This window comes from Zalophus californianus, chromosome 9 (genome assembly GCF_009762305.2).
Source record: "Zalophus californianus isolate mZalCal1 chromosome 9, mZalCal1.pri.v2, whole genome shotgun sequence".
NCBI lineage: Eukaryota > Metazoa > Chordata > Mammalia > Carnivora > Otariidae > Zalophus > Zalophus californianus.
Window position 1 is genome coordinate 29,112,952 of NC_045603.1, and position 71,851 is coordinate 29,184,802.

The window sequence follows — 71,851 nt, forward strand, 5'->3', positions numbered from 1 at the left end:
CAAGATGGTAAATGCAATGTTATGTGTTTTTGCCATGATAAAAAAAAATCTAAAATTAAATATTGGGACTGCTCCACAACTCTGTGAATATAATTAAAAACCCCACTGAATTATACACCTTGAGGGGCAACTTTATGGTTGTAAAAGGTAAAAATGTGGTTGTAAAAAATGAATAAACAGGAAAGATTTGGGGAAAAAAGAAACAAATGGTAATTTTAGAAAGGTAATATGTAATTATTGAAATAAAAATGGAGTTTTAGCAATAAAAAATACTCTTGATAAAAAACAACTTAATGAATAGATAAATAACTGATTAAGTACAGTTAGAGAGTTACTGACCTATAAGATATATAAGGGGAAAAGTTTTGGAAAATGCTACAAAAAAAAGGTAAAGAGATAGAAAACAAAAAATGAGATTCAGAGTTAAGGAAGGTAGAATAAGTATTTTTAATATAGGGCCAAATGGAGACCAATAAAGAATTGAGAATGTAGGAGAGAAAATATTGAAAAAAGTAATAGCTGAAAATTTTTCTGAGCTGATTAAAAAGTCTGAATTCATTAATCCAGGAAAAAAAATGACTCACAAAGCAACATCAGTTGGAATGATAGCAGATTTACACACACACATACACACACACACACACACACAAGGAAGACAAGAGATAATACTGTAACATCTTTAAGCACTTTGAGTAAACAACTGATAATATACAGTTGACTCTGGAACAACTTGGATTTGAACTGTGTGGGTCCACTTATGCACAGATTTATTTATTTTTTTGATAAAACAGTCAAGTACTGTAAATATATTTTCTCTTCCTTGTGATTTTCTTAATAACATTTTCTTTTTTCTAGCTTCCTTTATTATAAGAAAGCAGTATGTAACCTACAGAATATGTGTTAATTTACTGTTCATGTTATTGGTAAGGTTTCAGCTATTAGTAGTTAGATTTTGGGGGAGTCAGTTATATGTGGAATTTCCTCTGTGTAGAGGGTTGGCGTCCCAACCTCCACATTGTTGAAGGACCAGCTGTGTATTTGCAAACATCATTTTTTAACAATTTCAGAATAAAGACACATTAGACTTTACCACCTAGGAAATTATAAAGAATGATCTTTAAGAGGAAGATGATCTCAGAAGAATTGTTTAAAGAATAAGGAGGAAAAAAAAAATTTTTAAGATTTTATTTATTTATTTATTTGAGAAAGCGAGAATGAGAGAGAAAGAGAGCACATGAGAGGGGGGAGGGTCAGAGAGAGAAACAGACTCCCCACTGAGCAGGGACCCCAATGCAGGACTCGATCCCAGGACTCCAGGATCATGACCTGAGCCGAAGGCAGTTGCCGAACCAACTGAGCCACCCAGGTGCCCAGAATAAGAAGAAAATTAAAGAGTACATGACAAATATTTGACAAATAAAACATTTTAAGTATCAAATTATAATTATTATATCTTATTTGTGTATTTTTAAAAAGATAATACAAATCATATATTTACTACATATGTGTATATTTTATAAATTAGGAAAAGTAAAATAAGTGAACATGTTTTAAGCCCTTTTATCATCAGGGGTTCAACATATTATTTCATTTTATTTTGCGTAAGGTAATTCTGTATAGTAAAATTTTAAGAGTAAGAAAAATTAATATAGTGTATAAATTAAAAGCCAAGTACAGATTTTAAAAGTTGACTAAGGAAAAAAAATTAAAGATTCAATAAATCAAAATTAAAAGTGAAAAGGGAGAAAAGAGAAACATTTTTTTTAAATGGGACAGGCAGAAATCAAAAGGTAAGATGTTAGAATTGAGTGTCAGTATATCAGCACTCACAACTGCAACAAATTTATCAACTAAAGAATGTAGTTTTCATAATAACAGGAAAAAATAAGATGTAAAAAGAGGAAAAAAGATAAAATGCATCATTAGCAATGAAAAGCTTCACCATGTCATAATGTCACAACCTAAAGTTATAGTATAATAGAAAAATATAATAGTTTTAAATATATCTGATACTAGTGAAATAATATCAAAATACCCATGCCAAATTAATGTAAGTATAGGAGGATACTGAAAAAAATCTAAAAAACATTGTGGTAGTGTTCAAAACACTCTTTTAAATTTTTAATATTCAAGCAGATTAAAAAATCAGCAAAGATATAGATTAGAACTACAAAATGTCCAACCTTGATTAATGGACAGATATATTCTACACCCAAAAATTAGAAAATTAACATTCTTCTCAAGTTCAAATAGAACATTTGTAAAAATTAGTTTTATATTTGGCCACAAAGCCAAATTTGTCTCAACAAATTTCAAAGAATAGGTAACATTTAGGACCCATTCTCAAAATTTATCAGTTGACCAAAAAAAAAAGATAATTCACATATAGTTGGAAATTAAAAAAACAAATCTAAAATTCTTTATGGGTCAAAGAAGAAATCAGAAGAGAGACTAAAAATATAATACAGGGCGCCTGGGTGGCTCTGTTGTTAAGCATCTGCTTTCTGCTCAGGTCATGATCCCAAGGTCCTGGGATCGAGTCCCATGTCAGACTCCCTGCTCGGCAGGAAGCCTGCTTCTCCCTCTCCCATTCCCTCTGCTTGTGTTCCCTCTCTCCCTGTCTCTCTCTCTGTCAAATAAATAAATAAAATCTTTTAAAATATATATATATATAATACAAATAATAGTGAAAACAATGTAATCAAAATGAATTTGAATCTGCAATATTAGTAATTCAAGTATAATTTATAGCCTTCAATCCTGTTACTGATTTAGAAATTAGTGTTCAGTTTAAATAAGGAGGCTTTCCTTTAAAACACAGAAATAAGAATAAAGAAAAGATATTATTTCTATTCAATAGTTTTTGACAGAACTTGGCAGCACAATAGAAAAAGAAAGATAAAGGGAATGCATTAAAAATTAAAAGAAGAGGAAAAAACTATATTTTTGCAGATCATATGATTGTCTACATAGAAAACATGAAACATTCTACAGACACATTATTAGAAACAAGAAACAGTGCTACTTATTTATTTATTGAATCTCAGAGCCAATGCCATATCTTTATATCCTGTGATTTCAGGCATAATACTCAGCAAACTACAGTTCCCAGGTGCCCTTGCCTGGGTAGGCAGGGGAGACACAGAGGACAATTGATAGGTAGAAGAAGAAGAAAAGTTCTTCCAGGGCGCCTGGGTGGCTCAGCTGGTTAAGCGACTGCCTTCGGCTCAGGTCATGATCCTGGAGTCCCGGGATCAAGTCCCGCATCGGAGAAGCAGGGAGTCTGCTTCTCCCTTGGACCCTCCCCCCTCTTATGTGCTCTCTCTCTCTCTTATTCTTTCTCTCAAATAAATAAATAAATAAATCTTTAAAAAAAAAAAAAGAAAAGAATCTTCCAACATAGTTTTTCCTTCTTTTTTGACCTTGACAACTGATTCTAAAATTAATGTGGAAAAACAAAGGAACATGAATAAACAGGGCACGCCTGATGGAAAATGATGGAGGACTTGCCCAAATAAGAGACAACATAAATTTGTATTAAGTAAGATAGTGTGGTACTGAAAAAGAATAGAAAAACTGAAAAATAAGATAGAATAGAAAATGTATAACCGTATTCACCTTTATATGGAAATTTCATATGTGAGAGACACCATTGCATATCTTAGGGAGATTAAGAGCCAGTCAATAAAAATAACTGGAAAAATCAATAACCCACAAGGAAAAAAGATAAACTTAGATTCTTTATTTCATACACAAAAATCAATTCCAAATAGATTAAGAACTTCAATGTCAAGCACAAAAATTTTAAGTGTTTAGGACAATAGATAGATGAATATATTTCTCATGTAAAGTCAGGATCAATTTCTCAAGACAAATCATTAAGCAAGAGATTGATGAATTGACTATGTCATATGAAACTTCTGTTCATCAAAATATATTGTAAAAGGAAATGAATGAATAGACAGGAACTAAGAGAAGGGCTTAATAACGAGAATAAAATAAAACACCTCACCACATCAGTCAGAAAAAGGCAGATGTTCTAATTTTAAAATGGGCAAAATCCTGAAGAGGGATTTGACAGAAACCACTGTGACTCCATAAAAAAGAGATGTTCAACTCATTAGAAATTAAGGAAACAAATTAAAACCTTTAAAAAAGACATCATTTTTGACTATTCAGTTGTCAAAAATTAAGTCTGATATTTAAAGTGTTGGAGGAGATGTAACCATTCCTATTTATTAATGGTATGAATGTAAATTGGTACAACTACGTAGGTAAACAATCTGGCAGTATCTTGCAAAGTTGAATGTTCATATATCCTATAACCCAGCAATTCCCTTTCTACAGTGTTTCTTGAACCTTAATATGCATATAAATATAGCAGAGACATTAGTAAATTCCAGATTTTCTGGCAAGCTTCCAGGTGATGACTCATGCTGCCAGTCAGCTCACACTTTAATTAGTAAGATAAAACCAACACAAACCTTCCACACATGCAAGGAGAGATGTGCATAAAATATCCAGAACAGGCCTTTCAAAAATAGAAAAAGACTGGCAATAACCCAAATGGGCAACCATAGAAAAATCAATAAAAGATAGTGCCCAATGGAATATTATACTGTAGTAAAAATAAGTGAGTTATGGGGGTACTTGGGGGGCTAGATCAGTTAAGAGTCTGCCTTGGGCTCAGGTCATGATCCCAGGGTCCTGAGATAGAGTTCTGCTTTGGGGGGGGGTCCTTACTCAGCAGGGAGCCTGCTTGTCCCTCTCCATTGCTCCCCCCACCTCGTGCTCTCTGTAGCACGCTCTCTCTCTCTCAAATAAATAAATAAAATCTTTAAAAAAAGATGAGTGAATTATGGCTAAACACAATAACATGGATGAAACTTGGTAATAGAACATTGAAGGAAAAAGCAAGTGTGATATACTTTTTATAAAGTTCAATATTAAAATAAAAAATATATTGCTTTGCATAAATATATGATATACGAGTCTGAAATATGAAAATAAAACCAAATATGATCAACACAAAATTCAGGACAATGGTTTCAATAGTGGGAGTGGCCAGCAGAAGGACAGCATAGGGACCAGGAAATAGGTAGATGGAAGTTACTGGAAATGTTCTACTTCTTGGATTGGATATTATACCCTTGGGTATCATTATGTTATAAAAAAATTAATTTCAAAAATTAATCAAAATCAATATATACCCAATATAATACTATATATTATCTATGTGTACACATATACATATATATAAATACCTAATACCATGTAATTCAGTACTTCATACATATTTTAATCTAGTTTGTCCTCTCAACTCCCCTATGCTTTAGATATATCATAAAATTACAAATGAAGAAACTGAGAAACAAAGAGATAAGGTAACTTGCCCAGATTTGTACAAATAATAAATGGCATCCAGAGATTTCCCAAGACAGAAACCTAGAGAGCATCTTTGCTTCTTCTTTTCCTTTCATCCCTCACATCCAGTTCTTCAGCAATTTCTAGAATATGCCACCCAAATGTGTCAATTTCTCCCCATCTCCACCTCTACCTGGAGGCCCAGTGCAAGCTTCAGTTAATCTGGCTAAAACAAACTTGTCTTTCTGTTCCCTCTCTTATACCCTGTTATGGCTTGAATCACGTCTCCCAAAAACTGCTGTGTTGAGGTTCCAATGCCCAGTACCTCAGAATAACTATATTTGGAGGTCTTTATAAAGATAGGGTCCATAGCCTACATTCTCAACCACTGGCAACACTGTCCCTATCAGGTTTCCAGAGTTAGTTCTTGGGTGAGTTGTTTTGCTTTGTGGGCCAATATATCATCGAAAAATTTGTGCTGGGTAATACCTCAAGAAGCTTTCATTTGAAAGTCCCTCAGAGACTGGTAGAGTCTCTGGCTTGAAATAACCCAATTCAGAGATTGGTATTCCGTTCTCCTTTGGGTGTTGCCATGTGGATTCCCACTCTATATCAATTCAGTTTTAAATAGTGCTGGGAAAAGATGAGGGCGAGGATTGGAGAGATCACTGTTCTGCTAATCAAATTTGGCCAGTGTTAATTCTTTTAAGTAGTTCTATTCCCACAGACAAATACATGGACTTAAAATCTGAGCCATTCCTATGGGACCTGAGCATTTTGTTGATAGGAACATGGCTTTTCTTCTCTTTGGTTAGTTGGACTAATGTTTCCAAGATTCTGCAGTCACTTTTTAGATTTGTCAACTCACTGGAAAGAAAAAAAAGTTCTATCTGGCTTCCCATTTCTATTCCTTGGCATTTTCACAGAAAAATTCTGGTATAAAGGTTTCATTTCACTGTTTTATTTTTTTAAATGGCCTTTAGTCTTGAATACATCCCTCTTCTTTCTAAGTTTATTATTAAACTTTTATTGGTCTAAGAAAACAATGACCTTTATTTGTCTAAGATGGAAATTACAAGTATGATGACTTCATGGATATTAGGAAGTATAAAGAGGTGTTCAAATGCCTTAGCCTTGAAAATGTCAAAAAGTGGTTCAAATTCTGAACCAAGACTTGCTCTAAGCAGGGCTTGGTTTTTGTTTTTGTTTTTAATCAAAAGAACAGGCAATCAAATGCCATTTACTAAACTTCTTGGTCATGGCTTAGATATCACAATTTAGATCATTTCAGTGAGAGGCAGTGCGTCCTAAGTAGACATCTAACTCTTTAGCGGGGAAGAATGCCATCAATGTAAATAAATCACCACACTCTCAGAAGCTAATATACCCACTTAAGTTATTTTCCAGATATGGATTTTAAATGGCTGTCAGGGGAAAGTTGCTTTACGATCATAGTCTGGATAACCACTTCTAACTCCCAGCTGATGACCATTTTCATTGCCCTTCCAGCTCTTGCTAAGTTAGGAGTTTCCCTGACCATTACTAGTGCTGCCTCAGCTATTTCTAAGGCTGTCCTTTCTTTCCCCCAAAAAACCTTTTTACTGTGTTCTATTTGTCTCAATCCACTATTTGAGTTATTAGGTTAAAAAGGTAACCGCTTAAAAAAATGCACCTAAAAGTATGCTAACAAATGCCAGAAAGTAATTCTAGAGCAATTTTAGCTTATCTTTTTGAAATAGCTATATTTTTAAATATTCTCAATTTCAAACAGGACAACCATTACGAGTTTGCCTTTATCTCTAGGCTTTCTTTATCCTTCCCCAGACATAAGAAAGAAGTAGACTTAGATTTCACTTAAACCATGAAAAAACAATTGGAGATACACTTCAGTGCTATTTGTAACCATGATAGATGTCTCTACTCTTAGTACCAGAGTAGACTTTCAGTTTTGTACTTTTTCTAAACTGTATCTAATTCTCTCTTCAGAGATGAAGTATCAGGCAGCAGTCTGTCAGGTTCTAAATAATTCTTTTACTGTAGAAGTAAAATGCTTTCTTTGTTTCTCAAGTAAACCCATACAGCACCTGCTGAGCTGAAGCATTCGATATGCAAATTCCAATAGCATGAGTCCAAGATCTCCCTCCCTGAGAGGATGAGAATATTTACCTTAAGATAAAAGAATTCTCTCTCACTCATAATTTTTTCATCTGAAGTTTAGAGTGAGGACAAAACTGGAAGTTTGGATTATTCATCTGGAATGTAAGCTTTGGTGATGGCTTCCTTCCCCCAACCCTTTTCCTTCTCTGTCTTCCTCACTGAAGACCATACATAACCTAAGCTGTGGCAACAGACATAAACAACATTGATAAAATAAATAATTGAATTTTTACAATCAACCCAAATAGGTTATTTTTTTTAAATCAACAGTTTTACTCAAAATCTATATAATTATCTCCTTTAATAATCACAAGAATTCCATGAAGTAAACCCTATTTTAATTTTACAAACCAGGAATTTGAAACTCAGAAAATTTATGCTAACCAGCCAAATTGCACACAGATTGTAAATTCTGTAGTTGAGACTTAAACCCAGATCTGTCTAATCCAAAAAGACTATGAACTATTCAATAGACATTAATACCCATTTTTGAAAAGAAGAAAATGAAGCAGGGTTTCCTAACCAGGTGGTTTTATAGAGCAGAAAGAGCACCCAGTGGGGAATAAAGAGATCTGTGTTATAGTCACAGCTGGATACTGCCAAATCAGTGTCTGGCTGAATGATTACGTCTTTGATCTTTGATACCCCTCTGAGTCAAGAAAATTGTACTAAATAAGGCCCCAGTCTTTTGGGTGTTGAGATTCTGTGCTTTTTAATTGATTCAAGGTCACAGTGCTAGACATTGGGATCACCAGGTAGGTTAATTGTCTATGTCAGTATTCTTCCTATTGGGCCCCCTTGATGAGTAGAAAACAGACATACAGGTACTCCAGGTAATTGCATGGAGCATAGCTAGACACATGCCACCCTGCAAAGGAAGCAAAATTGACCTTCGATTCTTCCTGGGTTCTTGCCCCTTTCATCATCTCTCCCCAGTCAATGGTTTCAACTGTTCACTTAATCTCTAGTAGCTTTATCACACTTGAAGGCCACTCAGAGACACTTAGAGGGACACCCCAGGCAGAAAACAATCCCTTAAATTCTTCTCCATTCTTATACTCTTAAGAAAAAACATGTTACATGTTTTGTACATACAAACTGGCTCCTCTCTTTGCTTAATTCAAACGCCTAGTCCATAACACTTACCCATTTTCAATGACCTCACCCCTATAGAATATCCCCACCCCCAGAATATATACTCCCTCTGCCTCATCTGGGCACAGTTGATTTTATTATAATCTGAGATGAGTCAGTAATATTCTCTTCCCCAGGAATATGAAACCTTCAAAAGAGAAACAGAGATGAATAAGGCACTGCAGGCAGTGAACTAAAGACAGAGTCCATGAACTCCCATGGTTAGGGTCAGGGAGTGGGGGGCGGGGATTCCCGGGAAGCCTGTGGGTATCTCTTAAGCAGTTTCCTTCTAAAGCTGTAAAATATCTCTTTGTTTTGGTTTTGGTTGTTACATATTTGCTTGTTGGTTTTCACTTCCTTGCTTATGCAAATAACCCTGCTACCTTTCTAATGAATCTCCTTTTATATTTAAATTAGCCAGAGTTGATTTTTGTTATAACTCAAAGAACCACAAATTGATTGAGGGGACTTTGCCTCATGCAGATCCTTATAAAATGTCACCTTGCTTAAATTCCTTTAACTGATTTTTTAAAATTTAAATTCAATTAATTAACATATAATGTATTATTAATTTCAGAGGTAGAGGTTAGTGATTCATCAATCTTATATAACACCCAGTGCCCATCACATCATGTTCCCTCCTTAATGCCCATCACCCAGTTACCCCATCCTCCCACACACCTCCCCTCCAGCAACCCTCAGTTTGTTTCCTATGATTAAGAGTCTCTTATGTTTTGTCTCCCTCTCTGATTTCATTTTGTTTTATTTTTTTCTATCTTCCCCTATGATCCTCTGTTTTGTTTTTAAAATTCAAAGAAGTTGCTGGGGGCAAGGTCGCAAAATCCTCTAGGATTCAGATGGATTCCTGTCTCGCATTTAGGTCATTCATCTATTTTGAGTGTATTTTTTGTGTATGGTGTAAGGAAATGGTCCAGTTTTATTCTTCCGCATGTGGCTGTCCAATTTTCCTGACCCCATTTGTTGAAGAGACTGTCTTTCTTCCATTGGATATTCTTTCCTGCTTTGTCGAAGATTGGTTGACCATAGATTGGAGGGTCCATTTCTGGGCTCTCTATTCTGTTCCGTCAGTCTATGTGTGTGTTTTGTGCCAGTACCATACTGTCTTGATGATTACAGCTTTGTAATAGAGCTCGAAGTCTGGAATTGTGATGCCACCAGCTTTGGTCTTCTTTTTCAACATTCCTTTGGGTATTCGGGGGTCTTTTCTGGTGCCATACAAATTTTAGGATTATTTGTTCCAGTTCTGTGAAAAAAGTTGATGGTATTTTGATAGGGATTGCATTGAATGTATAGATTGCTCTAGGTAGCATAGACATTTTAACAATATTTGTTCTTCCAATCCATGAACGTGGAACTTTTTTCTATTTCTTTGTGACTTCCTCAATTTCTTTCATAAATGTTCTGTAGTTTTTAGAGTACAGATCTTCAACCCCTTTGGTTAGGTTTATTACTAGGTATCTTATGGTTTTTGGTGCAATTGTAAATGGAATTGACTCCTTAATTTCTCTTTCTTCTGTCTCATTGTTATTGCATAGAAATGGAACTGATTTCTGTGCATTGATTTTATATCCTGCCACTTTGCTGAATTCCTGTATGAGTTCTAGCAGTTTTGGGGTGGAGTCGTTTGGGTTTTCCACATAGAGTATCATGTCATCTATGAAGAGTGAGAGTTTGACTTCTTCTTTGCCAATTCAGATGCTTTTGATTTCTTTTTGTTGTCTGATTGCTGAGGCATATGTTGAACAGCAGTTGTGAGATTGGACATCTCTGCCGTGTTCCTGACCTTAGGGGAAAAGCTCTCATTTTTTCCCCATTGAGAATGATATTTGCTGTGGGTTTTTCATAGATGGCTTTTATGATGTTGAGATTTGTTACCTCTATCCCTACACCGTGAAGAGTTTTAATCAAGAAAGGATGCTGTATATTGTCAAATGCTTTTTCTGCATCTGTTGAGAGAATCATATGGTTCTTGTCTTTTTATTTATATAGGTATCACATTGATTGATTTGTGGATGTTGAACCAACTTGCAGCACAGGAATAAATCCCAGTTGGTCATGGTGAATAATCCTTTTAATGTCTGTTGTATCATATTGGCTAGTATTTTGGTGAGAATTTTTGCATCCATGTTCATCAGGGATTTTGGTCTATAATTCTCCTTTTTCGTGGGGTCTTTGTTTTTGGGATCAAGGTAATACTGGCCTCATAGAAAGAGTTTGGAAGTTTTCCTTCCATTTTGATTTTTTGAAAGAGCTTCAGAAGAATAGGTATTCTTCTTTAAATGTTCGGTACAATTCCCCTGGGAAGCCACCCTGCCTTGGACTCTTATTTGTTAGGAGGTATTTGATTACTGCTTCAATTTCCTTGACAGTTATATGTCTGTTCCAGTTTTCTATTTCTTCTTGTTTCAGTTCAGTCTATATGTCTCTAGGAATGCCTCCATTTCTTCACAATTGCCAAATTTGTTAGCATATAATTGCTCACAATATGTTCTTATAATTTTATTTCTTTGGTGTTGGTTGTGATCTCTCCTTTTTCATTCATTATTTTATTAATTTGGGTCCTTTCTCTTTTCTTTTTGATAAGCCTGGCCAGGGGTTTAGCAATCTTATTAATTCTTTCAAAGAACCAGCTCCTACTTTTGCTGATCTGTTCTACTGTTCTTTTGGTTTCTATTTCATTGATTTCTGCTCTAATCTTTATTAATTCTCTTCTCCTGCCGGGTTTAGGCTTCATTTGCTGTTCTTTCTCCAGCTCCTTTAGGTGTCAGGTTAGGGTGTATTTGAGACCTTTCTTGTTTCTTGAGAAAGGCTTGTATTGCTATATACTTCCCTCTTAGGACTGCCTTTGCTGCATCCCAAAGGTTTTGAACAGTTGTGTTCATTTTCATTTGTTTCCATGAATTTTTAAAATTCTTTTTTTTATTTCCTGGCTGATCCATTTGTTCTTTAGTAGGATACTTTTTAGCCTCCATATATTTGAGTTATTTCTAAATTTCCTCTTGTGATTGAGTTCCAGTTTCAAAGCATTGTGGTCTGAAAATATTCAGGGAAGATTCCAATCTAGTTGAGGCCTGATTTGTGACCCAGAATGTGATCTATTCTGGAGAATGTTCCATGTGCACTGGAGAAGAATGTGTATTCTGTTGCTGGAGTGCTCTGAATTTATCTATGAAGTCCATCTGGTTCAGTACGTCATTCAAAGCCCTTGTTTCCTTGTTGATCTTCTACCTAGATGATCTGTCCATTGCAGTGAGTGGAGTGTTAATGTCCCCTACTATTATTGTTTTATTATTGATGTGTTTCTTTAATTTTTGTTATTAATTGGTTTATATAATTGCTCCCATGTTAGGGGCATAAACATTTACAATTATTAGATCTTCTTGTTGGATGGACCCTTTAATTATAATATAGTGACTTCCTCAGTTCTTATTACAATCTTTGGTTTAAAATCTAATTTGTCTGATATGAGGATTGATACCCCAGCTTTCTTTTGATGTCCATTAGCATGATAAATTGTTTTCCACCCCCTCACTTTCAATCTGGAGGCGACTTTGGGTCTAAAATGAGTCTCATGCAGACAGCATATCAGTGGGTCTTGCTTTTTTAACCAATCTGATACTCTGTGTCTTTTGATTGGGGCATTTAGCCCATTTACATTCAGAATAACTATTGAAAGATATGAATTTAGTGCCATTGTATTACCTGTGAAGTCACTGTTTTTGTATATTGTCTCTGTTCCTTCCTGATCTCTGTTATTTTTGGGCTCTCTCTTTAATTAAAGGATCTCTTAATATTTCTTGTAAGGCTGGTTTAGTGATCAAAACTTCTTTTAGTTTCTGTTTGTCCTGGAAGCTTTTTATCTCTCCTTCTATTTTGAATGACATCCTAGCTGGATAAAGTATTCTTGGCTGCATATTTTTCTCATTTAGCACCTTGAGTATATCATGCCAGTCCTTTCTGTCCTGCCAGGTCTTTGTAGATAGGTCTGCTGCCAATCTAATGTGTCTACTCTTGTAGCTTACAGACCTCTTGTCCTGGGCTGCTTTAACGATTTTCTCTTTGTCTCCGAGATTTGTAAGTTTCACTATTATATGTCGGGTGTTGATCTATTTTTATTGATTTTGAGAGGGGTTCTCTGTGCTTCCTGAACTTGAATGCCTGGTTCCTTCCCCAGGTTAGGGAAGATCTCCACTATGATTTGCTCAAATATACCTTCTTCCCCTCTCTTTCTCTCTCTTTTTCCTCTTTTTCTGGGATCCAAATTATTCTAATATTGTTTCTCTTTATAGTATCACTTATCTCTCAAATTCTCCCTCGTGATCCAGTAGTGGTTTATCCCTCTTTTTCTCAGATTCTTTATTCTCCATCATTTGGTCTTCTATATCACTAATTTTCTCTTCTGCCTCATTTATCCTAGCGGTGAGAGCCTCCATTTTTGTTTGCCATCTCATTATTTGCCTTTTTTATTTTGACTTGATTAGATTTTAGTTCTTTTATTTTTCCAGGAAGGGATCCTCTAGTGTCTTCTATGATTTTTTCAAGCACAGCTAGTATCTTTATAATCCTTATTCTGAACTCTAGTTCCAACATCTTACTTATATCTATACTGATTAGGTCCCTGGCAGTCAGTACTGCCTCCTGTTCTCTCTTTTAAGTTCAGTCTTTCCTTCTTGTCATCCTGTCCCATGAGGAATAGATGAATGAGAGAACAAAATACTAAAATGTCAACAATGACCCCAGAGAAATATATACTAAACAAATCAGAAGAGACCCAAAACTAGAAAAAAAAAATGAAAAAGAGAAAGAGAGTATAATCAGGCAGGTGAACGGAATAGAGCAATACCCTGGATTCTGTGTGTATTTTGGTCTGTTTTTTGGAAAAGTAGATTCTAAAATTGTAAAGAAAGGAAAACTTATATATGTACCAAAATAAAATTAAATACAATGAAAGAATAGAATGTAACTGTAAAAATGAAAATTAAGAGGAAAAAAAAGATAAAAAAAAGGAATATAAACAGCTAAGAGAACAGAACAGAGCAATAAACTATATCCTGAATATATTTTGGTCAGTTTGTTAGAAGAGACTACATTCCAAAATTGTGAAGAAAGAAAAACCTTATATACATACATACATATATGTATGTATGTATATATATATATATATATATATATATATATATATAATTAAATACATTGAACGGATAGAATGTAACTGCAAAGATGAAAATTAAAAAAAGATTTTAAAAAACTTGGTCTTAGCCTGGATGTTCTTGCTGATCTTCTGGTAAAGGGGCCTACTGTGTTGATTCTCAAGTGTCTTTGCCTGAGGTGGAATTGCACGGCCCTTGCCAGGGTGGGTCAGGCTAAGTAGTCTGCTCTGGACAGCTCCATGTGGCTTTTGTTCCCTGAGGGCTGTCTGCGAAGCTTTAGAGGATGAAAATGAAAATGCAGCCTCCCAGTCTCCAGCCCTGGAGGTGACAGCTAGAGGCCCCACTCCTCAGTGAGCCATCAGGGAAAAGCAGTCCATCACTCCTGTCTCCCTGGTCTCCATCTGCACTCTGTGTTCACCCAGCCTGTGACAGAGTGTTTCTATCTCAGGCACACGACCCCACTTCAAGTCTCTAAATCCTGCAAATTCCTGCCCCTCCTCCTGGAGGAAGAACGGGGCAGGGGTCAGTCTGGAGGGTTCTGCCCCTTGCTGGGTCCCTGCTCAGAAAGTGGTCACCTGACTGTGCCTTGGTTCATGGTATATGGCAATCCCAAGCTGAAAGCCCATTCCTGGGCTTGCTGACTGCAGCCAGCTTCCCCACTCTGATGCTTGGGAGCTCTGCTACAGTCAGGCACCCCTGCTCTTCCTGTGACCCTGAGGATCCTGAAACACACTGTTCCACCTAGGATTCCACTCAGCTTCACCACGTGAGCATCTTTCAAGCAGGGACATCCCTCACCAGAGCAGACTTCTAAAAGTTCTGATTTTGCACTCCGCTGCTATATCACTTTCCTGTAGCCACTAACAGAGGTTCCCTCTCCCTGCCATTTATCTTCCCATATATTGCCTTGGATTCACTTCTCTGCACTTCCTACCTTGCAGAAAGTGGTCGTTTTTCTATTTGTAGAGTTGCAGCTATTCTTAGATCTCCGGTTGATTTCAAAGGTGTTCAGAATGATTTGATAGCTATCTAGCTGAATTCCAGGGACCAGATGAACCTAAGGTCTCCTACTCCTCTACCATTGTGGACTCCAAATCCCTCCTTTAACTGATTTTTGAAATCTTTTCACACATCCTTTCCCACTGCCCTCCCCATTTGTCTCTACCTAACATATATATTTTATTTATTCACATTCTCTTAGTGTTTTATCCTTAATAGAATAGGAGTTCTATGGAAGGAGATATTTTAGTCTTTCATGTTCAATGCTCTATCTCCAGGGCCTTGAGTAGCTCTTGGCACATACAAGTAATTTAATAAATCTTTGCTGGATGGGCAGGCACTTACGGGACTGAATTGTTGGGGATGGTTTTCCTCTGTCACTTAGGACTTTGAGTCTCCTAATAAACTCACTTCTCTTTCTTTTTTTCCTCCTCTCTCTGTCTGTCTCTTTCTTTTCCACAAGGCCACTTTCACTTGTTAGTCTACCTTTTTTGCTAGTTGACAGATTTGTAGGATGACACAGGATGAAATTTTCCCTGCCAAAAACAGGCCTAGGGCTCACTATTTTCAGTTTTCTGGTAACATATAATAGAAAAAAAAATAAGATTTGGATGTGGGCTTAGGGAAATCTCAGGCTGCCTTCCGTGTTGTTGGTCTTTGATGCCTAACTCTGATCTAGGAAAAAGGGTGTCTTCCATGTGGACTGGCATTGTTACAGGAGGAAAAACATGTCTCAAAGAAATTGTTTGTATGGCCTTGACTTCTGTGCATTTATTCTCCAGATGGCTGGGGTGGAGAAGAGGGTGGAATACAGGACAGTATAGAGACATGGTGAGCTCTTTTTTTTAAAAAAAAGATTTTATTTATTTGACAGAGAGAGACAGCAAGAGAGGGAACACAAGCAGGGGGAGTGGGAGAGGGAGAAGCAGACTCCCAGCTTAGCAGGGAGCCTGATGAAGGGTTCAATCCCAGGAACCCAGGATCATGACCTCGGTGGAAGGCAGAAACCTAACAACTGAGCCACCCAGGTGCCCCTGAGACATGGTGAGCTCTTGGCCATAACTCAAGATCCTTTTCTCCTTGGGTACGGGAATTTGAAAAGCTAAGAGAAAAAACAGTTGTCCAAAAATTACAATAACTAGAAATAACTTGATGGAGGCCAGATTTCTTATTCCACATGCAATCTATCAGGTTTTCTCACATTATAAAAAAAGATTATCTGACATTTCCATCCAAAGAAATAAAGTAAGTTCATTATTAGTGTAAATTAAATATGCACAAATGCTAAAGATGACACAAAACCTTTTTCTTTTTTGGTGGGGGGAGATCTTCTGTAATGCCTTTTTCCTTTCTTACAGAAACCACAAAAGGATCAATTGATTGTGACATTTATGCCAGTTTTACCAGGATATGTGTCCCTTTCCTGAATGCTAAATAACTGAAGAGTAGAAATATGTAAATTCTTCAAACGTTCTTCTAAAAGCCTTCCCTGCCAGAGATTAGCCTGGTTTGCTTTTTATGTTTTTGACTAGACAGTAAAGAAAACTTCATGACTTAGTGTCTTAAGTGATTAGGTAGGCAAAATATGAGAGAAACATTTAGATGTTACAAGGGGCCCATAGTTTCTTACATGTTCTCTCTGATCTGAGGGGCACTTCTTATTGGTTTACTCCTTCTGAACTGAAATCTATGATCTCTTAGTACCATTCCCCTTCCTCAAGCCCAGCCCTCCCCCATCTCCCCATGGAACTCATCCTCGTAGAATCTTCCTAAAAAGGAGATAATATCACTTAAAGAGATTTGATAGAAATATCAGAAGTATATGGAATCATCTACTTAAATGGTAAGACATGATGCCATTCCAATTGTTGTCACATACTGTAAAGATTGCACATTTTAAGTCAAGAGTGGTATAACTGATGAGGACAAACTCTGAGCATCATCTTCTAAAAAAAAAACAAACCAAACCAAAACAAAACAAAACAAAAAAACCTACCACAGCTAATAAATTTGAGTTTTTATCATCATCTACTTCAAAAGATTAAAGAAGAAAGGGATCTTTGTCCTTTATAACAAACTCCCGAGGTGCTCAATGCAAGCTGTTTTATTGAATGTTCTCTGGCTCCTTCCAAACTATATTTCATGCCCTAAAGAACTTCTATTGGCCAAATACAGATTAACCGAATACAGTATCTGGTGAGGTGTTCATCAGCAATAATTCTAACAGCACCCTTTTTAAGACCCAGTCTCAACACTCACTACTCAATACATCCCGCTTTCACACCCCCATGTCAGAAGGCTTTAGGAAGGGCCTTAAATGTCCCTTTTTCTGCAAATCCATTACTGTTCTCCCATCATGAGCTCAAACGACAATCTCTTTCTCTGAACTTCTTCCTTCCCTCCCTCTCTCCTTCTCTATTTTGCCTTTTGTCCCTTTCTTTCCTTCATCTGAGCCCCTTGACACTCACCACTGCCTCCTGCCATACACCCCATTGTATCTTGTACTAAGCTTGTTTACATAACTGCTTATCCAGCCATTTAGAATGAGTTCTTTGAAAGGGGTGTTTCTCTCCATTTATTCATACTATGACTGAGGATAACGCTTTTGCCAAGAAATGTGCTGGGTTTGGGGGACCCAAAGTAGCATCCCACCTGCAGTTGAAATCTGCTGAGTGTGCCAAAGCATCTGCTGTGCTAGACCAGTTGGAAAAAGAGTAAATTTCCTTTCTCTATGCCCAGGGAATAAGCTCATGATAACAAAGAAATGAGCAAAATGGATTAACAGTAAAGGCTAATAAATGCCTTTTATAGTGATGTCTCTAAGTTTCCTAAGAGATAGAAGCAATACCTACAAATAGGAATACTGTCAACACTGGGAGCCGAGCTTCTCTACAGCACACTCCACCCAGCCTGAGGGGCTTTTCAAATGGATTGTTATGATCGATTCCATCTGGTGAAAATGGAAAGAAAACGATGCAGGTTTTTTGTTACTGTCCCCACATTGGCATAGCAGCCAATTGGCAGAGTGTAAATTCAAGGTTTCTCTTTTTTTCTCTCCCTTCTCATAGGCTATGGAAAGTTCTAAATTTTAAAGGACAACAAGGCTATATTTCAGAGGTGACAGACTGAAATTCTATGCTATTCTCAACCCTTCAACCTTAAGTAACTCATTAACGACAGATTAGAATAAAGCTAAAAGAAAGAAAGAAAAAGAAAGAAAGAAAGAAAGAAAGACAGACAGACTTTTGAAGACCTCTGCTGTAGGCCCTGCTTTTCCAGGAAGCACAAGGGAAAAGATTACAGTTGAGATCAGGAATCACAATTTAATTAAACAGATAGAGCACATTGGCTCAGAGTGCTGTGGTTGGGCAATCTGAATGATCGTTGTGCTGGAGCCAGGATGAAAGCGCGGATCCCTGGACTCTGTCTCAAACCTACCAAGTCAGAATCTCAAAAATTAACGCTCAGGAACATGAAATTTCGACAAGCTTCCTGGTTGATTCTAAATTTTAAGAATCCCTTAGGTAAGGCTATTGAAAGGATATTGAAAGGTTCTGAAGAAATTTTCACTTTAAAAATGTGCTTCTTTTTCTTTTTGGATTATTTACAGAAGACATTCTTTTTGAAGTGTGAATTTAGGTCATTGTCCTTCTAAGAATTTAGTAAAGAGTGAGGTGTATATTTAAAATGACTTTGGGGCACTTTCTCTAATATTCACAGAGCGCATATGTTAAAAGCAGTGCAATTAGTTGACCATTAATAAAAACTTAAAAAGCCAAGAACTTCACATAGTCTCTCATCAAGTTTATGCATTTGAGCTAAAATTCTAGAAATGAGTATAGAGAGTGAGTTGTCAATTTACGAAGCCAACAAGTTGGAGGCTTTTTGAACTGTTGAAAATGAATTTAACAGTGAAAATATTTATTGTCCTTTGGATGAAAATATTATTTGGAATTAATTTGTTTGGCTTGGGAGAAATTTGGGAAATGTATAGTAGATTATGTGGCCAGTTCTTTTTAGATTTCTAATATTTCAAATAAAATCTGCAATTCTCTACCTGAAAGGAAAAAAGAAATGCTTAGTTGTAAGTACTCCTGTCCAAGTCACTTTAGATTCCAAAAGCTTTACTTGGCAAGAAATTTTCTTTCTATGAAGTGTGTGTGTTTGTTCGGTTTTCCCTTTGGATTTTTTTTTTTCTCTAATAATTCTCTTTACCCAAACTCCAAGCAGATGTAGGAATGACTTTGACTGTGACAGAAAATATAAAAAGGTGAATATAGTAACAACCACATAATTTTGGACGCAGCTCTCTTTATAAACAAAATGCTTGAGCTCACTACACAATTTTTGCTAAATGTGAAAAAACTATTTTGTAGTTTGGAGAGGCAAAGAAAAAGATATTTTGAAAACCTAATGTCTATCAGCCCTTTCGTGAAAGTGTTAAGCTTGACTTCAATGTGTAGAGACTATTTCAAAGGGCTTTAGATATAGTCACTTGATACCATTACCGTCTGGGGCCCTGCCGATCAGGTTTCCCCAGGCAGAAGTGGAAAATGTATGTTTTCATAAAATTTTAATTTGATATTGGACTTTCCCATCTGGTTCTGTAAGGTAAATCCATCTTAAGAACAGCGATCACACACACACACACACACACACACACACACAAACAGACTGACATGTTAAGGATTCTAGAAATAAGATCTCCAGAATCAATAGACACAGTTAAAATAATGTGGTAGCTATCATTCCATGGGACCTTTCTATTATAAAAATCAAATATAAGAAAACACAGCTATTTGAATTGGATTTGGGGAAAAGTTTGGATTATGTGACATTTTTAGTCACAAAATGTAAGAATTGTTTCAAAGACGATGTATTCCAAGCTCCTCTAATACCTTAGCATATATTTTGTACTTACACGTATAATTATTTCATAATACCTTAAGAACAAATGATAGCACAGAGACGTTGAGGGGCTCATAACAATGAATTAGTCTGGCTGACTGAGTAACTGGCAGATGGATGGGGCAGGGCTTGACACCTGAGCTCTGATGAACTCCATGGCAGACAGTCTCTTTGGTATCACTTGTGTCTTTTACAGCACTTACCAGGGTAAATCATGGCCATTTCTAAATGACTATAAACGAGTTTATATTGATCTAAAACTGAAATATTGTGACATCTCTCCTCTTTAAAAACAGGCTCAGGGACGCCTGGGTGGCTCAGTCCGTTAAGCATCTGCCTTCAGCTCGGTCATGATCCTGGAGTCCTGGAATCGAGCCCCTCATCGGGCTCCCTGCTCAGTGGGGAGTCTGCTTCTCCCTCTGCCCCCACCCCCTGCTTTCATGCTCTCTGTCACTCTCTCTCAAATAAATAAATAAAATCTTTAAAAAAAAGTCCCCAGTGGCCACATAATCAAAGACTTTCCCCAATATTACTTTTATTCAAATCTCTTACATTGTTTTTCTTCACCAAGTAATAGCTTATATTAAGGGCATCACTTATTACCAAATTCTAAAATTAATTACAAGCACAGTAAGTGAGGAAAGACAATGACCATTTCAAAATCCTTATCCTCCTTGAACTTTCTGAAACATTGATGAAACAAAATCCTTATCCTCCTTGAACTTTCTGAAACATTGATTTTTTTCTTGTTTTTTTTTTCTTTTGTTCATTTAAATACTGCTTCGTTCATATTTTCACCAGGAAGAAAAGCCAAATTTTGCTATAAACAAAATTGTAAAAACCAGTTTGATCCTGAAAGGTAAACATTAGTGATGAGATTTTTCTCTAATGCAAAAAAAAAAAAAATAGTTAATAAGTTTTCCTTCATACTACTGGCAAATGTCTTTTTAAGCACATTGGCTGAAGAACAACAGGCATCAGACTGAGGCCTTCACAGTGCAATAGCTTTATTTCTGCTTCCCTAATTTAGTGGATTGAGGATGGAGAACGGTTGGCTATATTACCATCTTTGCAGTTTATTTGCTCAGATTCAATAAATGAAATTCACAGTTGTTTCTGGGATCTCCATTACTACATGGTCATCAAACATAGAATAACAAACACATTTTTTTGTTTGTTTTATTCAAGAGTTACACGCAAGAAAATTAGGTTTGTGTGACAATACTTCACTACTTTACTATTCTGGCCATACAATAGCACTGCATATTTTTTTCTTTTTTGTTTCTTAGGTAACTTCTTTCTTAAGCTTCAGTTAGGGCTGGCATTCTTTCAATAGAAAAGAAATAGCATCTTATCCAAAACTATTAATATGGAAAATATGGATGTCCTCTTTAGCCAGGAACATGAATGACTTCCAACGAGAAAATGAAAAGAACACTGTTATACAACATTTTAGTTGTTTCTCAAAGAATATCTCCTAAAGAAAAAGTCAGGTTCTCAATTAGAAGTAGTGACAAGATGTACACGTTATAAGATTGAATCATAAAAATAATTGCGGTTTTAAAAAAAAGGAAATAGGGGCGCCTGGGTGGCTCAGTTGTTAAGCGTCTGCCTTCGGCTCAGGTCATGGTCCCAGGGTCCTGGGATCAAGCCCCGCATCAGGCTCCCTGCTCAGCGGGAAGCCTGCTTCTCCCTCTCCCATTCCCCCTGCTTGTGTCCCCTCTCTTGCTGTGTCTCTCTCTGTCAAATAAATAAATAAAATCTTTAAAAATAAATAAATAAATGGAAATAATACATAACCAATAACATTTATATATATGAAAAATGCATTCATACAAAAATACACTTTTTACAGGACAAATGCAAACAAAACTGTACATTAATTACATTAAAGGTATTGTTCATGCAGAGAGACACAAGAAAAGTGAATGGGAAAAAATGCAAAATATAATAAAATATGAAGGAGGCCTTTATGAACAATTAACACAATCATCCACGCTCAAAGTCTGGCTAAATAAACAAATAGAACACCAGTTTTCTGATTTCATTAAGATATGCGTGAGGAACATTTCATGAACCAGCTTTTCTAACATCAGTTAGACTGTTTCTTTCTGGCATTCTGACTCTTATTCCTTCGGACAGAAGTGATGTTAAAAGCTAACCTTTGATGATTGCCTATGTTCTAAATGTTTTACATATAAATTATACCCAATCTTCCAACCAACCAATGAGGTGAGTGTCATCATTGCCTCCATGTTATTAGTGAAGATTAGGTGAATCACTCAAAGTCACATCCCGTTGGGCATCTGACTTTGGAGCCTGCCTAACCAGTATACTTCAGTTCTCACTGAAATCCTTTGTGTAAAGTCAGTGGTAAGTGTTCAATTACACATTTTTGTTACCGTAGTGTTTTTACTTAAAACTATTCTGCTCTAATATATTTTAAATTTCAAGGGAAATGCAAAAAGTCCCTATTCAGAGGTGATTTTTATTTTTAAAGTTTTAAGAAGTATTTGGCAAAAAAAAAAGGAAAAACTTATCTATAAGAAAGTAATTAATTACGGGCACCTGGGTGGCTCAGTCGGTTAAGCATCTGCCTTTGGCTCAGGTCATGATCCCAGGGTCCTGGGATCCAGATTCATGTCCTGTCCCTTGCCCAGCAGGGAACCTGCTTCTCCCTCTGCCCCTCACCCCACTCTAAGTAAATAAAATCTTAAAAAATAATAATAATTAATTGGAATACCGAAACCCAAGAGTAGTTCTAGTCACCAGAATTGAATTCCTATTGAAATAAAGGATAAGTATAGTAATTATTAATAATATTAAATTTTTTTTCATTACCAATTCTTACAATGGGGAAAAGAGCTAAGATTTAGATGCTTAAAATTCAAGGGGGAAGGTAACTTAAAATTATTGTGTAGGGAGTTAAAGGTTGACTAAGAGGGCTATGAGAGCCCAGCCAAATTTAATCCCTGTTTTTCATCACATAAGCATATAATGAGCACCTATGATGTGCCAGCACAATGCTAGTTAATGAAAAAAATGAAAAAAATACAACCTGTTTGGCATTAAAGAGTTTATATCCTGGAAGACAGATGTAGAAACAACTATACATTGCTTCAGTTGGAACTGAGTGTACATTGGGTACAGTAGTTTCTTACAGGTGCATGTGCTTATTTCTACTGGTGCAGGATCAAAGTACTGAAAACCCTTTTGAGGAAGTAATGCTGCAGTTGAGTGTGTTCATGGACAGATGGGTGCTCTGAAGATTTCTGGTAGAGGAAGCATCACCAGCAAGGCTTGGAGTGAAGATATAACAGTAAATTCAGAAAACTGCAAGTCTGGGTAAGACTATAGCAGAGGGCCTGTGGATTCAGCATGGGGTTCCTATCGAAAGAGGGAATCCTGAAGCAAGGGACAAATTGTGGAAAGGTCTCTTGTGCTGAAAAACGTCTAATTTATGCTTTTATTTAGGCAGTTGTATCTCCCTGAGTAAAAGACAGTCACTTCTCTATCTCTATCAGTTCCAAACTCTTTCCCTACATGTCAGGGACTGCTCTTGATTGTAATCTGAGTAAGGCTCAGTCGCCCCTAAGTATCTCTTGCCTTCTTGCCCTGATAGAGCCAAGGTGGAACCTGTGGCAGGCTTAGCCAAGTAGATGCCTGTTCTTAGCCTAGAATTCATCTGCAATGATCCCCAGTGAAGGATCCAAGGGAAGGCTCCCAGTGAAGTCTGTCTGTGGGACCCTCTGGTCCCAGTGATGGTCAGCATAATGGCAATGATTCCCGGGCCAGATTTGTATTTTCTAAGAACCTCCTTCTCTTCTGCCTGCTTTATCTTTAAAGATGTTTTTATTTATCTATTTGAGAGAGAGAGAGAGAGAGAATGAGGGGGGACAGAGGGAGAAGAAGAAGCAGACTCCCTGTTGAGCAGGGAGCCAGATGTGGGGCTCTATGAAGGGCTCAATCCCAGGACCTGGAGATCATGACCTGAGCTGAAGGCAGTCCCTTAACAGACTGAGCCACCCAGAAGCCCCTCTTCTGCTTATTTTCCAAGTCCAGTCTTCCAGCCTCCTCTCATTTACATGATCCCACTTATCACTTTCAAAGAAATCCCCCCTTTTTTTTTGTTTTGTTACAACATCTAGAATTGCTATATGGTACTTATAGCCTAGGAATCTGGTAGAAAAAGGTATCAATACCAGATATACATTATTGACATCAGGTTGTTGGGAAATGTGGGGAACTCACAATTAGTTATCTGCATAGCTTAGGTAAATGGCAGTCAAAACTTTGAAATTATTCAGGGATGAGAATCTGGAAGACAGTGACCCACAGAAATGGGACATATCTCCTGTAGTTACCTGAAAGGACACAGCTCCTGAGAGCAAAGCCACATAGCTATTGTCATAGGAAAGTACGAAGGCCATGAAATAGTATTGAAGGGCAAAGCAGCTTTTTTTTTTTTTTAAGGGAGAGGAAAAGGAATGCTTCTTTATTTTCTATAGGTTATATGTGCTATTGTCTATTTTAAGTAAAATTTTTTATTATGTTATGTTAATCACCATACATTACATCATTAGTTTTTGATGTAGTGTTCCATGATTCATTGTTTGTGCATAACACCCAGTGCTCCATGCAGGACGTGCCCTCTTTAATACCCATCACCAGGCTAACCCATCCTCCCCCCTCCCCCCCAGAACCCCCAGCCTGTTTCTCAGAGTGCATAGTCTCTCATGGTTCGTCTCCGCCTCCGATTTCTCCCCCTTCAGTCGTCCCCTCCTGCTATCTTCTTCTTCCTTTTTTTTTTAACATATAATGTATTATTTGCTTCAGATCTGTGATTCAACAGTCTTGCACACTTCACAGCGCTCACCATAGCACATACCCTCCCTAATGTCTATCACCCAGCCACCCCATCCCTCCCACCCCCACCACTCCAGCAACCCTCAGTTTGTTTCCTGAGATTAAGAATTCCTCATATCAGTGAGGTCATATGATACATGTCCTTCTCTGATTGACTTATTTCGCTCCGCATAACACCCTCCAGTTCCATCCATGTTGTTGCAAATGGCAAGATCTCATTCCTTTTGATGGCTGCATAATATTCCATTGTGTATATGTACCACATCTTCTTTATCCATTCATCTGTCGATGGACATCTTGGCTCTTTCCACAGTTTGGCTATTGTGGACACTGCTGCTATAAACATCAGGGTGCATGTACCCCTTCGGATCCCTACATTTGTATCTTTGGGGTAAATACCCAGTAGTGCAATTGTATTTTCAACTTTTGGAAGAACCCCCATACTATTTTCCAGAGTGGCTGCACCAGCTTGCATTCCCACCAACAGTGTAGGGGGGGTTCCCCTTTCTCCGCATCCCTGCCAACATCTGTCGCTTCCTGACTTGTTAATTTTAGCCATTCTGACTGGTGTGAGGTGATATCTCATTGAGGTTTTGATTTGGATTTCCCTGATGCCAAGCGATGTTGAGCACTTTTTCATGTGTCTATTGGCCATTTGGATGTCTTCTTTGGAAAAATGTCTGTACATGTCTTATGCCCATTTCTTGATTGGATCAAAAGCCCATGGAACACCTAGAAAAGAGAGAATGACAAGCTCAACTCCAAAAATTCTCAGCTCAAGTTTAGGACTTGAAGTATAGGGGCTTCATAAAATTATTTTTAAAATGTAAAGGTCTTATTTCTTTCCATTGCAAGATAAGAGCTAAAATTAAAAAAAAAAAAGACAAACAAGCACATACACGTTCTGAATTGGAATTAATGCACTATTCATCATATCTCTTTATAAAAAGTTAGAGCATTGATCTAGAAACAGATGGCCTCCTGAGAATTGGAGTAGGGATTATACAATACGATCCAGATGAGTAGGAGTGCCTACGATCCCTGATCCCACTGAAGTTCCTTTGCTTGCTGAAAGAGCCTCACTTAACAATGGCCAGTTGAGAATTAGAGGTCTGGGAAAGAAAGAGATCTGAAGACCTCTGTGGAGCTATTCGATTTGTAAAATAAAAAGTCCTCCAGAACTGCTCATCAGCGCCTTGGATGAGCCATCGTTACATATGACAAAGAATTTCTGCCTTTCACTGAATTTTTAAACCTCAGTTAAATTATGGATCTAGAACTCCCAAAAGCAAAGAGAGGATATCTTGTCTTAGATAAGTACTTTGTAATGATATCACAAGTGTGTGCTTATTTATTTATTTATTATTTATTTATTTAACCTAGTCTCCCTCTAAAGGAACCAGAGGTCGTTATCAGAGTAACAGTGTCCTGAGGAAAAAAAATGTGGCTTTGAAGCAAAACTAATTCCTGGGCACACAGGTCACTTCTGCAGTCCAAGTCCACGAGTAAGTGTTTGGGGATGTTAAGATGAGAAGCGAAGACTTTACCTTTGCCCAACCCATACCCTTCTTGTATTTATTTCCTAAATTCTTTTACTTACAGTTGGAATAGATGACGTTGGAAAGGGACTGATTCTTCATGCCAGATGTGAAATCTGAGAAAAATGGACCATTCTGATCGGAAAGACCAAGGTGGAAATTACAGAGCTTTCTGCCACTATAAAAATACTAAATTAATAGTAATGCCACTTCAATAGAAGAATCAGAAATATCAGAGCCACCTTCAAAGATTTAAATGTACAGAGTTAATGACTCGGCAGGCTCTCAATTGCGTGTGGTGGTGGAAGGATAGTTTTGCAGGATGAAAATGGATTTTTCCAAAGTTTAATTAGAAGGCGACTCCTGTTGTAGCTGCTGTTTGGTATGTGGTCCGAGCCTTTAGAGCTCTGAGTAACTTATATGAAGCAACTGATCCGAATAATGTCATTTTCCTCTATTTCAACAAACAAAATCACTAAAAGCAGTCTGTTTTCTTTCATTGACAGGAATAGCAATATAATTTTGCCCATACTGTTTCTGGATTGTGTTAACTCCTTGGCGTGGAACTACATTTTGGTCTGAAGGAATACCATCTCACAAAACGTCATGTGATACAATCTAAAGGGTAAACTTTATTAGCTGGATACATTGGTTAGACGCTTGAATGCCAGAGCACTGGAGACAAATACAGTTCACCTTTGAACAACGAGAGTCTGAATTGTGCAGGTCCACTTACAGATGGATTTTTTCGAGCCAATACAATGCAGTACTGTAAATGTATTTTGTCTTCCTTATGATTTTCTTAATAACATTTTCTTTTTTCTAGCTTATTTTATTGTAAGAATACAATGTATGATACATATAACACGCAAAATATGTTAATCAACTGTTTATGTCACAGGCAAGGCTTCCAGACTAATAGTAAGCTATCAGGGAGCCAGAAGTTATACATAGATTTTTGACTGCGGTGGGGGGGGGTCAGTACCCCAAACCCCTGCATTGTTCAAGGGTCAACTGTATAATGGAAGACCATAGGGCTGCAAGACACTGACTTATTATAAGGTTTAGGGGTATGGTTTTGGGATATTTGTCTAAAGTGAAGACAATTTGCTGAACCATATATCCATTGCCACTGGGAACATGGAGAGTCTCTTTGAATTTGGAGGCCACATATGAGTCCGGTGCTGAGAAGCTGTAAGATGTGAGTTTGTCCCAGGTCAAGAGAAAGTTCTCCAGACAGTTGAGGTCACAGTGATCCTGCTACCTGTCACTCCCATCAGATTAAATGACGTTTAAAGAACGTCAGCCAGTCAGTTTGCTACATGTAGGGTGGGGTAAGCCTTAATAAGAGAATTAAACTCCTAGCTTTTCTAAACAAGGGCATGCTACATTTAATAAATAATTGTGACCCTTTTAAGAAATTAGTATGTGATATAAATGGGAATAAGACCAAATAAGCGGTAATCCTGTGACACTGCTGTCCCTCCATTCAGTGTCACCTGTGACCTCACAGAGGCTTTCTCGATGATCAACTGAGAGGGAAAAGTATACATGCAATCAAACTATAATTTACATTATATGACCTGCAGGAACCAACTGAGAATGGATACTGCAACAACCCAGCTCAGATTGGGACGGGCCTGGAAGGCAGTTTGATAAGAAGCTAAGGAGAGCAAGAATACACATATGTGCTCATGAATCTGCTCAAGATCACTGGAGACATGATGAGTCTAGTAGTATTTTCTCAGCCTTCTGAATAAATGTTGCCTTGTAAGACACCTTTTCTAAAATGCTTTGGAGATGAGCTTTAAATTGATGGGCTTTCAAGCAGCTTACCTTCTTTTACCTTAATATCAGCTAAAAGCTGGTGATGTGAAGGCTAACTTGCTAGAAATGGAGAGAGCTTGAGAAACTAGAAGAAGGTAACTCTAGAGCAGAGGGCTTCTGGGTAGTTGGTAACAGCTTATCTAAGAATGACAGAGGTAGTTTTATATGTTTATTTTTTAATTAGGTAATGAAAGTCTTCTTGTATAGTCTTGGAGCAACTGTTACTCTAGAGGGTCATAAATATTAAAGTTGAATCAAAACATAAATAGCTTATAAGTGGCAGGATTTACTACTAGTTTCAGATCAATTTTGGACAGCAGAGCCTCAGGATGCTTCAGATACAAAGGCTAAACTGTGGATAGAAGGTTACTTGCCATTTATTCATAACAGAAACAATTCATGTTAGTAGTATTAATAAAAAATCGTATTTATAAAAAAGGACACTAAGAAGACTAAGTGTTGACTTTTTCAATTTACATACAGTGTGTGTGAAATAAATATATATATATGGGGGGGCAGTGGGGAAAATGCCTTCCTGGTCATTAGCCGACAAATGCCATCAGTTCTCATAAATCTTCCAGTGAGATTACTAGTGCTTTTCCCTTAAGCACTGAAGTTCAGCAAAGCACCATCAGATATGTGCAGAAAGCCTCCAACAGGAAATACCTATATAGGCCAAAACCAAACCAAGAAAAAAAAAAAAAGAAATCAAAGGAAATAAAACTATTGCACAGAGCAGAAGAAACTCACAATTCTACGAAAACCTTATTGTTTTTAATCTTGTTTTGAATGAGATGAAAGAATATATTAATTACATAAAACAAAAGAATGCTTTAGGAAAGGAACAACCAAAGGGCAGGTTTGCAAAGGAAACACATGATACATGTTACAGAAATCTTAAAAGTTATACAATAAAAGGAAATCTGTCAGAAAGCTCACAAAACTTTGAAAAAGAAGTAGAAGAGATAAGAGAATCAGACAATCTAAGCAGGAGGTGCATTATCTAAGGCTTACCCAAAATATTTAGAAAAAAATGGTTGGACTATATGGACATGAACTTCCAGATTGAAAGGACTCCATGAGTCCCAGTGGGGGTTGAATACATTCTCTCAAGGCATATTGTTGCAGAAGTTCAGACTGAAGATGAAAGGAAAGTCTCAAAAGTTTTCAAAGAACAAGTAAAGGTCACATTCTGAAAACTGAAAATTACAATTTTATCAACTTTTCCAATTTCAACTCCAGAAGCAACAAGCCAGTTATCTTTTCGAATATCTTCAAAATTTGGAAGGAATGTTATTTTAAAATTAGAATTCTACCCAGTCAAAATGCCAGTTAAGTGGGTGGGCCGAATCAACACATTTTTATACATGTGAGTTCACAAAAAAACAAAACACAGTATCTCAGGAAGTTATCAGAGGCTGTTCCCCACCAACCCTGTGGAATTAACCAAGAAAGAACAGAACAGGAGATCCAGGAAATAACAAGGGATCTAACACAGGAAGCGGGGGAAGGAAGCCCAGGACTACAACAATCCCACAGGCCTACGGAGCAAGGATTGTGTTATTCCTAAATGTACTTTGAAAGACCGTACCTGAGGAGAGACAGTGTGACTTTTGTGTTAGTTTTAATCCACACCTTAGGTAAGCTTAGTGAACTTTTGAAGAAATCTTATAATTACGACTCATTTCATAAATGTTCTAACGCTTGTTGCCAATAAATGCCTGTTATGTAAGATACAAGCGAGCTGAACTCATTTTCATCAAACATGACACCTTCGTGTAGGTTGTGAAGGAGGATTAGAGAGCCCCGTTAACTACCTGACAACTGAAATGTGCTGTGAAAAAGCCTAAAAATTATCAACTGCCAAATTTGCTCAGGTTGGTTTGCAACAATAAGCAAACTAGGTTGAAGCAAGAGCATATGGAATTCCAGGGGCAGTATCTCCCAGGAGAAAGTGAACCTGATTTTATTTAGTAATGTTTTTATAATGCTCTACATAAAAACACTAATTCATGTAAATTTCACAACAATCCTCTGAGGGGGTATTATCACTATTATTACTAATACATTATCATCATCATCATCCTTACTTTACAGATGAGGAGACTAGGGCAAAGATAAATAATTGTTCAAAATCTCAGTTCTTAAATGGCAGCGATTTATTCAAACCCAAGCAGGTCTGGCTTTTAACTGGCACACTGTGTTGCCCCTACTCAGTAGGTGTAAAAAAATCTTCAAAATGGTTTTACAGTTCTGTTTGAGATTTTAGAAAGTATTAGTGGAATAGTTGTATATATATGTAGAAATACTATATATAGTTTTTTACATATATAGCAAATAAATGCAGTACAATGAAGGAATTAAAATAATTTTGCACCATTTCAGCAGCAAACAAGATTTCTATTGCACAAGAATGTATGCAGTAAATATTTATTTAATCAAAGTTGGTGCATACCTTATGGGTTATTGAAAGGAATCGGGGCTATGGGTGGGGTAAAGAGGGGGCCAAAGCAAATATGCTAAATCTTTATCTCATAATTGCTGTTTAAAATTGCTGTCAAAAATAATCCAAGCAAGAAAAATAAGGTTAGCATTAAAAGAAATCCATAATAGCTTTGCAAGTATGGCCTCTTGGGAGTGGGGCTTACACTTAGGGAGTGGATGGACTGGGGCATTGCTGTCTTACCAGTTTCGTAGTGGTTTTGACCATTTAAGAGTGTCATTACTATGTTTTTTTTTAATTCTTTTTCTTTAAATATTTTATTTATTTATTCATGAGAGACAGAAGGAGAGAGAGAGGGGGAGAGAGAGAGAGAGAGAAGCAGAGGGAGAAGCAGGCTCCCAAGGAGCAGGGAGCCCGATGTGGGACTCGATCCGAGGACCCTGGGATCATGACCTGAGCCGAAGGCAGACGCTTAACCATCTGAGCCACCCAGGCACCCGTCATTACTATGTTTTAAATGTATTAGTTTGAAAACGATTTTAAATTATAGATTTGTAGGTGTGTGTGTGTGTGTGTGTGTGTGTGTTAGCTATATAATTTAGTGGATACCTTTCATATTTTTAAGTTATTTGACTGAATTTAGTCAGACAAGGCTAACTCGGACTAGAGTTTCATGTCTTTTATATCCTCACGTATTGCCTTCCCTTTTAAAATGTCAGTGGTCTTCAGGAATGTGACAAGAGGGATGCCTGGGTAGCTCAGTCGGTTAAGCATCTGCTTTCGGCTCAGGTCGTGATCCCAGAGTCCTGGGATCGAGTCCCACTTTGGGCTCCTTGTTCAGCGGGGATTCTGCTTCTCCCTCTGCCTGTCTGCCTGTCTCCTTGCTGCTCCCCCTGCTTGTGTGCTCTCTCTCTCTCTCTCTCTCTGACAAATAAATAAATAAAATCTTAAAAAAAGGAATGTGACAAGATGAATACCCCAGTCTAAGACAATTTAGCAACCCTTCCCCCAACACACACCTTTTAACAGCAAGAGGTAGAAGCAAGATAAGCAAATAGGAAACACTGAAAAGTGCCAAAAGGAAGAAAAGAGGTTAAAAGAACAATGGCAATAACACTTTAGCCCCACCTCAAGTTTCTAGAAGGACTTCCCTCAGGTAGGCTAGGCCAAGATGCCAATATCACATGGCTGAAAGAAATTTCTGGGTTTCATTTTCCTCATATGTAAAAGGAGGGAGTTTGAAGAGATGATTTGTGAGGGCTCCCTGGGCTTTAACTTTTTTCACTATGAAATTTTCCTACACTTATCTGATATTATCACCTCCATTATCATTTGATTTTTCACACAACCCTTCATAATGCAGTCAGGACTGACACATTAGCGGTAGATTTTGGCCTACAATGGTCAAATAGGCTGGGCAAGCTCTAACAACTAGTTAAGGTGCAAAAGCAAAATTCTAACTCACATTTTTTTTCTTCTTTCCGTATATCTAAGGTTCTCCACTATGTTTTTTTTTTTTGTTGTTGTTGTTGTTGTTTTTTAGATTTTATTTATTTATTTTGAGAAAGAGAGGGAGAGAACAAGCAAGCGAGAGAGCACGAACAGAGTGGGGGGCAGACAGAGAGGGAGAAGCAGACTCCCTGCTGAGCAGGGAGCCTAACTTGGGGCTGGATCCCAGGGCTCCGGGTTTATGACCTGAGCTGAAGGCAGACGCTTAACTGACTGAGCCACCAAGCGTCCCTTTTGACCATGTTTCTATTTACATAGTCATACTAATCAAAAAACTCAGGACTATCAAAGTGGTACATATTCCTTTTGTGTTTATTTGTTCATTTACTCATTCAGTAAGTATTTATTAAATACCTACTATATCCAAAGCCCCACAGACTTTGAAAATGTCAATCTGTCATTAGAGAGGTGATGCCAGAGACACATCATGACACCTTAGGCTACCTTTCTCCCTCTTAGCAGAGTCACGTAAGGCTGAGCAAAGTCTTTCATTCATTCTTGTAACAGCTAGCATGACTCAGACATTCTCACCATTGTCTTAATTTCATGTACTGAGTTTCCACTTACGCATTCCAATGAAGGGTTTAAGTCACCAACCTCCAGGAATCAGTAATCAAAGGAGGGTAGATTGGATTGCTATAGGAAAAATCAAGATACAGACAGACAGAGATTATACTGACAGTGGAAAACATCCTGTGTTTTTAGTCTGGAAGCAATGATACCAAATTTGGCAAGCATTGTAGATGGCCATTTTTATTTATATCATGTCTCCCAGGGTCCTTAAAATGTGATTGTTTTCATATGCTCACAAAATGAAAAGGAAGAGTTAAGAATGATTTCCAGATTTCTGGTTTGGGAGACTGAATAAGATGATAGTAGCATGCAAAAGTAAATGTTAAGAGCAGTTAGAAGTAAAGGGAGACAGGGAATTTCATTTTAGATATATGACTTTGGGATGCACCAAGAGGAGAGTTCCAGAAAGCAGACCTACATAAAAATGCAGGTCTTCTTCCAGAGGCTAGGCTAGAGATAAAAACTCAGGAGTCGTCATAATAGAGGGAACGGTCAAAACTTCTGGGTAGAGAGGAGGAAGGGCACAGAGCAGAGGACAGAATCTCAAACAGCTCCAAATGCTAGAAACACTTCTAAAATAATGTTAGAGGAAACAGAGAGCTTCAGGATATAAATGGGAAAATTTCATAAAGAAAGGCAAGGGAAAACTAGGAGAGAATGTCACAGAAACTAAGAGAAACATTTAATAAAAGGGGTGGGTCAACATTGTCAAAAGTCACAAGTCAAGTAAGCCAAACACTAAGCTTCAATGTATCAGTAAACATGAAGATGATTGCTGATTCTTGTCACACCAATTTTAGGGAGCAGAGGGATTAGAAGACATCTTTTGGTGGGTGGGTGGGTCATGGGTGCCATGGTGAACAGGAAATGAAGATTGGAGGCAGCCAGGATGCTACTTTAATTTTCCTACAATGAACACGCAGCAACATTTGTGTCATCAAATCAAGAAATGACTCAAGTAATTTGACTAAGAAGGAAAATTAAGAAAGAAAGGAGATGACTAGCTGGAGGGGCTGTGCAGATTTGAAGATCATCCGTTGTATATATCCTGAGGGTTTAGAAAGAGAGATGCAAGTTGAACCACAATGGAGAAATCATTGTTTTGAGAAAACTGGTCACACGTGATTTTTTACTCACATGTGAGATAAGTGTACCTGTACAAGCTACTAAGAGATCATGTCTGAATCAGATCTTAGCCTATAAAAGCCCTTAAACTTAAATGAATTTCCCAGTTGAGAGCATGTGGCTAATGCTAAAGAAAGGCTAACATTTCCATAAGCATTTAGGACAAATTTGGGCCGACCCTGAGAGGTAGTCCAGTACCGTGGCGAGCTGGCAGAGCCCTAACTGACTTGCCGATGGTTAGGAGGCAGGAGGTGGGGGGTTCAGGAAAGGTCTTTTGGGTCCAGAGCCCTCTCCTCCCCTCCTCCTCTGTGTTCTATCTTTGATGATGCTTATGTAAGCAGTGCTGACTGAGTCTCGTGAATTAAACTTCCTGAACTCAGAATAAGATAATGTTCACAATCCATCCACGAATAATGTTTGAAAATTATTTTTATTCATGTCTTTCTTCAAATGGCTCAACGATTCTTCTTCTCAGATATAAGAACTAGAAGACATTATCTTAGGTCTATGTGTTAAAGGAAAACCAATAGCAGCGCAACGGAATGTCTTGTAATGGACTAAATGCAAAACATCTGTTCTAATGAGGAAAAAAAAATCTCATTTTAATAATTACTTGGAATAAAGCTCCCAATAGGAACCAGAGATACAAAAATTATTTCTATAAAACAGAGCATAACACCACGTTTAGTGCCAACATCAGGTATAGCTTCTCAGATTGCATTTTTAAATTTTTCAAATACGTTTTTCTATCTTTCCCTCACACACAATATTTTCTAAGTAGAATTCCAGCATCTGTTTTATATGAGAAATGAATAAAATATTTCCATCAAAACAAAGGACATCAGCACTTATTTCTTTTGTATTCAATTTTTAAAAAAGATTTTCTAGAGGAAAAAAAAACACTTTAAAATCTCTTCTTGTTATACTTGAAATCAAAACTGCCTTCCGTTGCCTGCTGGCTGAACAGGTCTAGATATCAGTCCATTACAACATCTTTGGAACTGTGACTTCAGAATGACAACTGCCCTGAATTTTTGCTATAGGTTCTTAAGCTGAGAGTCAGTTTTCCTGTGCTGAGCTGCCTAGGTACCGAGGTGCTGTGGTTGTTGGAAGGGTTAAAGTTGGAGCAACTGATGCATATATTTTAGGGAGGATTCATAAAAACAAGAGAGAAGAGCCTGGGTCAATCCATTACTGGGAATGAGCAGTGGCCAATAGAAAGAGAAGAAGAAGATCCAAGGAGGCTGAGGTAAGCATTCTGAAGCCCTGGCAAAGTGGAAACAATAGATCAAAAGGTGTTCACCGTGACTGGTCAGAGTAGGTTTTATTTTCTCTCATAGGACGCTTGACAGCATACAATAAAAACAAACCGTTTTAGTCACAGGGTGTTTTTGTTTTGTTTTGTTTTGTGTGTGTGTGTTTTTTTCCCCCTTAACTGAGTTTTAGCAAACTTCAGACCCAGACACAGGACTCAACGGTATATTCCTGGACAGCAAGGTAAACTCTTTTTTGCACTTTTAAAAACCTAAAGTTACGAATTCAAAGTTCTGATTCATCAGAGGCAGGGTTACAGCTTAATAAGTAAAGTAAATCCTGATTCTGAAGGAAAGAATGTTTTAATGTGTCTCTATTGGAAGATGACCAGAGCAGAATTCTACAATCGTAAAAAATTCGACAGCTTGCGGAAGCAGCTCTGCACTTGTCATTTCCCTCAATTTAGTGACACAATGGAAAGATTAGCATTATGATGCTTGTTTTATTTTCTCCTGAGGAATCAGTAAAATGCATTCCATTCTTATTGTCAAGCAATTGAATTAAATGTACATTGGTCAGAATGTTACTGTTTTTTATATATATATATATACATATATATATAAAATATATGGGTGTTTTTGGTACACATAATCATATATATATATATATATATATATAATTTTTTCCTGTGAGAACAGTTTGTTGTACTCATAACCTTGTTGATATTCAATGGGGAGCATTTATATCCTTGAGATGGTCATATACCAATAATTGTTAACCTATTCTTTGTTAGCAGCCATCCTGAAAAAATGGAGCTCTATCTTTCCCTAAACATGTTCTTTGTTTTGTTTTGTTTCTTATCGACCACAGTAATGCCATAGGTGAATATATTACTTGCCTAATTGGGATATAGAGTTCATAGTCCAAATTCCCTGGTTGAACAACTTGATTTTGTACTTACAATATTAGAAGTCTTTCCCCAAACCCCAATATAAAACTTACCGGAGAAGTTGAGCAACAGAGCAAGAGATTAATCACACATTTTTCTTCATATCTTAAAGCCTTCCTTCACAACAAACTGCTAAAATGTTCTTTGATCTCTCTACTTCTTTGGTTCAAGGGCCAAAGAGCCTGGGAAATCTCATCCAGATGTTCTGCTCATTTAGGAGTAGAAGTAAAAGCATATGTTTACTTCTTAGAAACAACACAGACTCTCAATTTGAGTTATTAAAAGATTACTTTTTTTATACTCTTTTATTCAACTACGGGTTTCAGTTAACTTTCTTGTATTAAATAGCCCGAGATGGAAAAGCACTTAGAGCTCCTAAAATTTGCTTTCCATTTCTCAGTTTTCATTGTGATTGGGTTAAAACCAAAAAGCTAGAAATTAGTGAGCCAGTTTCTGTGTTTGCAAAATGCTTCGCATATAGTTCCTACTAAATATATGTGTACTAATTGATATCTGTGTATAAGTTGTTGACATGTGTTTACCTTCCTTCAAAGAAACAATGTTTACTGGTTATTTTGGTACACATAATCTTCTAAAGGTCAAGATATTCAAACATCTAACAGTTATATCCCCTATCCCAGGTCCTATAATGGCAGCCACAATCTGTTTCATCATCTGGGTGTTATTCCTAACAGATACTGTATGGACTCGAAGTGTGAGACAGGTCTATGACGTAAGTGATCCAGAGGATTGGGCTGCTCATGACTTTGACTGTCCCAGGGAATGCTTCTGTCCCCCTAGTTTCCCCACCGCTTTATATTGTGAAAATCGAGGTCTCAAAGAAATCCCTCCTATTCCTTCAAGGATCCGGTATCTTTATCTTGAGAACAACTTGATAGAGACCATTCCTGAGAAGCCATTCGAGAACGCCACCCAGCTGAGATGGATAAATCTAAACAAAAACAAAATAACCAACTATGGAATTGAAAAAGGAGCCCTGAGCCAACTGAAGAAGCTGCTTTTCTTATTTCTGGAAGATAATGAGCTGGAGGAGGTACCTTCTCCATTGCCAAGAAGTTTAGAACAATTACAATTGGCCAGAAACAAGGTGTCCAGAATTCCTCAGGGGACCTTCAGCAATCTGGAGAACCTGACCCTTCTTGACCTGCAGCACAATAAACTACTAGACAATGCCTTTCAGAGAGATACCTTCAAGGGACTCAAGAACCTAATGCAGCTAAATATGGCCAAGAATGCCCTAAAGAATATGCCACCGAGATTACCAGCCAATACAATGCAACTGTTTTTGGACAACAATTCCATTGAAGGAATACCAGAAAATTATTTTAATGTGATTCCCAAAGTGGCCTTTCTGCGACTAAACCACAACAAATTATCAGACGCAGGGCTCCCTTCAAGTGGTTTTGATGTATCCTCAATTCTAGACCTTCAACTGTCTCACAATCAACTCACAAAGGTCCCCCGAATCAGTGCTCATCTGCAGCACCTTCACCTTGATCATAACAAAATTAAAAGTAAGTAATCATCAGGGTATGCCTTTGATTGAAATGCTCATGGTCATTAAACTTATTCTATATTTTCCTTAAGAATAACAACTGTTGGTCTTTCCACACCCCCCCACAACTAATGTGCCCTGAGATTTCTTTTTTCAACTTTCAGTATTTTGTCTCTGTCTATTTATTCTCACACAATCTTAATGAACCAAGAAATTCAAATCTTCAAATTATAAATTGAAAAGTGGACTTTAGTAAACTACAAAGGGTGATTATCCATTGGAGAAACCAAATATATCTTCTTTTACTCCGAGGAGATTCCAATATTTCTGCCTCACTGGGTAGATTTATTTAGGAAAATGTACCAAACACAACCTCATGCATAGTAATAGGAGTATGATTTAGGAGGTATCAGAAAGGGACCTTGGTCCTAAAAACTACAGGTGCTTGAAACCACTGTAATTAAAGTCTCTGCTCTAGATTAGAGGGTTTCTCAAACCTTAGAGTGTCCAGATTGGGGGCTCCACCCCAGAGTTCCTGATTAAGTCTGGATGAGACTTGAGACTTCTCATTTCTACCAGGTTCCCAGGTGGTGCTGAGAGTGCTGCTCTGGGGACTAAGCATTGGGGACCAACACTGTAGAAAAACACCTTGTTCAATTGAAATGGAAACAAGTACTCCTGGAAGTTGGTGACTTCTTAGGACTAATGGCAATCAACAAGGTAGAATGATTGCTCCTTTCATGAAAATAGCTTTCGATAAGGGAGAGAGAAATGAATGCAAAGTGCCTCGGTGGCAGAGGTACCATCAAAGGAAGATGTGGTCATAGAAAGAAGAGGCTGGTAAATGCAAACATGGCCTCTTCACAGTCCTGCCTGGGACCAGGCTGACCCTACTGCAGAGGTGGACAGTATCATGGTCTCACCACAGGGGCACTGGAACCAGCCTGACACCAATCTTCAACCCTGGCACAAGCCCTTTAGAAAGATAACCTAAGGAGACTTCTCCTGCACAGCCTTAGAAAATACATTCCTAAAGTGAGAAACAGTTGGATAGTTTGTAGGAAAATGGCACAGATAATTGTCAGAAGGTGGTACTGCTTGGTTAGTATACATTAGTTTCCTTTAAGCAAATAATCACACAGGCATCCTATTTATAAGAATAGACTATTTTTTCCACTGGGTACTACTCAGTTATTCAAGACCTCTTTTCTTTTCTTTTTTTCTTTTCTCTTCTTCTCTTCTCTTTTCTTTTCCTGGTTTTTCTACCAGCACACTTGAGCATATAATCTGGGAATTAACAAAGAGATTGCCCCTACATTTTCCTATGGTGATGAGACACATTATTTAATCCTGTAGTCAAGAGCAAAAGATGCAGCGGAAAAAAAAATATTAATCGCTGAATCTGTTTCACTGAACCAGATAGTACAACAGTCAATATTGACCTAAATATATACATTTTTTTTCGTGATGAAAGTTCTGTGCTTCTACAGGTGCGTTCCTTATCTGGCAACAGAAGTCCCATAGGTATTTGATGTGGGAAGTGAATTCCACATAGATCCCTGTTTGTGAATTGGGGATCCCCCAGAGAAGTTGAGAAAAAGGGTCTTGAGGTGTGAGATAGCAAAATTCAACACTCAGTTGGGCACATACACCAGCCACTTACACAGTAAAAAAAAAGAGCAGGACTCTGTTCTTCCTCCACTCACGTTTTTAAAAGTTTTACAGTGTTTTCTCATATAGTTCTGTTCTTCAGTTGTTCTCATACCTTAGCATGCATCAGGATCATCTGGAAGGCTTATACAATATAGTTTGCCAGCCCCACCTTCATATTTTCTGACTCAGTAGGTTTAACGATTTAGTTCCCAGGAGGTATTAATGCTGCTGGTCCAAGGACCACACTTTGAAAATCACAAATTAATCCTCACGAGAATCTTGGTTGGTAAATTATTAAGAGTTTCTGAAGAAAGAAACTGAGGGTCAACTAAGTGAGGATACTTGACCAAGGACAAAGAATAAATGTAATACAGGATCTGAGATCAGGTCCTTCTCATTTCAAAAGTGTTGTTTCCTACTCATACAGTATAATCCCAGCACATTTTTCTTCAATTTCCAGAATACAAGATTTTAGAAAAATTTCTACCAACCCGGGTAAGAATAATTTTAACAGCAACAACAAAGAGAGATTTATTTGTTCCGTAATGTAGATACCAGGCATGGTCATTTCCATATTCCCAGAAAATAAATGTAAAATAAGAATTTCCCTGGCTAGAATTATTGGCTTGCCAGTATATCACACTGTGTACTAATAACTGTTAAAGTACTTATTTCTTCTGGCTGCATAATCTACTCTAGTTGTAAATAAAGTGATTTCCAAGAAACATACCTTTTATACGAAGAGTTCTTAGAATTTATAGGACGGTGACCTTTTCTTATGAAAAAGTTGGAAATGTTTATTTCTTATTAAATTTGGCAAAAAAAAATGTTATCTATTCAAATAAGGTTCTTCGTGATGTTCTCTGAGAAACACCATAATTAATTTATGAAAATATAACTACATTTAGAACACTTGCTTCTCACATTACATTTATGCAGACATGCATTGATTATGGGGCATAAGGCAATAAGGATGGCAGCACATTAAAAGGGACATGGTCTCTCCAGGAGGCAAGGGACCCTAGGTAGTAGGAAAAGGACAAGGCTGGGTGTCAGCTCTGCCACTTACTTGCTAAAATACCTTGTGTGCATTACATTACCTGTCTGAACCACTTGCAATGCCCAGGTAAGGGAGAATAATCATATTGCCTGAAAAACTCTGTGTGATGGCAAGGTAATAATGCATGCGAAAGATAACTTTATATACACAAACTGCTATATATCATGAGTCACTATTTTTAGCAAGCTGAATTCACAAAATAGCTTAAGATCAGAGCATAGCAACCTCGCTGTAAGCATAAGCTCAAAGGAAAGCCATTGCCAAAGTTAGGTGGGTCTCATCTAAGGGAAGACCTCTTTCTCAAAATAGTTTCAAATGAGACTTAAAAGCAATATGCAGATTCATGGTTGAAATTAGCCATAATGCACACTTGTCTGAATTTTGCTATTTTAACAGGTTTCCTCTCCTGAATACTCCTAAATTTCAGTATAGTCCTTGATGCCAAGGGCTCTGATCCAAGACAGGTGCACGATTCCTCACATCCTAGCCATATGAAAAGGCTGATGAGATATTTCCTGGCTTGGATCTTTGTAATTTGATTCTTGGCAAATATATTCTTTCTAATTAAATACACTTAAATATAAAGATGCAAGGTTCTTTTCTGTAAGTATTATATATGTAAACTTAGGTTACAGGTACTTTTTAAAAACCTCATCGTACACTATTAATTGGAAATTTTGCATTTTCAGTTAATTTTTAAGCACTTTCCCTAATAATAAACTGATTTTCCACGTACACATCCATCCATCCATCCATCTACCCATGCACTTAACCATTCCTTCTATGAACCTTTGTCTCCACTTCTAATGCCCTAAATACTACCCATCTCCTTTTATAGTAGTCTAAGCATGCCTTATCTCACCTGGAAGCTTAAAAAAACAAATGATGTATTCTTTTATTTCCATCACAGCTTTTTTTTTTTTGAGATTTGATTTATTTATTTGTGAGAGAGAGAGAGAGAGCATGCACTAGTGGAGGGGGGAGGGCAGAGGGAGAAGCAGACTCCCAGCTGAGCAAGGAGCCCGATGCAGGGTCCATCCCAGGACCCTGAGATCATGACCTGAGCTGATGTCAAAGACTTAGCCTACTGAAACACCCAGGCACCCCTCCATCACAGCTTTTAACAAAATGTCCTTTCTCGTGCTATGTGCAAAGTATAACTGAATATGGAGTGAGATGACTATATATATGCTGCACATTTTCTTAGGGTTACTTTTATAAGACAGATATACCTCCAACTTGACATAATGGTTTGTATCTCTGGCACTTTCACAGATCAGGCTGCTAGGCCCTCTACAAGACTGTTCCATGGCTTGTTGGTCTTCTCACACCTGGTCTCTTCAGGTCTAATTCATTTGTTCATGCCATCTTTTTCTCCATAGATGTGAACGTCTCTGTAATATGTCCTCCTACACTGCCTGCAGAACAAGATTCCTTCAGTTATGGACCTCACCTTCGTTACCTCCGTCTGGATGGAAATGAAATCAAACCACCAATTCCAATGGATTTAATGAACTGCTTCAGGCTCCTTCAGGCTGTCATTATTTAAACACAACTTCAACATCTAAAATCTGTTTAATGAGTTAATATTTCTGAAATGAAATTTGGTTACCATTCATAACTTTAAGACAAAAGTCACATTTCCAATTGCTCTTGGCCACCATTTTTGTTTGTATAGCTTATATTTTCTATTCAAAGATGCTTTCACCAATTTTATGTAGCACAGTTAGCTTTTCTTTAATTAGTAAAACAGACACAGAGTTCCGATAGTTTATCAACTCAAAGATAGTTCTTTTCTGTCTCTTTCACAGCTTACTAACATCAAATAATGCAATTGTATTGTTATGCAATATAAAAGACATACTGGTTTGCATATGTTCAAAATTGCTTATGCAGATATTATATTGATAGTAGAAATACAGTAATCTAACAGGAGATCTGAAAAAAGTGAAAAAATGAGATATTTCTTCATCATAATTAATTTCAGATTGCTAAGTAACATTTGTAAGTATAAGTGTGGTATTTAGCTCAAGAAAGGATATGAAATGTATTAAATACTTCATGAAAGGAGACTTTTAGTCATTTAATACCAAATAACAGAAAAACAGTAATTTTCAGTTCACTACTATTTTTTATAGCTGCTGTTCTTAATATAGTACAGTGTACTCTATCAATTAAACAAGTCCTAAGTTTTACATTTATTATAACGCATTTCTCACAGAATCTTAGTGTTTTAACATTAGAAATCCACTTGAATTGCAAATTGTTCAGCTCTTATATTTGTCAGTGGTTTTGGATTTTTTTAAATAAAAAGAGTGGATGCTTTCTAATGAAATAGTAGTAAAACATTTATTTCAGGGGTATTATTTGTAAGTTTTATTAAGAACATATTTTATAAAAAGTATTACAATAACAATAATTTCCATTTTTCTACCATGAATATATGCAAATATATTTTCTCCTACTTTTGTTTTTCCTTCTCTTCTGATAAATGTAAGACAATTTATACTCTAATCACTTAACATAATACAACTATTTCTCATGAGTTAAAAAGAAATAACCCAGGATTTCATTTAGTAACAAAGTATAGTTTACTTTAGACTTCTAATTTCTAGGGCATATCTATAAATAATAAATATTCCACAGATATTAATTCATGAATTTATATATTTTCCAAACAGTATTCTGAAATATCTTATAAAATTTGATATATTTCCTTAGAAGAATGATCATATATGCTTGTGAAAAACCAGATTAAGGAAAATCTAACATGTTACTTTACACCAAGACTTCTCAGAAATTTAATGTTATTCTATAAGGTGAATTCTTAAGAAAAGAGCATAATGTACTGTTTTGCCTACTTCTTTTCACACGAAAACTTATTTGGGGTTAGGAGAGAAGAACCAATTAATATACTTTGAACGGAGTTTTTAAAATGTTGGCTAAAGGCAAGAAATGAAATTAACTGACATTAAGAAAAGAATATTTTTTTAAAAGGCTTCAAAACACATAAAGAAAATTACTAAATTTATGTCATGAAAATGCAAGTAATCAGATATCATTAGGCTGGGGAACAAGAATATGTTGAGAGAAATATAAGAACTTTAAATATTTGAAAATTTGCCATATGAAAAAGGGATAAAATGTATTCCAGGGGCTCCAAAATGAAGAGTAGAACATATGGGTGAAATGTATACGGAGCCATATTTTAACTCTAGCCAAGGAAGAAATTTCTAATAGTTGTTCAGAATCATCCAACAATGAAAGCAACTTTTCTTGAAATGGCATTACCCACCATTGGGACTGTTCAGAGAATAAGTAATGGTTCAAGGGAAAGGCTATAAAAGGAAGTCTTGATTTTGGAGCAAAGTTGTAAAATGTTCCTCTATGACCTTGTCAACTCTAAGAATTCCCTCTCTTCTCCCTCCCTCCTTCCCTCCTACCCTTCCTTTCTTCCTTCCTTCTTCTTTCCTTCCTGTCTTTTTTTTTCTTTATTTCAGAAAACATACATTGAGTACCATATATATATATATACCAGAGTATACTACACACTGGGGATATAATAGTTTATACTATAGTGGATAAGACACCAATTAGGTGAATAACTACAAAAATATATAAAATTTTATCTGTGATAAATGCTATTAACAGACAACTACATGTTACAGAGGAATTACTAATACTATTTTGATGTAAAGATTCTCTAAAGAAGTAGTGATTAAGGAAGCATATAAAGGATGAGAAATATTTATCACTGGTGGGAGGGAAGAATATTTCAGGCAGAATTTAGACCCTGTCATTTCTAGGAACAATTTAGGAGTTCCTGAAGAGTTTTAAGTCAGAAGGGATTCTGTTCATTGAGGGTTAATATCATGTAGTGGTAAAGAACATTAACACTGAAGCTAAAATTACTGAGTTCAAACTCCAGCTTTCCCGTTTTGTGGTCCTGGGCAGAATCTTTAAATTCTTTGTGCCTCAGTCTCTTCTCATTTACAAAATGGGCACCTACCTTATGGTGAGAATTAAATGAGTTAGGATATGTAAAGTGTCTTGAAGAGTGCCAAACACATGGTAAGTGCTAAATGTTTGTTACTACTGTATGCAATATATAGCTACATAGATCTGGACATGCACACATATATGGGCAAAGCTTCTCGGCATAGTGAGTAAAACTGTTTGGAGGGAACTAAAACTGGATGGGAATAGAAAAGTTAGGATTTTAATCTTACAACACAAATTAGAAAAAGAGAGGTAGCTTAGAGTATAATGGCACTGATGGGTTTGCTAGAAATGGAAAGACATGGACAAACGTGAGAGAGGATGTGATACTGTCGGGATTTGGTGGTTGATTGGATAGATGGGAGCTAGAGCAAGGAGGTGGTAAGGTTTCTGTTTGCAAAACTGGATACACAGCAATGTCTTTTCTAAGAGGAGCATGCTTAGAAGATCATGAGTTTGATTTTAGATGTGGTTAGTTAAAAATTATTTTGATTCATCCAAGAGAAGTCACGCAAGCTGCTGAAAGAGGACTAACGTTAAAAGGAGGGGTCTGGACAGGCACATAAACATGTAGGTGAAATTTTCTAGATTTTCTTAATAGTTCCAAAAATTTTGGGAGAATTCTGTACTTACATATTCATATGTGTGTGAGGGAAGACTGAATCAAAAGCAGGGGACCCATGGAGAAAATGCAGGCATAATTCTAAGTATTGACCAATGAAGCTAGAAGGAATAGAGTAAGCTTTCGATCAGAATTTTTTTTTTTAAATATAGGCACAAAGTTACTATGAAGTCTTTAAAATTTACAGATAATCTGCTGTTCTCTTTCTTGATGAATACATTGTGACTATTAAAAATTTTTAAAAATCAAGAAAAAAACTAGGCGATAAGCGCAAGCCATTTTTGAAGTTATGGGATCTTCATAATGCTCACCCTCTCATTTTATGGGCCCTAACTAAAACAAAACAGAACAAAACACTTTTATCTATGATCTCACCATGTAAATATGATAAGCTTCATTCATAAGCAAGTAAAAAAGGAGCAAAAATAAAATAAAAGGCAGTATCCAACGATCGTGAGCAGTATATTTGCAAATGATAACGTTTAAAAAAAAAAAAAAAGAGGAGCTTTTGGTGGTAAGAACCCTGTAACAGATTGTTTTATTTGTTTTCTCTAAATTCTCTTTAAAACAAAACAAAACAAAACACCTAGACAGAAGAACCGCATGGTGGAAGACAATTCCCAGATGACATCTTTTATAAAATTGGTGTCAAAGAATCCAATGAATCCTCCACCCCAAAAAATGATAGAATGTAAATGTGTTTATTGACAAATAGAGAGATGGATGTATAGATTGAGATATTTAAAATTTTCAGTGTTCTAAGAACTATGCATTGGCCAGGAAGAATGTAAATTTTATTGGTTAAAGTTAGAATGAATTTTTTCAAAGTTAACCACAATATATTAGTAAGGAATGTAGAACTGTTAAACTAGTACAAGGGGGAAATAGAGTGGCAAAGAGTATTTATTGAGTCTAAAAGAAGGCAAGAAGAGAAAGTAAAAAAAAAAAAAGGACAAGTAGAACAATAATAAAATTGTGCATTTGAATCCACATATATCGGTAATTACATGGTACAGTGGTTAAGAAGTTGTGCTTTAGGGCGCCTGGGTGGCTCAGTTGTTTAAGCGACTGCCTTCGGCTCAGGTCATGATCCTGGAGTCCCAGGATCGAGTCCCACATCGGGCTCCCTGCTCAGCAGGGAGTCTGCTTCTCCCTCTGGCCCTCTTCCCTCTCATGCTCTCTATCTCTCATTCTCTCTCTCTCAAATAAATAAATAAAATCTTAAAAAAAAAAAAAAAAGAAGTTGTGCTTTAGAGAGGAAAGATCAAGTTTCAACTCCAGCTTGTGGCATTTACTTTGCCATTTCCTTGATCTCTGGCAAAGGTCTGAACATTTCTAGGGATTGGATCTTCATTTGCAAAATAGGGAACAGTATCAACTATCTTTCACAGTCACTGTGAGGATAAGAGAGAACAGATGTGCAGTTCTTATCACCTGACACAAAGAAAGTCTCCAATAACTGGTAGGCTGGAATTTTATTATTAGCAGGGACTCTGGTACCCACAATTGCACGTTTTCTCCAGACCATTTTGCAAATAAGAAACTGAGAAAAATGAATGGAGAAACTGATCCATGTTTGTTTATGTTTTGGTGCCCTGGAAAGCTACACAGCCAAGTAGAGTTGATAGTGATGGAATGGGCCCGGAGAAGTTCGGTAGTAAAAGAAATGAAATTGGGATGGGACAGATCAATTGAAGAAAAAAGACTGAAGCCTCCATGGAATGAAGTCTAGGCTTAAGGGGAATTACAGTGTACGTAACCTGAAAGGAAAAGAGTGATCTGAGCCTGGAGGACTACAGTTTAAAATATCTTAAGTAGCCCAATGCTGAGAAATGAAAAGACTTTGGGTGTGGGAAGGAATTGCCAGAACATTGAAGTGAATGTCACCAAGGTCAAAGAGGAGTAGCATCTATGACATTGTAAGAATCTCCGATGAAAGTGCTTGCAGGGCCCCTGTTTTGACCACCAAATTATACCGCCTCTCATGATGAAATAGGCCATTATAGTTGAAAAAAATTAATAAAATTATTCTAGAATAATACATACATACCCAGAGCAATTGACTATTAAAATACTACTTTAAAAAAATTACTGTGCCCTGAGGTGCCTGGATGCCTCAGGCAGTTAAGTGTCCAGCTCTTGATTTTAGCTCAGGTCATGATCTCAGAGTCATGAGATCGAGCCCCGTGTGGGGCTCTGCCCTCAGCATGGAGTCTGCTTGATATTCTGTCTCTTCCTCTGCCCCTCCCCCCACTCACTTTCTCTCTCTCTCTCTCGCAATAAATAAACAGACAAAATCTTTTAAAAACTTATTGTGCCCTATGGAATGATATTTTGCACAATATCTGAAATATTGCATATATTAAAGGTAATTTATTATTTAGAAAAACAGCGAAATGTCTTATTTACCAAAAACTGTAGAAAATTCTTGTTCCTCATGCATCTGAGACAGATCTCTGAAACTGCTTGCTCAGAATATTTCTGTACAGGGAAAAGAAGAAAAATCATATATAAGCATATTATAGAATTTAAGACTGTTAAGCAAATAAAGCACATCATTTACAAAATCACAGGATTATTATCCTGAAGTTTGAATCTGTTGTTCTACCTTTGGGAAAATATCACTTTCTTTGTGACATTCAGCTGAGTAAACAAAATTCAAATGTAGAAAGAGACTCATTGTCTGAGTTCTTAAAGGCTTCTGAAAACAAGTTAAAATGATCCTGGAAAAAGATCAGAACAGTCAAATGACTAGCAGGAATGGCTTTCACAAAACCCATCTGAAAAACTACCCATAGTGTATGCTATGGTGCCAGGGTTTGTTTCCAACAGGGCAAGAGTCTTGCCACATATTCCATTTGTTGGCTTCCTGCTTGCATTAAAAGTGACAAAACAAAACTGTTGGTTAGTGGGAATATAGACTAGGAACACTGTCCAGGTTGAGAAGTCAAAAAGATTGCCTTCAAAGAAATGGAAATAAAGATGGAACAAACATGTTTTCTACATATGATTAGCAAATTTAAATCTATCTAATCTACCCAACCTTTATATAGTTAAGAGGAAAGGGGCAGAAAGTGATTTGGATGACTTAATAGTTACTAATGTATTAAATTGAGGATGGTGAGATAGAGTAGTAAGAGCATTGAGGACGTAAAGTAAGATACACATAAATTTGAATCCTAGGTCTGCTGAGGGAAACTGACAAAATTATTCAAATTCTTTGATCATTTATTCTTTAATTATGCCAGGCGGAGAATAACATGTACTTTACATGATAGTCCTCTGAGGATAAGAAGTAGTATACTTAAAATGCCTACAGTATAGTCGGTGCTCAGTAAGTAAAATCTGATCATTAGTATTATTGGTATTATTATTTGAGGTTCTTAAACACAGATGTGCTAAACAAGCTTTAGACAGTAATTTATCTGGAAGTAATATGTGATAAAGTAAGATTAGTAAAATATTAATGATGGAGTCTCAGGGCTTGGTATACAAGTATTCACTGTAAGATTCTTCCAATTTTATTGTTTGAAAAATTTCATACTAAAATTTTTAAAAATCTAGAGGTAGAAAAAATGACCTGATAATTAATTCTTTTTTACTCATAGCATCCTAGTGACTTATAGAGGTTCTAAAATGCTAGTCATAATATTAAACCTATCTAAAATCATTGACTGCAAATTTCTTTTTTTTCCCAAAATTTTTATTTAAATTCGAGTTCATTAATATATAGTGTCATATTGGTTTCAGGAGTAGAATTTAGCTATTCATCACTTACATATAACCCCCAGTGCTCATCACAAGTGCCCTCCATCCACCACCCACCTCCCTCAGTTTGTTCTCTACAGTTAAGAGTCTCTTATGGTTTTGAATGCAAATTTTCTTATTTTGATGGAGAGGTTTAGTATTCACCGATACCATTTTACTCTTTCTGGGCAAAATGAAGGATAAAACTGTCCCATCTCCTTGAAAGGAAGCAGAAAATTCATGAGACAATTTCTGGCCACTGCGCAATGAGTGGAAGTGACATGCAACACTTCCAGGTCAAAGGATTTCATTGCTGAGGTGCAACCTTCTTTTTCCATCCTACTAATGTGAGGAGGAAAAAGTCCCCATGTTCCAGGTTCCAGATGGTAGTGGGTCTGCCACTCTGTCAGCAATCTGTGTAGCTGTTCGAGGGATAATATGGGGCAGAGCTGCTCCCCTAACTGGTAGAGGGACAGATAGCATTTGAGAGAAAGTAACTTTTTTTGGTATTAAGCCAGTGAAATCTGTGGTATCTGCCATTACGACATAACAGTCTATCCTTAATAATTCATTCACATTTTACATATCTTTTCAGTGATGTAAATGGATAAATTCTGAAAACTTAGTGTTACATAATCAGTATAATATTTGCAGTTTAATTTTTAACTTCTATCTAAATGATACATGAGCTTGCTAAAAATCTAACAACTAAGAAAAGTCTCCAGTGAAAACAGTGATTTCCCACCCCATCCTTCCCACTCCAGTCTAATTCTCTAGACACAACACTGTATATATTTACTGATTTTATTTTTCTTGTAATTATTTTCATACTGTTGATAACATGATTTTATCCTTCTTGATTTAGTCACTTTAAGCAACCTATACTAACTGTTATAGATGATCATTTAGCATACTCATATCTATTTACTCCTTTCTTATATTTTGGTAGCTATCTTTTTATTTATATTTCTTAGTTTAGGTAATAAGCTTGAATAAAAAATGTACACTTCTATTTCCAGTTTCAACAACTCTAGGAGACTATCTCAACTTTTCTCTATATGAGAAATTAACATCCTAACCTTTCCTTTTACTTTACCATTGTCTCATGTCTGATACACCTTTATTTTCGTGTTAAAGTTGCACAATTTTGTAAATAATAGCTATGTTTTCTGTGCATGCTTATAAAGTGATGCTAAAAGAATTTTTTAAAGATAGTTTAGCATAAGGTGCCAGGGTGGCTCAGTTGGTTAAGTGTCTGCCTTTGGCTCAGGTCATGATCCTAGAGTCCTGGGATCAAGTCCCACGTTGGGCTCCCTACTTGGTGGGGAGTCCGCTTCTCTGTCCCTCCCCTGGCTTGTGCTCTCTCTCTCGCTCACTCTTTCTTTCAAATAAATAAATAAAATCTTTAAAAAAAAAGACAGTTTAGGTGTATTGAGTATGTAAATTTTGTCTTTTCCTGAGTTGCAATAAGAGGCAAGCTCCTCCTTTTTTGTACCCATTCCTTAGCAAATATTGAACTTATAAATTTGATTTTTGAATCACCAGTTAATACATGCTCATCTTGTTTCTACTATCATCCAAGGAGATGTTGAAATGTGCCATTCGCAGTTGACCTCCTCTTCAATTTCTTTGCTGTAATGGATTTGGTCTGTTTTAGAATTCTGTATAATGATTTCAATGAGATTTTGAGAGGAATGTGAGACAAATAGGCTTAGATAGCATCTTCTCTGTCCATCGTTACTCCATTAAAGATTCACTGTCATGTAGCTGTTTGAAATCTTCTTAAAATATGAGCGTGAGTCCCGGGATCCGGTAAATGTTAGAAACAGGAAGAAGTGTGCAGTGAGTATCAAGAAGTGGAGAGCTATGAATTAAAAACCACAATGAAATATCACTTCACACCTCTCAGAATGGCTAAAATCAAAAACACAAGAAACAAGTGTTGGAGAGGATGTAGAGAAAAAGGAACCCTCATGCCCTGTTGTTCAGAATGCAAACTGGTGCAGCCACTGTGGAAAACAGTATGGAGGTTCCTCAAAAAGTTAAAAATAGAATTTCTACATGATCCAGTAATTCGATTACTGGATGTTTACCTAAAGCAAATGAAAACATTGATGTGAAAAGATATATACACCTCTATGTTTATTGCAGCATTATTTACAAGAACCAAACTATGGAAGCAGCCCAAGTGTCCATCAATAGATAAATGGATAAAGATGTGGTCTATAAATGCAGTGGAATATTATTCAGCCATAAAAAGAATAAAAATCTTGTCATTTGCAACAACATGGATAGAACTAGAGTGCATTATGCTAAGTGAAATAAGTCAGTCATAGAAAGACAAATATCATAAGATTTCACTCATATGTGGAATTTAAGAAACAAAACAAAGAAAAAATAGAGACAAACAAACAAACAAAAGCAAACTCTTAACTACAGAGAATAAATTGATGGTTCCCAGAGGGGAGATGGGTTGAGGGGTGGGTGAAATAGGTGATGGGGATTGAGAGTACACTTATCATAATGAGCACAGAGTAACGTGTAGAATTGTTGAATCTTCATAGACTTTCACTCCCTACATGCCTCATATTAGCAGGATTCCTCTTCCCTCTCATCACAAGATCTTGTTATTCAGTGAAATATTACAACTATGTAGTTTCCTCCTCATTTTCCTTTCAATTTACCTACACTTGACTACTACTCTTTCCAAACTTATGGTTAAATGTGCATCTTTTTAAAACATTAAAATCTATATATTCCCATGTTTGGTAAGTGTATTTGTTTGCTGGGGCTGCCATAATAAAATACCACACCTAGGTAGCTTAGGCAACAAAAATTTATTTTCTAGAAGCTAGATGTCCAAGATCAGGGTGTTGGTAGATTTGGTTTCTACTAAAATCGCTTGTCCTTGGCTTGCAGATGGCAGCTTTCTCTCTGTCCTCACATGGTTCTCCTTTATGCACACAAAACCCTGGTGTCACTCCATGTGTTCAAAATTCCTCTTCTTATATATATATTTTTTAATTTCTATTTTTTTATTTAAGATTTTATTTATTTATTTGAGAGAGAGAGAAAGAGAGCAAGCAACCATGAGCAGGGAAAGGGGCAGAGGGAAAAGGAGAAGGAGAGTCTCCACTGAGCAGGGAGCCTGACCTGGAGCTCGATCCTAGGACTCTGGGATCATGACCTGAGCTGAGGGCAGATGCTTAACTGACTGAGCCATCTAGGCGTCCAAATTTCCTCTTCTTATAGGTCAGATTGGATAAGGACTCACCCTAAAAACCTCATTTTGACTTAATCACCTCTTTGAAGACCTCATCTCCAAATACCATTCTGACGTACTGGAAATTATGGCTTCAACATATAAATTTTGGGGAACATAATTCCGTCTGTAATAGTAGTCATCTGAAAGTGCAACGTTTCTTTTTCTTAACTATCTTAAGTATTTTATGTAGTAACTGGTAAAGATATGTACTAATAGATCATGTGAGTGTTTTTCCCACATTTTGTCAGACTAACCATTACTATTCACTAATGTACATAACTATATTTGCTAGGTGCTTTTAGTGCTTAGAGGAAAATCTAATTGCATGAGTCACAGTAGCTACAAGATTGATCCAATTTAAATGCAAGGTAGCCCAGAAAAAGGAAAGCACACCAATCAGTATTAAATTCAACCCTAGTTATCAGCCCTACAAAATACACAAAGCTTTAAATATAAACCTACACAATTTCAGATAGAAATAAGACTAATTTAGCGAAGTGTTGTCTAAAGCCAGTTCACTTGTCCAAAATGAAAGTTTTTACTCTCAAAATCTAAGCAAATAAACTTTACAAAGAATCAATGTTAAGTTTAAATTCTCAGCAATTCTAAATGGCCAAGATAGTTCAGCAATCTCTAAGCTAGCTGACAGAATCTTTTGGTCCTAAGTAATAATTCCAAATGTTTGGGGAAAGATCTCAACAGAATAAAATGAGAATTGCCACATCAAATCTTCTGTGTTTATAAAGGAAACAGCTGTGACTAAGGAGCCTGAGGGCAATGAATTAATATTCAAAGTTATCTTTCTGAAATGGAGTTAGGAATTCAAACATGTTCACAAGAAAATAAAATAAGCTGACATCCATTTGAATGATCTTTACAGATGCGAAGTAAATATATACCAATCCACTTTGCAATTAAATCCACATAATTAGTTCAGGGATTTCATGCCAAAAGTATGTTGTAATTCTACTAAATTTAAATTGTGCATAGTGGTAAATGAGAATAAATATTCCAAAACGATAGCTCATTTAATATGTTCACACACACACATGCATTCACGCACACACACCCACAGAATCAAACCAATGCAAATCTGGAAATAATTATATCATCTCTTCATTGGCAAACCTAAAGGAAAAGTTCACAAGGAAACTAGTTTTACATTTAATTTCTCACATTTCATGCACGTAAGGAAAAATAAATGATGGCAAAAAAAGGGTTATATGTATCTTTTGTTGCAGTCAAAAGATTACTTGTTCTATGAACATATTGTAAAGCCATCCAAATGTTCTTTCTTTATCTTCTTTACTAAATGATAACTAATTTAATTCCAGATGGTACATATTACACAGTATCATTCATCAAAAGTTGTGTGATTCCAAGCACATAAAACTCTTGCAAAAAAGCACTGCTCTGGAGTTCTTTTTTTGTTGTTATTTTTTCTTTCTCTTCTCCTCTCCTTTTTTTTTTTTTTTTTTGCAAGGAGCAGTGGTATTAATTTCTGGTAATGTGATTATCTAACAGTATCTTTGTAAAGTGGCAAAGATTCAGACATCACAAATATTCTTTTCTAAGTAGAAAGGTTAGCCTTTATTCATCATTCTTTTAACAAGTTTTATTAGACTATGCACTTTGCCTAAGAAAATGTGAAAGGCAATGCAACATAGTAGCTAAAATTAAAAAACAAACAAAGAACCAAATAAGTCTAATTCGAGTAGAAGATAATGTGTCAAGATTGTTGTGCTATACTTATAGAAGAATTGTTTTAAATATGAAACTAGAAGTACAGATCTTGCCCAAGTCTTGGGTCCTAGTAGGATCAGCCTGTAAACAATCATCCCATTGTCTAAGAGAGGATAATCTAGTCGCTGAGGTTATGGCTGAGATTAAGAAGAAAAATACACTTAAAGAAAAAAATACTATTTTTTAAAGACATTTATTTATGTATGTATTTATTTATTTATTTAGAGAAAGTGTGTGAGCGGGGCGGGGGGCAGAGGGGAGAGAGAACTTCAAGCAGACTCTGCAGTGAGTGTGGAGTCCCACCCAGGGCTCCATCTCAGGACCCTGAGATCATGACCTGAGCTGAAATCAAGAGTCAGATACCTAACAGACTGAGCTACCCAGGCGCCCCAAAATGACTGCTAGTTTTAATCCCAAAAGTAAATTGTTAAATATATATTGATAACATTATAAATATACAGAATCCAATATATACTGAGCAGTAAATATTAGAAGTTTCAACTACATAAACAGATCAGTAAAATTGATGTTAAATGAAAATTTAAAGATGCTATTTCTCAGTCGGTGGTGCAGAAAAAAAGAAACTGCAGAATCAACAAAGGCAAAAGAAGTTCAGTCCACGTCCCCTTCTGGTGTAGCCCAGCCACAGAGAACATGCTCTCACATCCTATAGCTGGTGGCAAGCAAATGACAGATTGCACTTGTCAGTCACGCCACTGAGTTCTTGCAAGAGTTCAGGCAACTACAAAGTAGCTAGACTTTAATTTTCTCATTTGTTAAAGGAGATTAATAATAGTTGCCATAGTGGTAACGGTTGGTCGGCTCTGCCACTGACAAATCCCATTTCCTATTCCTCCTTTCTTTATAGAGGCAGGAAGGGTTAAACAGTCCCCGATTTTCCCATTGTCCTCATTTCCATTATTCCTAAAGCAGATTCTGAGACAAGGATTTGGGTATATACACAGTGAGTGGAAGTTACCCCAGGAAAAAACTGAAGGGGGAGTGAGGTAAGAGAGCCACTAAAGGATGTGTTAATGAATGAGTACTGTGGTGGGCAGCCGGCAGTCAAACGCTGGGGACTCTGGGAGACTTGCAGAAGACCTCTTGGGATTATCCAGTGAGGGGCGAGAAAGCTGGGGTTTTTATATAACCACTCTCAGTCTTACCAATTCATTTTTTCATGTCTGTAAATAGGCAACCGAACATGATTGCACCACGAATGATTGTGGAGATGTACCTGTAGTTTGAAACACATCCTGCTAAAAATACGTGTTTGTGTAATACAGCAATTTAGTCCTGATGGTAGAAAGAGTGCAAAATTTGATTAAAAATCCTGAGTTTTAGCTCAACCTGCCTTTGTCATTAGCTGATAACAAAATGGAATAATCTTTCTGTCTGGGTCTTAGAGTTTTGTTATTTGAGAAATGATGAGTTAGAAATATTGACAAAACCAACAGATTTTCCAGTTCTAAGTCCCAAGAATCTTTGATTAAATACATTTTTATTATGTTTAATATATCTTTACCCATTTTTTTTGGTCAGGCCTTAAAAATTTTAAATGCCACATTTACTGCTTTTCATTAAATAGAATACAGAATGCCTTTCCAATGTCAGAAAGCCATCTGTAAAGTGAATAAATTAACATGGGTAAAACAAAATCCTTCCACAGGAGAAATCAAATTATCTGTTAAAGCAATTGGACATAACTCTCACAAATTTTCATGATAGACCATTTAGTACAAGGAATATTACTTCAAGATTTGAAAAGAAATTGGTCAATGTTTAATTTTGAATTTTAAAGAGAATGACACCATGTGTAAGCAATAAACTTAGAATCCCAAACAAACCAAATCCTCAAAAAAACTCCCTCAAGATTAAAATTGTTTCCTAAACTACCATGTTATTGATGCCAGATGTTAATCATAAAAACAGAAGATAAAGAACCTATGCACAGAGAAAGTTCCATTTTCAACAGTAGGATGTCAACTTATGAAAATAAGGAGTCAGTGTAAGTCTGGTTAGCCAATAAGCCTTCTGTAACATATTACATTTTTCCATTAGCCATAGTTTATATAGTCAAATCTTTTGTACAGGTTAAAATACATATTTTTTTGGATAAAAGTCTTAAACTGCTGGAGGTTAGCAGTCATGTGATAAGCGCACAAAAAAGTTACTTCTTGAGAGATTTCTAGAAGATTTTCCTTATTTTATTTTATTTTTCTACAATGAGAGAAGAGTTTCATCCATGATCTGTAGCTGTCTCTCCAAACCCTGCCTTTATCTTATATAGTCCAAGTCCACATTTCACAGCTTTTGTAACATCTGTACTTGATTGCTACCTTAGCACCACAAACTTAGCATGCTCAAGCCCTTTATCCCTAGAAATTATTTTCTTCTGCCAATTTCCCTTTTTTCAACAATGTTATCTTTCATTCAGTCATTCCTTTATTCATTTAGCTTTTCTTCATTCAAATGTCTACCAGGAGGAGATATACTGGCAGGAGCTACAACAGTAAAATACAGTGTCTACTCTTGAAGGGTCCAGCAAGGGAGTGATCATATAGAATAGTTACCCCCCAAAATGGAATAGTGCTATAATTGCTATTAGTGAAGCACAGAGCACTCTTTCACCCTGCAAATTTTCAAGATGCCTCAGATAGAACCAAGTGACTTGAATCTTGACCAGTGAGTGAAATTTTCCAGGGTAGAAAGAAAGGCAGTGGTTTAGCATAAACAAAATCAAAGCAATAGAGAAAATGAAGTGTAGCCTGTCTAAATTCCACATTCCTATTCCAAAGGGTAGAGTTCTGTTTGTCCCTTCCACTTGTGCTGTTAGTATCATATATATATATATATACACACATATATATACACACACACATATATAATTTTAGTTAGTATCATATATTTATATATATTTATATATAATAATATAATTTTATATATTTTATATAATAATATATATTTATATATATTAATATATTATATTATATAATTATATATAATTACATATAATAATATACATATATTTATAGATATATAATAATATAATTTTAGTTAGTATCATATATATATATATAATTTTTCACATAAAAATTTATCCAGTTCTGCCGGATAAAAATACTCTTTTTTCAATATTGACAATGTCTTAATTTAACTTCTTTTTTTGACATTTTTTTTTTCCTGAATATAAACTTCATGGTAGACATCCTTCCAACAGTTTAAAAAATGTGACTTCACTATCATCTGACCTCCATTGCTTTTGATGTCAGCTGTTTTTTGTATTGTTGCTCTCCTATAGGTATTGCATCATTCCTCTCTGCTTACCTTTCTTCAAAGATTTATTTCTATTTATTTGAGAAGGGGTAGGGGCAGAAGGAAGGGAGAGAGACTTTCAAGCAGACTCCATGTTGACTGCACAGCCCTTGTGGGGCTCAGTCTCACGACCCTGAGATCACGACCTGAGCCAAAAACCCAGAGTCAGACGCTAAATCAACTGCTACCACCCAGGTGCCCCTATGCTTACTGTTAAGATGTTCTCTTTATTTCCAATTTTTTAGTTTATTCATGATGAAACTAGCTGTTTTTCTTTATCTTTATCTTGCTTGGCGTTTTCTGAGAACCTTGGTCTGTCAGGAGATGTTTGTTACCACATTTGGGAAATTTGGGGTCATTATTCCTCTGTTATGGACTGAGTTCTCTCCCCCCAGTTTGTATGTGGGAATTCTCACCCCCAGAGTAAACTGTATTTGGAGATAAGGCCTAGGGAAGAAATCGAGGTTAAATGAGATCATAACAGATGAGGCCACACTAGGACTAGTCCTTATAAGAAGAGAAAGAGATACCAGATCTCTCCCTCCCTCCCTCTCCTTCTCCCTTGCCTTCTCTCCCTCTCCCTGTCCCTCTCCCTCTCTCCACATACACACAGACAAGAGGTCATGTGAGGACATGGAGAGACATCAGCCATCTACAAGCCAGGAAGAGACTCCTTAAGAAACCAACCCAGATGGCACCTTGATCGTAGGTTTGCCTCCAGAACTTAAGAAAATAAACTTTTATTGTTTAAGCCACTCCATCTGCAATATTGTGTTATGGTGGCCTGAGAAAACTAATATATCTTCCAAATATTTTTTTATTCCCCATTCTTTCTTTCATCTCCTTCATGGAATCTAACGACATGCATCTTAGACCTCTTAATATAATCTCACAGATCCCTGAAAATGTACTGACTTATTTTCAAACTTTCTTCTCTCTGTTCTCTATTAAAATTGTATGTTTTCTATTTATCTATCCTGGAGCTTAGTAACCACTTATTTTACCATATATGAAAACTTTTTTTTTAATATTACATATAGTCTTGGGGCACCTGGGTGGCTCAGTCAGTTAAGCGCCTTACTCTTGGTTTCAATTCAGGTCATGATCTCAGGGTCCTGGGATTGAGTTCTGCATAGGGCTCCACACTCATCGCAGAGTCTGCTTGAGATTTCTCTCTTTCCTTCTCCCTCTGCCCCTCCCTGGCTCTCTCTCTCTCTCTCTCTCTCTAAAATAAATAAATAAAACTTAAAAAAATATATTACATATAGTCTTGCTCAGTTATAGAATTTCCATTGGCTGTTTTCTGGATTTCCATTTCTCTGCTGAGATCCCCTATCTGCCTATTCATTTTGACCATATTTCACTTGAAGTTCCCCAACTTATCTATGTTTTTTAATTTAAAATCCTTATATTCTAATTTCAATATTCAGAGCATTTTATGATAGGTTTCCATTGATCGCCTTTCTCTTGACTGTGGGTCAGAGTTTCATCTCATGGTCTACCAGTTTCTTTTTATTGCAGAGTGGATAGTGTGGATGATACATTGTGAAGATCGGATTCAGTTCTCTTTTTCTGAAGATTACTAATTTTTATTCCAGTAGGCAATTAAATCAGCTCGACTCAAACTCAAAATTTTGGCTCCCTTCAAGTGGGCATCAGCTGAAACTTTGCATCTATCTCATTCTTCTATCTGTTGCTCTTCATGGAGAATTCTGAAATCTCCACTGCACACATACAGTTCAGTGGTCAGAAAAGGATGTAGGTGGAGTTTATATACAGATTTGGGGTTCTCCTCTTGGTCGTTCCTCCTTCACGGGGTCTCCCTCCTTACTCTCCTCCACCCAGTGAAATTCCAGCTTGTGTGTTACCTTGAGGGTGCCCTCAGGTGAAAACTTAGTGTGATTCCGCTTTCATGGCTCAGCTCCATCCAGTTTCTGTCTACTTTGGCCACTCTCTAGTTCTTCGACTATTTTCTCGAGCATTTGTAATATTTATCTGCATGATGAGGGTTAGTCATATATAAGCCACTCTACTATTACAGGAATAAGAGTCTGTGAGAAAGTTTTAATAGTGGTTACATAACTAGATATTGGGCATATTCGATTCTTTTTCTTTTATTTGTTCATCGTCTATAAATTACAATTTGTAAGTATTTTTTTATTTCATATACTTTGTGAAATTTTTTGGCAGACATCCTGAACTTTTTATTATATTATTGAGCCATATATCACAGAGTCTGGTGCCTGCCCTGACTCTGGATTCTGAGTTGTGACTTATACAATATTACCTTATAATATTATCAACTTAATTCAGATATCTTTCATTTTTTATCTGAAAGCATCTGAACTAAAGAGTGTACATTAAATAAATGTTGATATGAATTAAATTGCTAAGATCCAGATTTTACATTAAGTATTTACTTCGTTTATACACTGCCATCAAATGAAATCTTTCATGTGAAAATGGCAATTTCCCTATTTCAAATATTTCCATAACCGTCATCAATCTATCACGGTGAAAGAGAAAGATGGAAAATGTGACTATTTCATTAAAAAGCTTAAAATATTTTGTTTTAATCAGTCCCTTGTGGATACAAGTAAAACAGTATTTTCAAGTTATCACCAAATAATGGGGTGCCTATTGGGAGGATACAAGTGGACATAAGGAAGTATGACACTCAGATATGCAACCAAATCTGGGCAATAATGGAAACGATAGCAGTACCCAGCATTGCAAAGGCTGGAACTGGATTCTCAGGAGCTCTAGGTGATTCAGTAGCAACTAGTTTTTAATGCATTTTTACAAACTTTCAAACATCTGTTTTTCATTCTTTTCCCCAAACCAACCTATTTCCTCATAGTTTTTTGCTCCTTCATAATTTTGATTTCCTTATGATTCCTCCTGCTTCTCTCTGACTTACAGATGGTCTTTATCTCTGTTTCTTTAAGCTTCAGATTTTTTTGCCTATGCATAAATCTTCTCTGTATTAACAAATATTTTTAATTACAATTAATAGCAATCCAAACAAATTGCTATTAACATAAAACATAATTTATTGGTGTGCAAAAGTGATAAATAAAGGTTTCCCATTGGATTCAAGAACGATTAATGCAGGGGTTCAAATAATATTGCTATGTCCTTTTTGCTGACTCTCTTCATCTCTATGTCTCTGTCTCAGACCAGATTGTTCCAAGTGATGGGCTATATTGATACCACTAATCCTAGAGTTATATCATCTTAGTGATATGGTTGGAAATGAGTGTATATTCCAATGGCTCTAATATAATATCCACAAGGAGTACTCTGATCAACTCCAATTAATATAACTTTTGTTATGTACCCATCTCTGAACCAATATTTATATCATACCTGTGGCAGTGGAGACAAGAACAGTGTCGCACCCCCGAACCATATCCAATAGGTTTCTAATAAGTAAGATAATTCTATACCTAGAAGAAATGTGGAAAGAATTATTGGGCATAAACACAAAGAAAGCCAGCACACCCAATTGTTCTTAGTTCAGTTTTCTGACAACAATTGTGGTGCCATTCAGGGCAATTTCCACTGGGCACTCTCATCATCTGGCATGGACACACTTTTCTTGAATGCAACAATGGGTCATAGTCCAATCATAGGTGCTTGTAGAGTGGTAGCACACTGTACAACATTAGGTGTATAGAACAATCCTATAATCAAAGCTTTGACTGTTTTCCCCTCAGAGGTGTTTGTGAGTTTGGCAGATAGAAAGTGTCAGATTAAGTAATAGTTAAATAACTAATAATAGTTAAATAACTATTATTTCAAATGAAGAAGGTCAGTTGGCTATATTACTTGTAATAAACACCAAAAAAGACTTATTCTCTTATTTTCCATCTAATATATGTACAAATCTATCCCTTATCTCTTATTACAATGACAAATATATAAAACTTGGCATATTTGTAAATATGCTGCTCATGCTGTATTTGATTGAGTTTATTTAGGTGAGCTAAAGAGACAAGTAGAGAATTCTAACCAAAAGTTCTCTCTTATAAAAGAACTATTTGAAACCCTGGATTGACCTTGATTCATTCCATTAAATTAAACAATTCCAGAGGTTATAAATCTTTATTGAAATCAAAGATAACATTTATGCAAAATGACCATTTAGACATAGAAAGGAGTAGAATGAATTTCATCCAGAATAATGTCTATAGTATTATTTGTACTTAGCCCCAGTGTGTGCTTTAATTCTGAATGTCCTTATAACTTAGTATTTTAGCATTCAAAGTAAAATATGTCTAGAAATACTGTATATAAAAATTAAATAAGGAGAAAAATGCCATATATAATAGTCTGGTTTTAATATAAAATAAGATATTAACTGGGGACAATTATGCTTCATGCTTTTAGTGTTTTCAGTAAAACAATGGAAGCATGCATGATTTGAATACCAAACTATGTAAAAAATAATATCCATTCAAAAAACTAAACACAAAACAGAATGAATGTTCCTTTCCTTTCTATCTCTCACGCTAGGAAAAGGCTTAACTTTGAAATGTAAATTCTACATTCAGTATTCAATATTTCTAAAGTTTCCTCAATAAAATGAAAAGGAAATTCTCTTTCCTCAACTAAAAATTCCTCTGCATTCTTCACAATAAGAGATATGGTTGGACTCATCTACTTACTTATCATAAACACTTGTGCAAACACAATTTTTCCAGAAAGTTCAGAAAAAGTTCACCCTACTTTCCAAGCCAACATCACATGTTTGAAATACTCCACAACCCTTACCTCCATTGAGAAATAGCAGTGGAAGAAGCAAACTGTCCCTACAAACTTTGTCACAGTGTTTTTAACTTTGCTGTATTCAGTAGGAGTCTTTTAAGACAACAGTAGTGCCAAATTCATCATTTGGTTTCTTAGGTTTAATATTTGCAAAGTACTCATCTAGGCTTCCACAAATGAAGCATTAAAAGTGATTCCAGGTTAGACCGTGGTCTTTGGAGTCTACAGGTAGGCCAGTGGCCACGGCGGGCTTGAAGTTCTCCAATGTAACCTTTGTGGTTAATTGGTTTTCAGCTAAACTATGATCTACTTCATGCCATTTTATGAGATTTTCCCCTGATTTTACAAGTTCAGGAATATGAGAACTGGCAAATTGCAATATGAGAACATTTGAGTCACGAATGCCTACGCATATATTCATATTTTATATTCATGTTCATATTTGGAATATGTGTATGCAAATATATATATTTGAAAATTTGGAATACATAAATTTTTTAAGATTTTATTTATTTATTTATTAGACAGAGGGAGAGAGACAGCATGAGAGGGGAGGGTCAGAGGGAGAAGCAGGCTCCCCACTGACCTGGGAGCCCGATGTGGGACTCCATCCCAGGACTCCGGAATCACGACCTGAGCCGAAGACAGTCGCCCAACCAACCGAGCCACCCAGGCACCCAGGAATACATAAATTTTAATTCAAAATTTTATCAACTTAATTAAAATTAATAAAAAATAAACCATCGCATGTCTATATAATTGTGTAGTGTACCCTGTATTCAGATTTTCTTTAGCTACTCTTTCCTTTAGCGTTAAATATCATGAAGTTTGTCCTCATATTCTTTTTCCACTTTTTGATTGCCCTTTACGTCCAGTTACTCACATTTGCCTTCTGATCACTGAAACTGTTTTATTTTCTGTTTTTTGTTTTGTTTTGTTTTTGTTTTGCCATTGTCACCAGGGACATCCTTGTTACTAAATTCAGTTATTAATATAACCTCCATGGCAGGGTTCGTTTCTTGCCCAATATCCAGTCTTTCCTTCTGTGTTAACAGAACAGCAATTTTCTTTGGTGTAGCAATGTCTTCTCTCTCTCACACACACACACACACACACGTGCACACACACACACACACACACACACACACACACACACACACACACACTACATTTTCCAGGTTTGCTTGCTGTAGTACTTACCCATTTGACAAGTCTGCCTAATGAGCTGCCTACTATAAAGACTGAGAGATTTGGGAGCATATTTGGATTTCCTGATCTAGGCACCATAGCTAATGTTTGGTTGTTTCCATCTTCCTCTCTATGTTTATATTAATGGACAGAAAGCTCGAGGTGTAGCTGAAGGAAAGGAAATTTTGTAACTGTAGCTTGAAGGAAAGGAAATGTCTTACATGTAGTGTGATGTAATCCTTAATTGATATAACCTTGTTGCTACATAAAGTCCTTTTTATGGAATCAATAACTTTCCTTGGTTTTGTGACACATTAATATTCATATTTTTCTTATTACTCCCTGTCCATTCTTGTTATTTAGAGTGTAAACTTTGTTCTGCTTTGTGTTGCTTTCACTCTCTTCATGTATGTACTAAGTTTATTTTATTTTTATATTTTTTTCTGAGCTCCGGCAAATTGTCTCAGCTTTTCTGTTATCTTGCTATTCTTTTTCTTTGAGTGCTTGTAGCTCTGCTTAGCTGGGTGAATTAGGGTGAGCTACTTAAACTTTCTATATCTCAGTTTTTTTCATTTTTAAAGTAAGAATAAGAAATTACACTTTGTAAATTTGCCATGAGAATTAAATGAGATAATAATGTATGCCAAACACTTAGAACTATTATTGGCACAAAATCAGCATTCAGTAAACATTTGTTATTAGTACTTTATTAAGCTGATTATGTCATTGTATTTTTTAAATTTTATTTTATTATGTTATGTTAGTCACCATACAATACATCATCAGTTTTTGATGTAGTGTTCCGTGATTCATTGTTTGCATATAACACCCAGTGCTCCATGCAGTACTGTGCCCTCCTTAATACCCATCACCAGGCTAACCCATTCCTCCACCCGCCTCCCCTCTAGAACCCTCAGTTTGTTTCTCAGAGTCCATAGTCTCTCATGGTTCATCTCTCCCTCCAATTCCCCCCCCTTCATTTTTCCCTTCCTTCTCCTAATGTCCTCCATGTTATTCCTTAGGTTCCACAAATAAGTGAAACCATATGATTATTGACTTTCTCTGCTTGACTTATTTCACTAAGCATAATCTCCTCCAGTCCCATCCATGTTGATGTAAAAGTTGGGTATTCATCCTTTCTGATGGCTGAGTAATATTCCATTGTATATATGGACCACATCTTTATCCATTCATCTGTTGAAGGGCATCTTGGCTCTTTCCACAGTTTGGCTATTGCGGACATTGCCACTATGAACATTGGGGTGCATATGCCCCTTCTTTTCACTACATCTGTGTCTTTGGGGTAAGTACCCAGTAGTGCAATTGCTGGGTCATAGGATAGCTCTATTTTTAATTTTTTGAGGCACCTCCACACTGTTTCCCAAAGTGGCTGTACCAACTTGCATTCCCACCAACAGTGTAAGAGGGTTCCCCTTTCTTCACAACCTCTCCAACATTTGTTGTTTTTTGCCTTGTCAATTTTTGCCATTCTAACTGGTGTAGGGAGGTACCTCAATGTGGTTTTGATTTGAATTTTCCTGATGGCTAAAGATGATGAACATTTTTTCATGTGTCTGATAGTCATTTGTATCTCTTCTTTGGAGAAGTGTCTGTTCATGTCTTCTGCCCAGTTTTTGACTTGATTATTTGTTTTTTGGGTGTTGAGTTTGAGAAGTCCTTTATAGATCTTGGATTCCAGCTCTTTATCTGTAGTGTCATTTGCAAATATCTTCTCCTATTCTGTGGGTTGCCTCCTTGTTTTGTTGACTGTTTCCTTTGCTGTGCAGAAGCTTTTTATCTTGATGAAGTCCCAAAAGTTCATTTTTGCTTTTGTTTCACTAGCCTTTGGAGATGTATCTTGAAAGAAGTTGCTGTGGCCAATGTCGAAGAGGTTACTGCCTATGTTCTCCTCTAGGATTTTGATGGATTCCTGTCTCACATTGAGGTCTTTCATCCAGTTTGAGTTTATCTTTGTGTATGTTGTTAGAGAATGGTCGAGTTTCATTCTTCTGTATATAGCTGTCCAATTTTCCCAGCACCATTTATTGAAGAGACTGTCTTCTTCGCATTGCATATTTTTTCCTGCTTTGTCAAAGATTATTTGACCATAGAGTTGAGGACCATAGAGTCCTTATCTGGGCTCTCTATTCTGTTCCATTGGTTTATATGTCTGTGTTTGTGCCAGTACCATGCTGTCTTGGTGATCACTGCTTTGTAATATAGCTTGAAATCAGCAACATGATGCCCCCAGTTAGAGACACATAAGGACACTATATCATTCTTAAAGGGTTTATTCAACAAGAAGATCTAACAATTGTAAATATCTATGCCCCCAACATGGGAGCAGCCATCTACATAAGCCAACTGTTAACCAAAATAAAAAGTCATATTGATAACAACACATTAATTGTAGGAGACCTCAATACTCCACTCTCAGCAATAGACAGATCATCTAAGTGGAAAACCAACAAAGAAACAAGAGCTTTGAATAACACACTAGACCAGATGGACCTCATAGATATATACAGAACATTCCACCCTAGAATAACAGAATACTCATTCTTCTCAAACACACATGGAACTTTCTCCAGAATGAACCACATACTGGGTCACAAATCAGGTCTCAACCGATACCAAAACCGACACCAAAATATACCCTGCATATTCTCAGACCATAATGCTTTAAAACTGGAACTCAAGCACAAGAAAAAATGTGGAAGAAATTCAAACATTTGGAAGCTAAAGACCACTCTGCTCAAGAATGTTTGGGTGAATCGGGAAATCAAAGAAGAAGTTAAACAATTCATGGAAACCAATGAGAATGAAAACACATTGGTCCAAAACCTATGGGATACTGCAAAGGCAGTCCTAAGGGGGAAATACATAGCCATCCAAGCCTCACTCAAAAAAATAGAAAAATCCCAAATTCACCAACTAACTTTACACCTTAAAGAACTAGAGAAAAAGCAACAAACGATGTCTAAGCCACACATTAGAAGAGAAATAATTAAGATTAGAATGGAGATCAATGAATTAGAAACCAGAAACACAGGAGATCAGATCAATGAAACTAGAAGCTGGTTCTTTGAAAGAATTAATAAGATCGATAAACCACTGGCCAGACTTATCCAAAAGAAAAGAGAAAGGACCCAAATTAAAATTATGAATGAAAGGGGAGAGATCACAACACCAAGGAAATAGAAACAATTATTAGAAATTATTATCAACAACAATATGCCAATAAATTGAGCAATGTGGAAGACATGGATGCCTTCCTGGAAACCTATAAACTACCAAGACTGAAACAGGAAGAAATTGACAACCTGAATAGGCCAATAACCAGTAACGAGATTGAAGCAGTGATCAAAAACCTCCCAAAAAACAAGAGTCTAGGGGCGCCTGGATGGCTCAGTCGTTAAGCATCTGCCTTTGGCTCAGGTCGTGATCCTGGGGTCCTGGGATCGAGCCCTGCGTTTGGTTCCCTGCTCCGCAGAAAGTCTGCTTCTCCCTCTCCCACTCCCCCTGCTTGTGTTCCCTCTCTCACTGTTTCTCTCTCTGTCAAATAAATAAATAAAATCTTAAAAAAAAAAAAAAAACAAGAGTCCAGGGCCTGATGGATTCCCTGGGGAATTCTACCAAACATTCAAAGAAGAAATAATACCTATTCTCCTGAAGCTGTTTCAAAAAATAGAAACAGAAGGAAAGCTTCCAGTCTCATTTTGTGAGGCCAGCATTACCTTAATTCCCAAACCAGGCAAAGACCCCATCAAAAAGGAGAATTTCAGACCGATATCCCTGATGAATATGGATTCCAAAATTCTCAACAAAATCCTAGCTAATAGGATCCAACAGTACATTAAAAGGATCACCCACCACAACCAAGTGGGATTTATCCCTGGGATGCAAGGGTGGTTCAACATTCACAAATCAATCAATGTGATAGAACACATCAATAAGAGGAGAGAGAAGAACCATATCATCCTCTCAATTGATGCAGAAAAAGCATTTGACAAAATACAGCATCCTTTCCTGATTAAAACTCTTCAGAGTATACGGATAGAGGGAACATTCCTCAAGTTCAAAAATCCATCTATGAAAAACCCACAGCAAATATCATCCTCAATGGGGAAAAGCTGAGAGCCTTTCCCTTAAGATCAGGAACATGACAAGGATGCCCACGCTCGCCACTATTGTTCAACATAGTACTAGAAGTCCTAGCAACAGCAATCAGACAACAAAAAGAAGTAAAAGGTATTCAAATCGGCAAAGAAGAAGCCAAACTCTCTCTCTTCGCAGATGACATGATACTTTATGTGGAAAATCCAAAAGACTCCAGCCCCAGGGCGCCTGGGTGGCTCAGTTGGTTAAGCGACTGCCTTCAGCTCAGGTCATAATCCTGGAGTCCCGGGATCGAGTCCCACTTGGGCTCCCTGCTCAACAGGGAGTCTCCTTCTCCCTCTGACCCTCCTCCCTCTCATGCTCCCTGTCTCTCATTCTCTCTCTTGCAAATAAATAAAATCTTTAAAAAAAAAAAAAAGACTCCAGCCCCAATTACTAGAACTCATACAGCAATTCAGTAATGTGGCAGGACACCAAATCAATGCACAGAAATCAGTGCTTTCTTATACACTAACAATGCAACTGTAGAAAGAGAAATTGGAGAAACGATTCCATTTACAATAGCACTGAAAACCTAAGATAACTTGGAATAAACCTAACCAAAGAAAGGATCTGTACTCTAGGAACTACAGAACACTCATGAAAGAAATTGAAGAAGACACAAAAAGATGGAAAAACATTCCATGCTCATGGATCAGAAGAATAAACATTGCTAAAATGTCTATGCTACCCAGAGCAATCTATACCTTCAATGTCATCCTGATCAAAATTCCAATGACATTTTTCTAAGCGCTGGAACAAACAATCCTAAAATTTATATGGAATCAGAAAAGACCCCGAATTGTCATTGTTTTTTAAAACATATTTTATTTTACTTTATTATTTTATTTTTAGAGAGAGAGAGTACATGAGAAAGCAGGAGGGCAGAGGGAGAGGGAGAATCTTAAGTAGGCTCCATGCCCAGTACAGAACTCGATGTGGGGCTCAATCTCAAGGCTCTGAAATCATGACCTGAGCTGAAATCAAAAGTTTGTTGCTTAACCAATTGAGCCACCCAGGTGCCCCTAAACATTTTTATAGAAATATAAGCATGTATAGAAAATTATTAACCCAATGACAAAAGATATGAACAAAATATATTGACAAAAGTTTTCTCAAAATATCCTTTAGTTTTTTTCAATGTCTATGGGATTATATTTTTTTGTCTTTTTCATTCTTTATATTACACGTCTCTTTTTTCCCCTAGATTGGATTCATAAAAGATTTATCAACTTTATGAGCTTTTTCAAATGCCAAATTTTGGCTTTCTCAATCCTTTCTATTATTTTTGTTTTCTATTGTATTAGTTTAAATTCACTTTTTCATTATCTTCTTCCTTCTTTCTTTTAAGTTTCTGTCTTATTATCTAAATTCTTTAAATGAATATTTAAATCACTGAAATTCTGTCATTCCTTCAGGGTTCATATTGCCCATTTTAGTCTATAAATTTTCTTCTGTGACAAACTATAGATGTATCCCACAGGTTGTGAGATGCAGGATTTTTGTTGTCATTGAGTTCAAAATATTTCCTAATTTTCATTGTGGTTTCTTTTTTTGATCTACAGGATTACTTACAGGTGTATTTCTTAATGTGTAATTGCCTTAGTGATTGTTTTATCAATTTGTAGCTTCTTCCTTTGGTCAGAGATTTATCCCACTGACTTTAGTCCTTGGAAATGTGTTGAGTCATGCCTTCTAGCTCAGCGTATCATCAATTTTTATAAATATCCTGTAGGAAACTATAAGTAGACTGTGTTCTGCAGTTTGAGGGAGCCAAGCAGCACACTTGCTAAGTTGTGTTTGTCGCATACTCTGTGATTAGCCTTAATTCTTTGCCCTCCTTCTCATCTATGTTTTTGCCACTTACAGGAGTAAGAAGCAGAGCTGCTTCATGCAAACTCAGATCTAGGAGGATAAATAACTGATATTTTAAGCTGCCAAATTCTGGAGTGGTTTGATTTTGTGTGTTTTTTAACTGAAAACCATAAACCTTTTTCAAAGAAATGCATTCCAAACAGTGAATTTTACTAAAGAAGTGAATTTGTTTTAAATAATAATAATAATAAAAACCCTCTCAAAGAGCAAAGACTCTTTGCAGATAACTTATACCACATGATTGATTTCATTAAATGTGCAAACAAGGGACATAGATTTTATTTTAATTAAGACTGAAAGAGCAATATAAATACTCATGATGGGTGGGGGAATGATTTATGCCCCAAACTCCTGTATTCCATCTCTCTATGCTGTCCTGCTATTATTATTTATAAAAATCTTAACCACACGGTGAGTTGAGTTTTTGTACCTTCAGTGATGTGTTAGAGGACAATGAGCCATGGTTTGAAGTATTTGTTGTAACTAAAAGCCAGAATAGTACTTGACCATGACGACTAAATATGCAAAATGATGGGTGATTCTCCAATACGGCCAATATCTTATTTTTTAGTTCTGAAGTGGCATCTGAGCCTTTAAAGTCCCCTGCAATATGAACGGCACCAGAACAGGTCACTGCAAAGGCTGGAAGTGTCTAAAAAGCTACATCTTTTGGCAATGACTGATCTCTTTTAAACCATTTCTTGATTTTCATGATGCAAAGCATATTTATTTGCATGCACAACAATGCAGATTGTGATACCAGGTAAAAAGAAAGGCAAGCTTCAGGATTGAAGATTAAGACTTTGAATTATCTGATTCTGGAACCTACCACGGTGGGAAGACTTGTTGTGCTGCCTTCAGAAGTTAAGTCTCTTGACCTGATGCCTTCGCAGGTTTTTCAATAGGCCTTCCTGCTGGACCAGCTCTTCTGTGTCCTTTCTGATCGGCAACTGGTATTCCAGATAGTCTGTGTTCTGCATATGTTTATTCAGGAGCTCCAGGAAATCTAAGTTTCACTTAGTTTCACTGTTCTCAGAAGCCAAGATCCTAGGCCCTACAGAACGGCATTTAACATGTTCTCCAACCGCAAAGCAGATTACAGGGCTCATGTGCCAGTTCCTTCCTTCTCTGCCCAGCCTCTTACTAACTGGAAGGCAGACAGTACATTCATGTTTTCTTAGTTATCTAATACCTGAGAATATCACTTTGCATGTTCCCTCTTCACCTCAGCTTGCTGTTTGAAAAATGTGACAAAGGAGGTGCTTCTGTCTCTTCACTGGGATAACAGCCCATGGATAAGTAAGCATCACTGACGTGTGGCTCATGAGATGCTACTTGGTTAGTAGTAGCCTCATACTCTTCAGGGACAGGGCTCTGGACCTGGGATTCGGGTGCTCTGTTATTGTGGAAATAGCTAGCTCTTGCAATTATGTTGTTCAAATCTTCTATTTCCTTACTAATATTTGTCTTTCCCTCCCTACTGATTTAATTCACGGAGATGCATTTGATCATTGTATTTATCAACATGTCCAAATGTTACCTTTCTATAGGTTCCAGGTTGGCTCAACTGTGTTTTAACATTTTACCACTAAATTTTCAAAGGTATTGGAAAGCTGAGAGAATTTTACATTGAATACTCATGTACTGACCACCATGATTCCACAACTAACACTCTAATATACAGTATTTGTGGAATATTTATCATAAATAAATCCTTCTAGCCACCCACCATCCATTTATTATGTGACACTTCTCAAAATAAATTGCAGCTATCAATATACTTCTTCCTAGATCTTTCATTATCTAGAGTTCAGTATTTGTTTTGTTATTTTCTTTTTATATAAAATTTACATGCAATAAAATATGTAAAAATCCTTGAAGAAAGCACAAGTAGGGGTGCCTGGGTAGCAGAGTCAGTTAAGCATTTGCTTTTGGCTCAGGTCATGATCTCAGGGTCCTGGGATCCAGCCCCATGTCAAGCTCCCTCCTCAGCAGGGAGTCTGCTTCTCCTTCTGCTCTCTCTCTCTCTCTCTCTCAAATAAATAGATAAATAAATATTTTAAAAGAGAGAGAGCACAGGTAAGAATCTCTCTGACATAGCTGTAGCAATATTTTTCTAGATATGTCTCCTGAGGAAGGGAAATAAAAGCAAAAATAAACTAGGGACAAAAAGTTTCTGCATAACAAAGGAACAATAAACAAAACTAAAAGGGAATCTACTGAATGGGAGAAGATATTTGCAAATGACATCTGATAAAGAGTTAGTATCCAAAATAAATAAAGAACATATAAAACTAAACACCCTAAAATCAAATAATCCAGTTAAAAAATGGGCAGAAGACATGAACAGACATTTCTCTAAAGAAGACATCCAGATGGCCAACAAACACAGGAAAACATGCTCAACGTCACCCATCTTCAGGGAAATGAAAATCAAAACTACAATGAGATACCATGTCACACCTGTTGGAATGGCTAAAACCAACAACACAAGAAACAACAAGTGTTGGTAAGGATGTGGAGAAAAAGGAACCCTCTTGCACTGCTGGTAGGAATGTAAACCGGTGCAGCCACTGTGGAAAACAGTATGGAAGTTCCTCAAAAAATTAAAAATAGAACTACCATATGAACCAGGAATTACACTGCCGTGTATTTACCCCCAAAATGCAAAAACATTAATTCAAAGAACTACATGCACCCCTATGTTTATTTCAGCATTATTTTACAATAGCCAAACTATGGAAGCAACCCAAGTTTCCATTGAATGATAAATGGATACAGAATATCTATTTTTCCATACACACACACACACACACACACACACACACACACAGAGAATATTATATATATATATATTCCATTGTGTGTGTATATATATATATATATACATATATAATGAAATATTATTCAGCCACAAGAAGAATGAAATCTTGCCATTTACCATGACATGGATAGAACTAGAGAGTATTATGTTAAGCAAAATTAGTCAGTCAGAGAAAGACAAATAACATACGATCTCACTCCTACGTGGAATTTAAGAAATAAAATAAATGAGCAAAGAAAAAAAAAAGAGAGAGAGAGAGAGAGAAGCAAATCAAGAAACAGACTCTCAACTATAAATAG

General features: G+C 36.6%; 1 protein-coding gene across 3 annotated transcripts; it reads left to right on the plus strand.

Moving 5' to 3' along the window:
* The first annotated feature begins 34,610 nt into the window (after positions 1–34,610).
* Positions 34,611–42,376, plus strand: KERA (keratocan). Of its 3 annotated transcripts, XM_027594052.1 has the most exons (4): positions 34,692–34,863; positions 36,459–36,550; positions 36,682–37,352; positions 41,429–42,376. In XM_027594052.1, exons 2-4 carry the CDS (start codon positions 36,546–36,548, stop codon positions 41,593–41,595), a joined length of 843 nt encoding a protein of 280 aa, XP_027449853.1. In that variant the 5' UTR covers positions 34,692–34,863; positions 36,459–36,545; the 3' UTR covers positions 41,596–42,376. The 3 variants fall into 3 exon arrangements, with proteins under 3 accessions (XP_027449851.1, XP_027449853.1, XP_027449852.1); XM_027594050.1 differs by having other exon boundaries at positions 34,611–34,863; positions 36,459–37,352; XM_027594051.1 differs by lacking the exon at positions 34,692–34,863 and adding an exon at positions 34,931–35,111 and having other exon boundaries at positions 36,459–37,352.
* Positions 42,377–71,851: the final 29,475 nt, after the last annotated feature.

Coding starts and splice junctions, on each gene's coding strand:
- KERA (XM_027594050.1), top strand. CDS start 36,467: ATGGCAGCCACAATCTGTTTCATCATCTGGGTGTTATTCCTAACAGAT. Junction 37,353..41,428: donor TGATCATAACAAAATTAAAA/GTAAGTAATCAT, acceptor TTTTCTCCATAG/ATGTGAACGTCTCTGTAATA.